Below are 68,451 nucleotides of genomic sequence, written 5' to 3'. Positions count from 1 at the left end.
AGGAACACTAATTTCCACTTGATTCCTCTAAGGTTGGAATGGGTTGAAGTTTACTTGCATTCAAGGAGGTAGAATCAACTAAGTCATACTCTATCTGTGGGGATTGAAATCCATGACATCTAACAATAAAGCAAAAGTTTTGAACACCCAAGAGATTGAAACAAAAAAAAGAAGCATTATGATTGTAATGAAAAGAAAAAAGCAAAAAGCAAGTAGAATGGAGGAGACCCAAAAGAGGAAAACTGTGAGAGAACATATTTCGGAAAGGGTTTTCTGTAAATGAATTTTTTTGAGTGCATCTTTACTTCCATACATGTTCACATGTTACAGAGTTCATTCAGGTGAACTGAACCTAGAATATTTTAAAATGTTATTTTGCTAATTACGATATTCAGATCTTTCCATCAGTCATGCAAAGCTATGCCACTTTAGGCCATTTGATGTATCTCAGCCCAGTGGTAAAACTGGCAATAAAATTTACTTAACTAATTGACTCAGTGCAACAATCCAATTTAGAAGTKAGAAATCAGCTAAGGAAAACTTAGCATCAGTCCAGGAAAGTGTTTATGGCCTTCTTGTGAAGGGCAACGACAGAGCATTTTGGTAAAAGAATTAACATGAGTTAAATGAGGGTTACAAGTTGCTCTGGGAATTACTTGTCAGCTAGAAGCAGAAGAAATTATGTCTATTTTACTAAAGTCCAGATGTAAATTTTGTTACAGGTTGTGTCAAACTGTTTCTCTATGTATTTTTTAGCTTGAGAAAGAAATACATTGTTACATTATTTAGAAAAGCATGTAATTAAGTAACCAGCTTTCCATCTGGTTTAAGAGGGCAAAAACCTCCAAATATCCCCTGCACGTCATGAGCTCCAGTCTCAAAGGGTGATACAGGAGCACAGTTAAGTGGGGGTGGAAAAAAGGAAAAAACAGAGAATGTTTAACATTCAGAATTTGTCCACAGCTGATAATTTATTGGAACTCATCTGTAACAAGGTCTGGCACTGATTTATAAGTTGATTTGAAAAATAAATAAAAGTGATAGAAACCTGSGTTTGGTTTTAATGATAGACTGTTGCAGCATGAAAAGTAAGGATATGAAACATTGCAAGGAAATTAGATATTATGCCCTGAAGACAACTGCAGCTACCAGCCCATTAATTGTTAGATATTTATTATTAAAAAATTCTTTTCATGAGTGACTGCAGAATATTTGCACTCTTGAAGCTGTTGAGTTCTGACATGAATGAAACATATGAAGCTCATTTTTTTTCTTCCCTCTCTGTGTGTTCCTGTGCCTGTGTTTGTGGAGCTGACAAAGTAGCTGATCCAAGAATGTGATGAATCTTTACTGCACAAACCAAACACACAAGTGCTGCCTCTGAATTGCTACTGAATAGAATAGAATAGAATAATGAATACTGGGAAGTTTGCTGCTATTCCCAAGTTCAGGAGCAAGGGGTTTGACTGACAGGGCTGGGAAACAAGTCCTTCTGGAAGTAGAGAGGGACCAACTCTGTTTCCAGTGAGGTGAAGAGCATCCCCCAAACACTCTGCTAATAAGTATGGATAGTGTATCATCTACTATGTGTGCCCAGAGCTGAACTGATCATACACCAAGTGCTACAGGAAGGGGGAGACAGGTAACCAGCAGTGTATAGTCAAAAAAATCAAAAAGCAAGCAAAAGACCTTTTTTACAAGTCCTCTAAACCTCTTGACAAACTTACATCACACCTTAAAAGTACAGAAGAAACTAAATCAAATGAACTCTGAAACAAAACAAGTGAATGGAAAGGCACGACTTTCCAACACATCCTCTTGATTCTCCACTTCCACCTCAGAAAACTGCCAGCACTGATGGCCTTGTGGCGAAGTGTAGGACTGCTGCCAACGAGGCACAGGGAGCTGTGTGAATGTTGATTGTCCCATTGACCTGCTGAGTGACTGTGGGCATTGAACTGCCTGTTGGAACACAGACATTAACCTGCCCTTTCTTTTAAAAGCTCTTTGAGGACATCTAAGGAAAATGGGAAAGGCTCAGTGAGAGAAAAATGTAATGTTTACCATTATGTGGTTGTTATATTGTGTTAATATCTAGACTCACAAAACATTGCACAAATATACAAAGAGAAATGGTCCCTMTCTCAATCACCAATGATTTACCTGTCTCTGAATTTGCTATGCATTTTTWATAGCAGTTATAAAAATTAAGTATGATAATAATGTGATTACAGAAGCTWAATTGGAGGAAGACAGGATTTAAAAGCCTTCATGTTTAGACTGTCTGAGGCAAGCCATGATGGGTCTGTAAAGGGTTTGGATCATAAGAGGTGACTGTCACCACAAAACAATACATGCATCCTTGTTCCTCTTTTCTCTTCAAGGTTGTATAAGCACTTTATCCCCATTTCTCAAGCCTCATTTCACTTGGAAAACTATAAGGTTTCATGCTCTACACCACAGGATTTCCAAAAGTGGGGATGTGTTCAACTCATGGTATCTGGTATCTGGTACTTCATCCTTGGGATGTAAACATTTCTTTATCCATAATGAAATACAACTTACAGTTTACATTACTGTTCTTTCCTTGTTGATATTTCTGAGTTCTTTTAATGAAGATAGAATCTGGGAGGCCTATACTTCAGAACATAGATTTAAAAACAGAGGAACATTTTATGCCGTGCAAAAAAAAAAAAAGACAGGCAGCTATTAAAGAAGATTCACAGTTATAGGCAAATATATTGATAGTGGGGTTAGCTCTTGAAATGTGAATTTATAACATGCCTTAACCTAATCCCTCATTAAGATAATTTATTCCCACCCTCAAGGTCTCACATCACAGCTAGCACTAGGCAAATAATTAGTAACAAACAATTCATTTGATCAATTTCTACTCCTCTTTTAAAATGAATTGTCAGCCAGYGCAGTACAATTTTCTCAAATATATTTATAATTCAACATTATTTTCCATTTTTTGAGATGTTTTTGTAGCCTGTTGTTTATCCAGGAAGAGTTGGGTGCTTGATGGTAGCTAGTCAAGGCATTTTGAATTTTACTTGCTGAACTCTCATGTTTTCAAGATTTGAATATTATTTCCTCTAAATAAAATTGAGTACATGAACCTTTTAAACCATAACTCACAGATGACGGTAGGAGTTCTTTGCTCTGAGGTCACATTKCCCAAGAGACTCACTGCTCCCTTTGTAGTAAGGTAAGAAAGAAACCTATTTGTATCCTGCTGCTGTGAAAGAGCATCCTGGCCTGGGGAAGGCTGTGAGCCTGTGTGTTAATTCAGGCAGCCTTAGGAAGTTACTGCATCAGAAGCATTTCCTGATGGAACTCCAGCAAGTATCCAAACACTTGCAGAAGCACTGACTAAGCTTCTTGCTCTTCTGCCCTTGTGCCTGCTGTGGAGGGACTMAAGTCAGTAAATGTGGTGTCCAGAGGGCTGAAAGGCTGTGAAATGAATTGGGGTCTCTGACACAGCCCCATCTGGGCCACCACAACAGCCCTGGAAGGTATTTTCAAACTACATTTTTTTCACRTTATATCAGCCAGAATGAGAGCAGTTATCAAGCTAATGGAATTCTCACATCTCTGTCAGCTGATGGGAATAAAGCCAGGCCATACAGTTTCCTAAAACAGCAGCATAAGGCCACGGACGGTAAGTGTAACCTATAAAAGAAAGGAAGAGCAATACAGAGGTTGTGGTACAAAGGCACTGGGCTGGGATCCAGCAGGTCCACAGCAGAGTCACYTTCTCTTCTTTTTTGGCTGAAATAGGGAGAAATACCTTGTCATTTTTCATGTGTGGCTGACTTGGTGTGCTTCCCATGACAAAGGTGACTTTTGCACCACAGAGCTATTCGCAAGGCAGAGCTGGGCATGTGTTAGCCCAACATAAACAGCCAAAGCTAYGTGGTTCAAATAATCTCCCTAAGACAAGTACTGTAAATGCAGAAAATTCAATTAAAGTTGCATTTACAAGACTCCAGAGAACAAAGCAGAAAATGTAACTGAAGCCCTCAGCCTCACCTCAGCCTGCAGAGACACGAAGATGTAACTCTGCAATGAYAGGCATTTTAGATGTCCAAATTAGGCACTTTTAAAACAATGCTATACACTTTTCCTTCAGTGTTTTATCCTTTGCATGCCTGGATGCAAAGCAGGGAAAAGATGTGGGGTATTTAGGATAGGAGGGTGGGTAAGTGGGTAAAGTGACAAACTGGRCTGTTCTGGTTGGGGATAGTTATAACCTCCACACAACATTTATATTCTATGCATTTACAAAATTCTGTGCATTATCAAAACGTGAACTTAATTTTAATTCAGATCAAGACTTTCCTTAGGATAAACTATTAAAAACCTGTTACATTAATGCCAATTAAGAAACTCTACTAAGTACCAGTGCTCAATATTCCTAAGAAGACAACATAAAAAAAAAAAAAAACCTGCACACTCATGCAGACCACAAAAAAAAAAAAAAAAAAAAAAAAAAATTAGAGCAAAATCAAAGAAAAACAAGTATGCATTCTGACAATTTTTCTCTCATTTACTTGCTGTTTTAGAGGACTTACAGAGTGGCAAGATCTTGAAAGGACAGGTAAAACACAACCCCAGTATTTTTCCACATTGAGAATGCAGTCTTGACCCCCTGCAAAACTGCCATCCCAGCCTTATTTTGGAGGAGTAACAGAAATGTGAAGAACATATTCCCAGAGGTTGATTCTCCAACTACAATGCTAGGGAATATACAGATTAAAATTGAAAAGAATAATTTGTGCTGTTTCTATTTTGTCCTGTAAAACTGGTACATACAAAGCAYCTTAACTATAAAACCTACACAGAAGACCTAATTCTTCTGTTAAATTTCTATCCTAGCTACAAAAATGCCCAAGTAAATTATGTTGTCCCATGTGGTGGAAAAGTGCCCATCTTTTCATCCTCTTATTTAAACCTACTCTATGAATTTGTATCATTACAACCTTCTTAAGAAAAAGGGCCTGAAAGAGACTCAGGAGCCARGATGACTGGTTTGTTAACTCCGTCACTGGATAAGGGTCTGCTATTCTAGCATTCAACTAAAAATCCAACATCTTGTCTTGGATCAAACATTATTTTCCAGTAAGTCTGAACTGTTCTTCCTTAGGTTTTGCTTTTTTATGCCTTTCCTACCAAAAAAAATTCTCTCTGCACCTTCCCTAAGGATGAAATTTGTCCTCAACCCAAGCCAAATTACACACACAATTACTCCAGTTTGGCTGTTGAGTTTGAAGGTGTTTTTATTGGTGAAACTCAGCCCCAGGGAGGAGCTGGTTGATCTCCTTTTGTGGTAATCTGTACATTTGTGCTTTTCAAGAATTTCTTCAAGTCTCAATTTTCATTTTTCATTGTATTCACTTTTCTTTAAAAATTATTGTCATTAATGCAAAAACCACTAATTTCACGCATATTAAACATATGGGCTCATACAAGTGCACTGCCCTTCATTTACARGGAAAGGTCTCAAACACTTTCCTTTTCTTCAGAAATGATGTTCTTTTTCTGGCAGAAGAACTAACTCCTCTGTTTCAACAGGAGATCCCAAGCATATGAGAATCTGCTCTCTTCTGAAATGTAAGTAGCAGTTAGAGTCTTCTGGCAGTGAAGCAACAATAGATCTGCAGCCCATGCAGCTCATAGGTGTCAACAGGCTTTATTGTATACTGTGTAATACACTATATTCCACGGATTTTGAACAAATTTGCAGTTATTGCACTTCTTGCAAACTAACAATACAGGTTTTCATAGATAACTGTGGAGAAAGAGGGAGTTGTGTCTGAACAGAACTTGATTTGTTTAAAAAATAATATACAATAGTGCCAGACACAGACTTCTGAGCAACAAACAAAAGTAAATCACTTGGTTTGTTTTTTGGATATCTCAAAGGCACAGAGATGAAATTAAGTTAGACTCATAGGAGTCAGTTACCTCACTGCCAAAACAAATCAGCACTTGACTCTACAGGAGTCGAGTCAGGATGTAGCTCACACTTTAACTGAAATGAAATTACACCTGATAGAAAAATATGTTGGTTTTATTTATCAGTGGGATAATATAACAGGTACAAATACAGACGTATTATTAAYTAGTTTAGCAGAGAGGGGGCATATTCATCCCCACAGCAGTGTGCAACTCACAGGCTACTGGTATTTCTGTTTTGATAGCTGAACATTCATAGATCCCATAGGCATCAGGGCTTTGCTGTGATTTTGCACCACTTTTTTTCTGCTAAAGAGGCTTCTGAGGTTGTGAGGCTACATATGCATTCAAGGAAGATTTGGCTGCATTCCTCTGCTCACTCCCAGATTTTCTCCAGCTTTTTGCAAAACGTAATGGAGTTCAGGTTACAGATACATGAAAGTTGCTTGCTCCAAGGTGTGGAAGAATGTGATCTTATATTGTCAGCTATTTCACAGGAACAATTGTGCTATGTGCTCAATACATATGATATAATTTATGGGATTTTTTCAGTAAGTATGCATAYACGAGCAGCTCCTACTGTGTGGAATTTTTCTGAGTCTCACATCGCAGGAGTTTGTGGACACAAACTCTTTGCTGTCTGTCATCCATTTAAAGGAGCAAAATGTTTACAAATTTTTGGGGACCTGGTCCTTATTTTAATACTTCAAGACCTTTGCATGAAGAAATAGTACATGCATTTTTTGCTCAAAAGGAGAACAAAATGAACACTCAATCAGGTCATAGTTGTCATGGTGAAAGGAATACAAAATGATAAAAAAATCTTGCACAGTACAAAACCAGTAACTAGGATGCCAGGTTTTTAAAAGTATTCCCCAGTTATGAGAAAATGAAAAGGGTGAGGGCAGAGGAGCAAATATGGAGATAAAGACATGAACAATCCGGTGAGGGTTGCTCCTCTGACTAAAACAAAATAGTGTTCTCCCAAAGGCTCACATCCCCATGTAGCTACCTCAGCTCTTATTCTGGTTTTGCCTYACAACATCAAAGGGCAGAAAAATTAAGCTTTTTGCAAGAAGTAAAAGAGGTAATGGATGTACTGCCAGGCCTCCCTGCTGTGGCACTGTGGAAAGGATGATGTGCAATGCACCATCTTATTTGTTGTTGTGATGAGTCTCAGACATGTACTATTATTTACTACATGAAGCTGAAAAAATAATGCAGGTTACCAATTCTGTTGAAGAGAGATTATAATAATAGAAATGAACACAGAAAAGAAGAGATGCTGACTGTTTTTAATGAGAGTTTCAAGAAATAAACTAAACAGAGTATAAAAGCCTAATATTGAAAATTACTTATGAATCCCCTGCACCATAAAATTAGAAAAAAAAATAAAATTAATTAAAAAGTATCAATCTGAACTCCCTAAACTGTACAAAGMACAAATATCTGCATTTTCAAAAAAACCCACATTTTAACACTATAAATCATTAGCATAAAGACAACAGTTAATGTGATCAAACAACCACACCTCCAGAAGAAAAGATCTAGCAGATTGAAGAAATTTCATACTACATCATATACAGCTCCCTTCAGCCACCTGTACACCTACCACACATGCTTCACTCGTTTTCAGTTTGGCACAGATTTGGCACAGAGATTTGAAGGACCAAGAAGTGAAGATGACTGACAGAAGCCATCCTATTCCCAACCACAAAGTTTCAGGATACCTAAAAACACGTCTTGGACCATCAAGCAAGATACACATTTAAGATTATTCTGTCTTCACAGCAGATCTCCACAAACAGGAAGAGAAGTGTTGCACAGAGAGCAGCAATTTAACGCCCTTTTGTGGTGGTTGAATTCAGTATTTTCAAAACAGTGAAGTAGTAAAGGCTCAACAGTATTTAAATTTCAAATGAATCTTCAATTCCTTTGAAAAATCCCAGCCCTGAGCCTTAGTTTGATTTCTGAAACCTTCTTTGTATCTTTTGCATCCAGTATTATGTAATGTAAAGGTACGATAGCCAAGAATTAATGCTATTGCTCTCCAACACATCTTGATTTTTATTTATTTCCTTATCCTACCACAGTGCACAGTGCAGAAATATAGTCTGGTAAAAGATACCACATTGCACTCTTCTGATCGACACACAGCTACACCCGCTCCCCATATAAATTTAGCTCTCAGTAGGAAGAAAGCTAACTCTCTTCACTAGTGACATTTCTACAGAGAACCCAAACTACGTATCATTAGTACACAGTCTATGCTTCAACTTCTTGGGAAAAAACCCCGAGCTCTTATCTATCAAAGAATAGAGCCTATAGAAGTGGGGTTTCAATGTAAAATTTACCAAGTCTAAGATGGTTGATTCAAGTAGCATTTACCATGTGCCTGAGGATCCAAAAGCTTTAGGCAATAAGTAGTCTCATATCTAGCAAGCATGCAAGCATGATAGCTTAATCTCAGGCTGCTTTAATCCCAGGAAAGGTGAAGTCTGCAAGACAAGCTTGTACAGTGAGGTATGAGTYATTTATTAAGGATAAGGAGTCCAGGAAAAACAGGTGTGACTCGTAGTAAGGATTAGCTACCTTTAACTAAAGTTCKTATTGATGAAGTTACACAGAATTTGTTTTCTTTTAGGTATTCCCTAACAGTAAGAAAACGGTCTTCATTTGAAGAGGACAAGCACTCAGTTTTGTCTATTGACTGCACTGTACAGGATAGTGTAAACAAGGTATGCAATACTACCTGCTGGTAACTTGAACTGCTCAATAAGGGCAATTTTAGTAGAGTATTAGTAGAGTATTTCTCACTAAAATGATTTTCCAGTACCAATATTTGGCTAATACATAAAATAAATAATCGCAGCTTTAGGCTACATCAACAAAAGATTAAAGGCATGTTAAAGCCTAAAGAGCTTAAATTCTGCTTGTCGCTGCCTGAAGCCTATATGAACTCTTCTTTATGCATTAAAGCCTTCCAGGAGCCCCAAATCCTCTTTGAGAACATACAATAGTTTGGTTTAGAAGGGACCTATAAAGGTCATCTAGTCTTAACGCTCTGCAATGAGCAGGAAAACCTTCAATTTTTAGATCAGKTCACTGTGTCCTGTCCAACATAACCCTGAATGTTTCCAGGGATGGGCCATCTACCACCTCTCTGAGCAACCTGTTCCAGTGTACTGTCGTAAACAATTTCTTCCTTACATCCAATCTAAATCTACCCTCTTAGTTTAAAACCATGACCCCATCACAACAGTCCCYGATAAACAGTTTGTCCATGTTTCCTGTAGACCTCGTTAGGCACTGGACTTTTGCACAGGTCTGCTGGATTAATGCCCGTTACTACAGAACCTATTTAAGTGGAATTTATACTCAGATTCTGAACAAGAGGGCATGTACCACAGCAGTCCACGTGCATGAAAAAAGATGACACGAAGGCAGTGAACAATGTAGCAACACTTCCAGCATATCTGAGAATAAAGTGCTGTGCTAGAGCGGCAGAGTATTGCAAGATCTAAATGCAGAAAAAACTGCATTTAGAATTCCTTTTGTATAGACAGTATCAATTTCATCTTGCATTTGCTCTCAGAGAGTGTGTTGCATTTGCTCTCAGAGAGTCACTTACTCTTGCACTGAGCAGCAGCTCCAAATGAAGGTGTCTCTCTCCACGGGATTGTGCTCTGGAGGTACTCTGTTCAGCCAGAGCCACACTTAGCAGATCTTTTCAGCATGATTGTGCCAGCTCCAGCAGTGACTGTAGCCAACTCAGACATACTCATTTTWAATATATTTATTAAAAGTTGTAAACAAAAGTGGAAGATAGACAAAGACAGCAAGATTTAAGACCACAGAGTGACTGAGGTTGGAAGGCACCTTTGGAGGTCATCAAAGGCACCCACAGCCAGCAGCTCATGACCATATCCAGTCAGAGTTTTTGAATACATCCAATGATGGAAACGTATCAGCCTCTCTGGGCAATGCTCTGTGCCAGTGCTCAATCACCTTGACAGCAGAAAAGTATTTCCTCTGTTCAGAAGGAACCCCCCCAGTGCTGACACCAGGCACTGCTGAAAAGAGCCTGGCTCCCCTGTCTTCATATCCTCCCTTCAGTGTTTACACATTGGTGAAATTCCTCCCACTCTTTTGTTCTCCAGGATGAACAGTGCCAGCTCTGAAACCCTTTCCTCACAAGAGAGATGCTCCAGTCCATCATCACTGTGTCACTTTTCTGGACGCTCTCCTCTAGCCCCRTTTCTCTCTTGTGCTGGAGCACCCAGTACTGGACACAGAACTACAGATGTAAGTAAAACTTTACACTTCAAATATAAGTAATAAAAAAATTAAAAGGGGRAAAAAAGAGGAAGCATAAAACTGAGAAATCAGAGAAAACATCTAAATAACCAAACAGAGGGAGAAGCAATACATGACAAACATACCTCAAAAAACCAGCACAACAGCACAATCCATGTGAAATGTTGTCAGCATTGTAGTCTGAGCTGACTATTTGTGCATGAATGTTCTTCATTGCATTAGCCTTTACTTCTCTACAAGCAAATGGCAAAGTGATACAGATCCGACAAGGCATCATTATGCTTAATTCCTCATGTGATGGCAATTCCTCACAGTTTTCCCATGGCAGCAKCTTTTGACTAGTAGCAAGGTGAACCAGTCACCTTAAAGTGAAGAATATTCTGCTTCTCCTAAAACTGCTACTGTCTCTGGCTCACTTCCACAGCAGTGTTCAGAGAAAACAGAACAAAAAAAAAAAAAAAAAAAAAAAAAAAAAAAAAAAAAAAAAAAAAAAAAAAAAAAAAAAAAAAAAAGCTTCAAATAAAATGAAGAAAAGCTATTTTATGGCTGTCTTAATTTCCCTTTAAGTTATACTTGTATAGAACAAGGAACAGAAATAGTTAAACATCTCTAATACTGGGGGTAAAAAGAAAACGGGGCTTACATCGGTACCATTTCATTTAAAGTACAGATGGGCTGGACTTGGGGCACAGAATAACTGAGGGTATTAACATCTGTTCTTGCTCATCACAGACTCGCCAAGGTAATTTTGGGCAAGATACCATTTCTACTGCATCTCTGAAATGGAGATAGGGCTTTCCTGCCTCATAGGCAAGACTCAAATTAATCTCTGTAAATTGTCTGAACACTCAGGAGTTTTATATTAAATATTAAAAGTAATATAAAGATTTTTAAACAGGTAAAACATAAAAGAAAAAAAAAAACTCCTTCCACTAACAAATTCAGAGCTATTAATCAAACCATATAAACATCGCTCCAGAAAAACTACTAATCCATTTAATTACTTCCTTAACTTGTGAAGTTTACTTATTATTTCCTGCCCCCCAGAGTATACATGCAATTTTATACCTCTTTTCAGAACAGTAAACAACTCAAAAAGTTTCCATGATTGAACAAGCACCGGTCAAACATGAGAGAAGGGCTTGCTTGTGCCTGGAAGCATGGGAGGCAGAAAGAAAAGAAACAACTAAGACACACCAGGTTAGTGAGGAAGGCACTTATTGAAGAAAAAAAAAAGAGCATTTGCAATAATTTATTTCCTCTTCCTTTAGTTCTTACAGGCAGGCAAGGGAGAAGAGAGATTTTCTTGGGAAATGGAATGAGGTCAAGGAGTTAACTCATATATGTACTCATCAAGAACTTTCCAAAAATAATGAAAAATATGATTTTTTCATGGAGAAAAGTGGATTTAAAAGAATCATCCAGATGGCTATAACTAATATGAAACAGAAAATATGGAATGTGACCAATCTGCAACAGTGTGATGTTTAAGCCCTTAAATTCAGGAATATAAACCTGAAACCATCCACAGTGCATAAACAGAGTACTTAAAAAAAAAAGGAAAAAGAAGACTTCATATCCAAAAGCAAGAAAGATGAGTAAGGAACTAATAAAGATAAGTAGGAATGACATATGCCCAAGCTTTAGCTTAAAATATTTGGTAAGTTCAAAGCACAGGAGTGGTAGAAGAAGATTAAGTAAAACAGTTTAATGCAGCACAAGGAAACACTGTAGATTTGGAGGGCAGGGCATTAGTTCTTCCACACTTGTATTCACACATAGGTACCTGCATAATTAGTAGTTCTGACTATACTGATGCACTTAAATACAGAAGAAATCTGMTGCACAGTCAATTACTTCATTACTGAAGTGTGCCAAACAAATGCAAAAATGTAATATGAAAACAACTGCATATGCATGCTGATTTAGGCAAAAAGAGCTCCCTCAGCTTTCCAAAGGAGGCAGAAACAGGTGTCACAGAGGTAGATTGCTGAAATCAATGGAGATCCTGGTCAGACTAAAATTTTACTGTGAATTTCAGTACCATTATAACTCATTTCTACATCAAAGATTTTTTATAGAGAGGAAAAACCTGTGTAGCACAAAAATAAGAAGCAACTAATTCACATTATATTTAGATAATAAATTTTCTGGTGAGAGAATATTTTTTTCTATAGTTTCACATGCCTACTGTAAAGAGTCCAGGTGACAATGAGTATAAAATGCAACAGTTACTATGACCAGCCTTCAACAACCCTTGGGAAGGGTTAACCAACTTCCCAATACAAGTGCTCTTACAGAAAAAAAAACCCCAGAATTTACAGTTACTTTGTGGACAAGCCCTTATTCATATTTCATAGACAACACAAAACCAACATACATATACAGCACAGAAGACTCAAACCCTCAATATTTTGTAGTAAGAACACTTGTAGTTTTGTAAGGTTCTCTGATTTGCATGCACTATGAAACTTATTTAAAAAACCACACAATCCCAAAAACAGCAACTGACTGAAATGAAGGTTTTCATAATGAAGGCATGAAAATACACAGACCATGATGGGTAGCAAATGATTAACTACTCTCACTTGTGCATTTTCTTTAACACATTAACATATTGTTGATTTGCAAATAGTAGACTCACACCTATGAAAATAAAGAGCTGACTCTTAAATTTATGCTATTAACAGTAAACCTACAATATTCATTTGTATATAAAAATAATTTTTRAAGTACACCTGTAAAACAAGACCTACACTTCTACAGTTAATAAGAATATAAAAAAATAAATCAAAACTTCCCCTAATGATAGCTTCATTAACTCAGTTGTTTATACAATAGAGAATAAATTAAAAGGTGAATTATTGTGATTGCTGTTCTCTCCACAGAGAGACAATAGAGACAAAACTGGATTATATAAACAGTTCACATACATACTACATTTGAATTCTAGTTAGAAACTTTGTGAGTGGCTTCTCATCTATTTAAATTAAACAGAGGCCAAATGAATTATATTTACTATGAATTTTTGCATGTGTGGTAGCTTTCTCATAATTTGGATTCCTGAAGCTCAASAAAGTTTAGCAACAGGCAGAGCTCACAAATGGCAGAACTGAGATTGTAAAGGTATCTTAGCCTYGATGGAACGACCAACTTAATTTAGYGAAAASAGTGCAAGGGAATGTAAGAGTTGATAGATATCATGGGGAAAGAAGTGGATCAACCCCCCTAACTTGGTCAAATGCACTCTTACACCAAATTTGAAATTTTAACCCTTTGTTACCATACCTTACCATAAAACTTGGGCTGCTACATGAAAATGGACAGCCATGGCAGGCCATTGGTCTCTTTCAAGGTGTATCTGTTTTTCAAATTCTCACCTCTCTATCTCATCCGTGACACAATCAACCATGCAGCAGCYGGGAATTTAAAAACCGAAACTGTCACATGCAATAAATTCTCCCAACTTGACAAGAGTGGGATTGTATGTGTTGGGAGGCTCTGCTGACACACCAGAAAAGCTTCAGTGCTGGGAACAGTGCAGCTATGTTAGCACAGCTCTTCTCTTGTTCATCCCATTGTGCTAAGATTCTGTGTTCTCTTCTATAACATACTTAATAGGGAAGATGAGAGCCACCAACTTAATAAACAAAAATTTAAGGCACATTTCGTGTCTGTGCTTTGATTACAAGGTCCTTTGAACAACAATTCTTCATAAAACTCTGAAAAAMATTTTGCACATTCTTGAATACTTTCACTGACTAGTATTTTTGACATAAAGACATGCTGTGAGATATTTTAATTCTTTGTACATTCTTTCTGATTATATATTTCTATTATGCAATTGGCTTTTGTCTAAGTTGAAAGAACACACATCAAGATGCATCTAAGGGACACAACAACAAAAAACCCATGACYACTTAAGAAGAATGACTTGTAAGGTGATTAGTATTTTTAAAGTGCTGCTGTTAAACATATAAAATTAAAGAGATGGCAAGCAATTCAAAAGCAAGTTGAATATGAAAGAAAGAGAGATAAATGGACTTAGTCTTCCTAAATTCATGATGAAAAAGACAGACTGSTAGTACATTGTCTCCTCCTGTCATTAAAAAAAGAAAATTGTAATCTGTATCCTAATCCTCTTAACTTCATCAGAAGACCACACAGACTGATACAATACACATTCCAATCACATTAGCTGATGGTGTTATTTACTCCAATGTTGAAATTGAAGAATTTTGATTTGATTATATGAATTTAAGGAGAACTTCCATGTCTCTTTATACCACTATGATCAAGAGGGCCACAGGCCACTAAAATTCTGTATTTCACCACAGAATAAATAAGTAACAGTTTCATAGACCATTGTTCAGGCCTAAAAATCCATTTCACCCTTGTAAAAGCATGAGTGCTGTCCACACACACTAAATCTCTGTTTTGCTACTTACAAACAACAGTCAAAAAGAGTAACACTAGGATTTCCATWAAAATTTCACTTATTACAATAAATATCAAGTTCTGTGAAGATGTAAACAATAACTTAAAAAACCTCAACATTTTTATTTAAAATGTAAAAGAGTGACAACATACTGTATTCTAAACCTTCCATCTTTAAAATCACAATTTGGTCAACCAGTTGGTGATTAGGTTCCATTAAACGTTAATACAGTATTACATTTAAATTATCCCACCTAGACAATTAACAAAGAACCACTAATCTCAAATCAGCCACATGGCCAATATTATTAAAATGCCCACACTAGTCTTCTACTGTGTCCCACTTYAAGTGCAGCTTCTCAGCAGTTTGCCAGGAGCTGCTGTCCTTCATTGCTGAAGAAACCATCTGATAATGGCCTACAACACCGTTTATGATGAATTTCAAGTGCTCTAAAGAAAGGGCTCACRAAAGTGTGCATTGACAGCAATCTGCAAGCAGACAATATGCCTTCAGCTCCTTTGGTTTTAATAATGTTCCCTTTGGAAAGTACATCAGTTGAAGACTGYTCCAATAAAATAGTAAGTCAAAGTCTAGACAAGGCATAAACCACCGCTTATACAGTTTGTGATAACGTCCTTGATTTTCTTTCTTCCATGCTTTTTTTCCAAAGACCAAGAAGTGAAGGCAGTTTGATTTTGTCCATATTCTTACTGTAAACATTAAGAAATATACCAAGGACCACCAATAAGCCTGACCACACGTACCTAAAGGGGAGGCAGAGGAGGGGAAAAAAGTTACCAGTAGCACCTTATCTGTAGCAATTACATACCAATATCTGAGGCATAAACAAACCTTACATTAAGAAGAGTGTTGAAGAAAAAGAACCCCACAAGTCAGTGGGCTCTGMGATAGAATTTCCTTGAATCTTTATTACTACTATCCTTCCACRCTTCTTTTTTCCTATCCTGGCTGAAGAACTTATTAAGGTGCATTTATAGTTAAATAAGGAGTATCTATTCTTTCTCATATGAATAAAATAAATCTGAGGGGTTTTAGTATGTTTTTCCTTCCTACGGTCAGGAGAGCTATGCTCTCTGTTACTTGTCCAAAATGTTTTCTAACTCKGCGCCTTATATCCATACTTCCCACTGTAGGCACATTTTTGTTTCAGCTCTCCATTCTTTTAAGCCTCAACATTTTTAGCTGGAGTAAATTYCATTTGGGATTTGGATGCAAGCTTTGTTCTTAAATCAATTTGTATATAGAAAWAAAATGGACTATTATGTTGTTTCAAACCTGAAGCCATTAAGATTAAAGTRGCAACTTTGCTGCATTTTTCAATGTAAGCCCTTCCTTAAAATTAAAAAAAAATGGAGTAAACCCAAGCTCAAAAATCTGGCATTTTAATAGATCAAGATAATAGAAGCTTTCAGTTATTTAAAAGGGCTAGCTAAGAATTTAAATCTRAGCTTATAAAAGCAGGAACATCATAATGGAGAAAATCCCTTCCTTTAGCCAAATCTTCCGCCAMAGAGAAAGTACCCAAAGAATTGATTATGTATCATAATAATACATATTATGTAAGGTTTCTCTTAAATTTTCTCTGTTGTCTTCCAGACTTTTAGAAAAATGTAAACCCTTTTCTCTAGCATGATTAGTATCAACAAGCCATTCAATATTTACAGTAGATTGCCAACATTTGTAAAGATATGAAACGACAAATATCAAACCCTGAGTAAGATTAATTAGTGTCATTATATTTCCACGATGAAGAACAGGATTTTTTATAAAACATTTTGTAAAATATTTAAAGAGAKAAATACTTACTGTAATGTGAATGGCTTTGCAAAGAACAAAAAAGAAAGCACAATGCTCATTGCTTTTCGTCCTGTTGTTACTGCAGAGGAAAACAAATATTAAGCCYTTTAAGAATTTGGCTACACAAAAGAACATAACAAAGGCTTAGCAGGTAACCTCATAAAATAATGAAGTGTCTCACTAAAACTATGATCACACCCTTGGTGCAAACACAGACTCCAGATGCACCAGTGCAGTGCAAAATACCACTCTCTGAGAACAAGTACACTGTGTCAGAYGTAACACCTCCAGTCACATGATCTGCAGCAAGGAAATTTCCAGAACAAGATTTGCTATTTAATAACCTCATGCTGATCAATCCACAGTCTCTGAGAGCAACAAACAACCCTTGCAAGTAACTGATGGCATAGACTCATCATTTAAGACTTGGATGTAGACCAAAGACCAAGAGTCAAACGTCTTGCCGTTTCCACCTGATGCTGTAACAATTCAGTGGTGTTCTGGGCTTGATTTTTAAGTGGAGAGGGATTATCCCCTCATCATTCTTTTGAAGTTACTAAAATTTTATCTAACAGTGGGGGGAATTACAATTTTGGTTAGAAGCCTAAGAGACCAAGGATGTCTGACTTCAATGATTGCATTAGGAAGTTTTCCTGAAAACCATCAAGAGACAYTCTTCTACAAGGGATGTGTTCACTAGAAAGAATAAAAGTAGTAAGAGTGCAGAACACAATCCTGTTTACAAAATGGAAATAAACTCTGGTTCATCAGAAATAAAGTACAGCTCCAACAATTATCTGAACAATTCCAATATACAATTCCAATTTCATTGCTATCTTCAATGAACAAGTATAAAGCATTACTATCAAATTGTGTATCAGGAAACCTACATAGTTTTATCACTGAAAAAAAAACCCTCAATAAATCAGTGAAAGTTGCAGAAAATGTTTAAAAACAAAGTAAGAATGCAGCCAGGTACACAAGTTTAGCGATGGAGGCTAAGGGCCTGTTATTCTGTATGATGGCACAGGGCTCTTATTTGAGAAAWACCCCAGTACACGGTGCAGTTGGTCTGAAACTAAAGAATGTTCTTTTATTAACAGGAAGTATTTTGCTTACTATGAAGTACTCTTTTCTATACCATTCTGGAAAGTCTTCCTTGTGTAACTACATCCAAATTAGTCTTACTGCAACACACTGGCAAAAGGAACCAATGACTACTCATGTATTTTCATGCTGCTATGGCTAGAAAAGCAAGTTTCATCCTTCCCAACTCTGCCCCACAAACAAACATTCACTTAAGAGTGTTCTGTAGTAGAAGAAACAGCCATCACTACTGCTTCATCTGCCTCAACCTCAACTTTTTAGTAATAGTTTTCTTTTTACATTTTAATATATTTATGTGCATCAAAAAATGATTTTCTATCACATGAAAAATTAAGGGARAATGAAAAAGAAAATTGAGTTTTAATTAGGAAACAGTTTACAGATGAATAATTTAAAAAATGGTTAAATTACTTCAGTTTTTCTAATTACAATTATTTCTGTTCTTTCAAATCAGTTATTAATTAAAATATTTATGTAACCATTTCCTTCTAAATTAAGTGCCTTTTCTTCTTTTTCCCAATTAAGTCTGGTAATTTCTCATTCTGCTAATAGAAATACAATTTTCATTAAACTCTTTCACCCCACTCCCCTCAAGAAGGGGGAGGGTGGATGGGGGAGGTGGGAGGGACAGTAATGAATGTGGTGTTCTTCCAAGGCACAATAAACATTTTCATATTGCCATAGGCAAGACAGAAAGGGCTCAAGTGTTAGAATTGTCAAGGTCAGGCATAAGAAAACCTGGGAAATGTTTACTGTTCCACAGCATTTTTAAACTTTTTTTTAGTATGGTGAGACTTTTTTAAAAAAAGAGGTATTTTAATACATGAAGCCACCCCCTCCTTTGGTCAACTTCCAGTCAGGAGAGCTACTGAACTTGGTTAAAAGCAAATAYGAAACAGATACGCTGCAGAGGAAATAACTCTGATAGGAAACTGATAGTTAACCAGAGCATGCGATCCTCAGGTCAGAAAACAATGATGAATTTYCCTCTTCACTACTGTGAATGAAGTAGAGCACTACCTGACAGAAACCAAGGTGCCTTTTAAGGGAAGAAGAAAGGAAAGTAGCTACATGACATCCTGMTACACCTTCCCTGTGTGACTAATGTTTGTAGTTTCATACGCTGAGGAACAATTGATTTTCTTCTATGATTTTCTATACCATGCTTACTTTTCCTCTCACATTTCAAAAGATACATGTCTTTTCCTTTCTGTATCTTCCTATGAAGACWGGCTGAGAGACTTGGATTTGTTCAGCCTGAAGAAGAGCAGGCTCTGGGGAGACCTATAGCACTTTACAGTACCGAAAGGGGGCCTGCATGAGAGCTGGAGAGGGACTTTTTACAAGGCCATGTAGTGTGAKGACAAGATATGGAATGGCTTTAAACTGAAACCATTAGATTAGATATTAGGAAGAAACTCTTTWCTGTCAAAGTGGTAAGACCSACTGCCCAGAGATGCTGTGTCTGCCTCATCCTGGAAGTGTTCAAGGCCAGGTCGGATGGAGTTTTTGAGCAAACTGGTCTAGTGGAAAGTGTCCTTACCCAGGGCACGGGAGTTGGAACTAGACGGCCTTTGAAGTTCCTTCCAATGTAAAYGATTCTGTGATTCTATTTCAATTCCTCAATTTAGAAAAGTGTTTCTGCACCAGAACACAGCACAGACTATATGCACAAGCTCACTTAAAATGCTCTTCACAGTTGAAACTATGGCACAAAAAGAAGCAGGAAGCTCTCAAACACATTCTATCAGTGAGGATCCATCCTACAGAAATCAGTCAGCACAAAGAACTGAAAAAAAGACAGAGTAAGAACAATTCTCAAAAGCTCTGTCCTAAATAATAGAATAGGATTACTTTGTTTTTACACAAAGGCAGTAAAAATACCGTTTGTTCATACCTGTTACAGCAAGAAGGGCACCAAAGATTTTAATCAAAGCTAGAACAAAGGATATGCCAAAATACCCAGTCAGGGAGAAAAGGAATGCATAACCGTAAGTCTGAACTGGATGCTGCAACAATAAAAAAAGCCGGTTAGGAAAATGTAAAACAAACCCTGAGGTATTGCAAAATGACATAAAACTAGACTTTAATCAACTGCTTGAACAATAATAAGCTGTTCAACAATGCATTCATGCAAAAATCCTTATTTAATTTTAGTTAAATAATGGCAAAATAATAATGAAATTATAAGCTCATAAGGCTGGTCCTGTGATTTTGTGCTTTTTTAAAACATTACCCTATCTTATACATCAAAGACTGGAAAAACTTGTTTACTGTATGAATTATACAAGTTAACCTGTTTACATGATRAAAAATAGAACTTTAGAGAGAGAAGTGGTGCAATTTTCTAAATCATACAGAGCAAGGTTTTCATATGAGGTTCTTCATAGAGAAAGGGAAATCTTTACACCTACCTTTGAGCAAAATGTTACTGCAGGGCTTAATCCGCTAGTGCATGTTAATCCAAATAAAATATACACAAAACCTATTGAATAGGAATACAAAACCTAGAATAGTGTAAGAAAAAATAATTACTAGGTGATACTTCACAAAAGGACAAAATTAAATGTTTTCAGATGCTTTGCCCTATTAATATTCTCAGCTTCTCAGAATTTGCAGCGTTTGATAACATTTTTACTAGGTTTTATATAATAGTTGATGTACAGWGAAAAATCAACAATAAGTGTTAGGCACATTCTTCCTACCCACAACAACATAAAAGAAGTTTAAAAAGCTAGACYAGTTAATAATATCCTGAGGTCAATGCCAACTGCAGTAAATCYTTCAAGTTCAGGATTTCACAGCCTAAATAAAACTCCACACAACTATGTCATTTTACAGTCTGAAGAACATGTTACACRTATTTCATTTTCTGCTACTTATCCAGCACAGTAAAGACCCATATTACATTAAATGTGCAAAGGGTATCACACAATCACCATGGACTGCCAGAAGTGTCACGTAAGTTTCATCTGTGTCACTTCAGTTCACATGCATGGCACATGTAGTTAGAGCACACAGGATTTTCAACTATGACTAGCTCTGGCCTAGTTCAGTGCATAACACACCCAGGAAACAGGAAAACTATTTTGTCTTAAAATTTTTGTTTGCACCCTTATTCAATTCATAGCTGCATTAAGCAACAAAACGATCTTCTATTTATCCTTTCCCATGCTGAGGCAACAAAAGAAGAAACTGAAACTGTCCATCCATCCATCCATCCTGCAGGAGGCATCCAGCTGTTTGGGCAACATTTAGTAACCTTTTCTCATGAAACAGGGAACGAGTCAACAGAACTATTCTACACAACACTGGTTAGAACATGCTGATCTACTATGCTTTCAAAACTCAGTGTCTGTTATAATATCTCAGTTATTGGAAAAAATCAGTTAACAATTGATAAGAATTCCATGAGACAACAGAACACTTATTGCTGTTCTACAATAAAGGATGACTRAACATTCAAAGAGCAGACCTGCTTTCAAACACTTAAAAACCAGTGACCTGATCCTCACAGCTTTTACTTGACACTGATTATACACACAGAAGTCAGTCCCTAGCTCTTCGCTTGCCTCTGCATCCAGCTTTTCTCCGAAAGTACCTAAAGACCCCATTTTTCACAACCAGGAATAAGCACYACATTGCTATTTCCTTGTTAGGCAGTGTAATGTAAGTCACTTCCACAGAATGACACATAAGGCAAAAATCGGGTATAACCTTCCAGAACAGCGGTTACTATTTCAGCCACAAGACATCTTTTTCCCTTCCACAACTGCTTAAATCCAGGGCAGTTTCCAAATTTGACAAAGAGAGATCCTGTGAACGACTGGTTCTTTTATTACTCATTTCCAGATCACTGTCCATTAAACATGACCTCTTAATTCAGATTCAAYTTTTGCCCACAATCTCAAGTACAGAAAATTATTCCCAAAATTCTGTTTGCACTTCTGCACTGAATTCTCGGACAAAATCCTGAAATGCAATGTCTAAACCACAAACAAACAAAACCTTTATATCCTAAACCATTACACTCATCCTCTACAAGTAGTATGAGTATACAGTATGAGGACCAGTATTTGTCAGACTAATGAAGAATAAAAAGCAAAGTCCTGGAGACAACAGGAGTTTTGTAGGTAAGGCAGCAACAATTGTCAGATGCAAAATGGACAAGAAAACAGCTACAGATTGTACTTTGGTTTGGATTTTGGAAATGACAGCTATAGAAGGCTGCACTGGGTCAGGTGAGGCCCAAGTAACCAAAATCTCTGCCTCCAGCAGCAGTTAACAATGAACACTAAGTACCAGAATAAAAACAAGAATTACAGTGACACTTCTGGTATATATTCTTCTACTTTACAGAAACTTGTAGCTCAAACTTCTAAATCCTAAATCACTTCTAGCCTTAAATAAAGATTCCTTCTAACTTTTTCTCCATTTACGAAGCTATTCTCATGAGAAATTAGATCTTCTAGCTAAATGTCAAATACATGCCAAATATTAGAAAATAAATTTTCAGTAACTCTTTCCCTGTGGCATATTCACATCATGCCTTTGATAATAAAGGATTTACTTGACTTCAGAGAAMAATAAGCCAAATTCAAACAAGTTTTGTCTAAAAAGAAAAATAACCTCAGATCATATAAACACGTAATCCACATTCCAAGTWAGTATATAAAAAGTACTGAGCAAGGCTTTTTCAAAATTATGTATTTCACTGAATCAAGAACAAAAATRTTCACCCACCGTAAAAGTCAGGATTTTACAGATTTCAAAAGATTTAAAAAAACCTWGCCTTCCAAGTGCTAGCATACTCTAGAATATAAAACAAGTAAGAAAAGCAACATGTTCCATGCAACACATGGTCAACTATACCAGAAAAAGAGTGTGTATTTTTCAGAGGTTAAGTGCATGATCATACAAAATACACTATATTGATTTCAGGCCTCCAGGGTAGACAAAGGAACAGTTGCTAGAAATCAGTGTTTCTCTAGCCACAATATCTATTTGAAGTTGCACACAGAAAGCAACACCCTTGGAAGGTTAAACAATGAAAAAAAAAAATTCAGCAGAAGTCCCCAAACAAACAAAATCCTAACAACAGCACACTAAGAGCTTTTTCTTTCATAAGTAAGAGAAAAGCACATTAAGTTCCATGTTTTGTCAATGTAAGCCTTGCCTATAACAGAACATGTTCTTTTAAAATTGCAGATCTGGTATTTACCATTTCTGAATTAGAACCATTGTGCAACTTCATAGCTTTTTCCTGTACATTTCCTATAACTGCATCTGCGCAGAGGGCAAGGGATATTAGGACCACACCTATTAAAACAAACAAAAACCTCTTCAGAATACTGATCAGCACAGTAGAGCCAAAAAATTCCAGAAATAKAAAAATAATAACCGCCCCTCCCCCCAACATATTCTAAATGCCAGCCAAAATATTTCATGACACCAGKACAAAGCAGTGCCTACCTCCACTCTCCCTCCACCAATTAACCCTGAGCACTGCTTGTCTCTAAGCTTGATGGGAACATCTGGACATTGCTATAAAGAAGCCAGCTGTGGTTTTTGTAGCAGCAAGAGTGAAAGAGTATCAGTTGCAGTTAGCTTCTGAAGATAAATAACCAGAGAACATACTCTTTTTGAGTAGTTAATCCCATATTATTTTCTTCATGACAAAGGCAAACAGAAATGTTAGATGTAATCGTAAAACAAATGCAAGAGGATTGACAGTAGAAACCTTTCATTACTGAAACAATTTAAAAAAAACTACTGTTCAGGTACAAACCCCATGGTTTTAAATTATCCCATATGCTCACAATGAAGTCACTATACAGTCAGTTATTTTTTGTTATTAGCTTTCCAATAACAAAAAATTAGTAACTCTTTATCCATGTCAGTCACAACTCATTTGACAGCTTCCAAACTTCCACAACTGTTGTATTTAATGACAAACACAGGTTGCAATACCAATTTTCCTAGGTATACAACATTACAGAATATATTAATGATCAAAAAAAAAAATCAAAATCTGCTCTAGTCTTGGTTCCTTAAAAGACCTTGTCAGGGAAAAATCTGGAAGACTAGAAACATGCAGTGTTTTATTTTCTTAATCCTACGCTCTGACAATCAAAGGTGGAAGATTTAACRTTTTTAAAGCCCATGAAGTTTAAGGTATTTTCTTGGCAAGCTTCTGAATGTATAGGAACTTCTAAACCAGTGTTTAGAAACCATTTCCTTTCCACGGCTAGACTTTCCAGGTCTCTTCATCATTCAGAGTTACCAGGCATTGAAAAAGRTATAGCTCAATGGAAAAGACGTGATAACATGAATAATAATGGTTACACTAAAAATACAAATATCTCATCTGCATGGATTCAGCTCCAGTCCAAAGATAAAATAGCATACCAGCTTGCCAATAGCCTTGCTGCAGAACACTTGTGCAAAAAAACTACAAAAGGCAATCAAGATTTTTAAGTTTTTAAATGGTCAAATCGAATTTTATCATATTTAATATATATTTATTGGGCTAAGTCTTTCTTGAGAATACATGAGACATTTTAACCAAAAGGGTGCAGTTTCCAGAAATTTTAGGATTTTAACAACTTATACGTCACATAAGTCTCTTCTGCCACAGAGTTCTGCTAGTGCAAAGCTACAATGAAACTTGCATATTTAGTATGATACTTCACCAACTCAGAACTCCTATGCAAAGCYTATTTTAGGAAAATAAACGTATCCTTAAACTCTAAAATATATGATATCTTTACCTGTCAAGTTGAAGTTTGGTGCAACTGTGCTGTCAGCTAAAGTAAACCATATTAATCCAAGACTCATACATAGTGCAGCAGACACATCTACAATATTGTAACGTTTTCCTACAAAACACAAAGGGCAAGAATGGACTGTGAGCACACTCAAAATTTCATACTTATCCTGTTTAACAGACTAGAAGGCAAATGAAACGTTGTTCCAATGTCATTATTTTACTGAAATAAAAGACTTAATGTTCTGGTCTTTCATAACTTTCAAACTGGGCTTAGTTTCTTCTACAACAGAAGTTCCTACAATGGGGGAGGAGTCTAATGGAAAATATCTGTTTCTTGTGTCAGTTTCTGTCCTACCAACACTAGGCACATCCTCCCTGACAAAGCATTCTCTTAGCAACTTCAGGACCGCTTRGATGTTTTAATACTTTTCCCTCACACAGGGTGTTTTTGCTGCCTTCATTGATCAGAAAGAAGYCAATTCCAAACACTAACAGACAAGTGATGCTTTTAGAACCTTCCACTGTCTTATCGTTTGGGAGAGACAATTTGTGGAGGGGAATGGAAAAAGAAAGTACAGAAATGAAAAAACAGGAGTTAGTATATCTCATTTGAAACAACACATTCCTTGCTCAGAAGCTGAACTTTGAACATGAGCTTCCAAGGAAACTTTTTTCAATTTTTTTTAACAATAATGTTTTAAAAAAATAGCTTCTTAGACTGCAACACTACTACAAGACAATAAAAAGTTTCACAAAGCTTTAAGGAAATACCAGTCACTTTGCATTAAAATGACAGAAAATTACTCCTAATAAGGTGTAAATACTGTGTGARCATGTGCACATGTAAAGTTGCAATCCCCCCTGAAAAATTCAGCTGTTTTTCAAACAGAAGGCCAGAATTACCTACAGAAATAGTAATACAGCATTCTAGATTTTGTTCCATAATACTTGTCCATGTGGAACTTTGCTAATTGATCTTTGTGTGTTGAACAAACTTTTATAATATACCTAAGTCTTCTAAACAGAGAAATAATGAAATTTATTTATTCACATAATTATAACCTTTACCTTTTTTCACCATATTCTATATCCTCTTCTTGGATTATGAACTACAACCTTAGCTCTAACCAAAGATATGCAAAAGCAGGTGCATTTCTGATTAAACTTTCCATTAGAATGAAGGAATTTAGGAATTAATTTTTTCAAAAAAGAGTAGGGATTTTCTTCACAAATCATGGTTGGATTTCTTTTTCCATAACAAGTTTTCCATTTCAATATTGGAATTGTTTCTACAAACTTACATTTCTTAAAACTTAAGAAAGCTTGTGTAAAAAAGAGGTTTTGCAAGTGCCCTATAGAATGTTTTTCCCCATATTTTCTGTTGATCTAATTATATTTGTACATCTTCTGAGAAGACGCTTCAGAAATTCTCATTTTTCCTCCTATAGGAAAAATTCTACCAGTGGAATTTAACCAAGTACAGGATTCCATATATTTGACAGCTTCCCAAAGAAACAATGAAAGAAATCATCTAATAGCAAGACTAACACTTACCTTGTATAAAAACTCCACCTATCATAACTGGAATCAGCTTACAGCATTTGAAGATGACTTGAGTAGGGTAATTGAGATATCCTAAAGAGGTATTTGACAAACCCATAGTTCCCACTGTCAAAAATGCTATTATCATGTAAGTTTTGCCAGGAATTCTACAAAATATAAACATACAAATCTTGGTATTACAGACTCATCTAGAGGAGATTTAGCTTGGAAAACTTACGTAAAGAAATACATTTGCAATACAACTTCAACATCTTTCTTCCTGAATTTCACTCCATAGAAATTTAAAAAYGCACATAAATGTCTGATTTCATATTTCTTTCAATTACTGTGAATAAACAGCACAAAYAGCAGGCAATAACAACTTTATGGGTCTTGAAGTACTCAAGCAGAAATTCTTTAATCTTCTGAGAAGGTATTTACACAAGAATCAAGACAAAGGTTTCAGGTTATTTGTCAAAGGAAACATGGAAGTTTGGTATACCAAGACATCCTGGATCTTAGTTGTGTCACAGGTCACTGTGACAACTTCTTTGGTGAAGTTTTCACATGAACCTTGACATTTTTTAAATTAAGAAACTTGAAAAAAGAGCCATTGTATTACGAAAATCAACAAAAGTAAGAGAGCAGTGATTCAGATACCATGAACAGAGTGGCTCAATGAACATTTTCAGATGTTTTGTTCAGAATTTGATGAAAATTATCACCTGACAACAGATGATCCAACAGTAATTTTTTTGCTCACTTTGGGATTATKGCTGTACATATGTTTGGCTAGTTTTCATGCATACTCAGAATAGCGTTGAGCAATGAAAGGAGCTCTCTGGCTGTAATCCTGTCTTATCTGTAACCCATTATGTGATGTACACATCCTCTGAGGCATGTGAGAAAAAATTTTAAATTTAAGAAACTTATTTTGGCATGTCTACGAGAAGATGCCTAGGTTATAGAAAATAAAATGTAAAATAYATTTAAGATCTACATTTCCAACACATCTTACTTGAAGGATCAAGAACATTACCAACCCTAACTACTAGTAAAAGAACACCCAAAAGGTAACACTGCAATATTATCAGATGCATCTCAAAAAATCATATAACTTGAAATAGAAACTGTCAGTGTTTAAAATAAAAGGTATAATTTATCAAAGTTATGTGTGGCTAAAACCAATTTTACAATCTAAAATCAGGATATGCAAGGTTGACTGCAGGTAAGGAAAACTAGTTATGTTCAATTAGGATATAAGGCAATTTTAAAATTCATATACACCATGACAGCCTCTATTCAAATTTCCAGAGTGCCTTAACATACAGTTTGCAGAGGCTATAGACGGGTAGGAAGCCACGGAATGGCTACACTGAGTCAGAAAATATCCCATTTTCACAGGATTCGAGACATCAAAAATTTCCTAGGTCAGCTGCAGTGAAAACACAGAACAGTTTTGTGACAGAGTGTTACAAGTGTTGTCTTAAATGAAAAACACAAAACTTTAGCACATCTTTTGAAGCAAATCCACTCAGCCAAATGGCAAGCAGAGAGCAGGCCTCTCCAGATGCACAGCATGTTAGAAGAACCTCTTGGTGAGGAAGTGCCAATATTTGAGGAAAACATTCACTAACAGATGGCTTCAAGTGCTGTGAAGTGCACTGGCTCTATTCTAGACGTGATAATCCCAAGCAACACAGACATGAGTCCATCTTTATCAGCCACCTTAAGGATACTATATGTTCTGTAAGTGGGACAAAGTGACAGCAGAGTCAACAGAACTACTYAGAGGTCTGAAATACAAGCGGGGTGCTTCTGAAACATTCTCTAACATCATCCAGTAAATTCAATTCGTATTATCTACAGAACTGCTAGCAATGCCTCACAGTACTCACTTCAAAAAACAGAAGTTAAATTTACCAAAATTATCAAATACTTCTAATTTCATGGACAGTGGGTAAAATGCTTGGAAAAACACATACCTTCTTCTTTTGTCCTGAATCAACTGCAATTCTATTAGTCCAAAAATGGAATAAAATCCAAATTGCACTAAAGTGAGGTACCAACCAAAAGGTTTAAAACCTTCCACTGAAAATATCAATTCCTATAAAAACAAAAACCCACCAAGGTCATGTACATACACCAAAATATTAAATGGACAAAAAAAGTCAACAGACCTTTTCCCCTCATGTACATGCAAATCTAGCCTTTGCAAATGCTGGTTATCAGCTAGAATTTCTCTGCTATATGTAACTTGCAAAGTTTTGAAAAAGAAAAGACAATTTAGGTTCTCCACAATGAAAGAAGAGAATTTACTGCTGCTGTAAATACACTGAAATTAATGGATCAGTTCCTCAAGGGAATACACTTGATCCATTAGTAATTATCTCAAATTACAGATGGCTACCTTTCTGGTTTTTTTTCTGATTTTCAGTTCATGTATTTCAGTAGACTGTTTTATTCAGATTTTATAAATAGTATTTCAGGATAAATTTAATACAACTTTCTCTAACATACTTARTGACGATTTTCAACCCTTAGGAATGCACACTTAACATTTCGAACGCCTACATTAAACTGCACTTATGAGTTCATAAATTTGCAGACTGTAAGAACATTTTAAACCAGAACAATTTGTTATGGAAAAACACATGCACTGCATAAAGAATTATGCAGGTGTGTCAATTATAGAAACAAAAGGTTAGCTAATATTTTCCTTTTTGAGACTCTGCTTTGAATTACTAATACCATTGTTTAAATCTTTTGAAGTAACTTTATGTTAATAAACTTCTCAGTTACTTTCGAAAACTGCATTGGAAGCATAATTTTTAATTACCAAGTTTTTAAATCACTGCTTTATTGAGAATACTCAATGAACTTAAAAATAACTAAAAAAGGGAGCTGCTCAAGWTAAAAAAGATTAGCAGAATGGTAAATGTTTAACTAAAATGGCATAAACATTATGCTTCTGTTTAACAAAGTACCACAGTACATTTTTCACCTCTGTCCTGAGAGCAGAGAGAAAAATAAGAAAACTGTAACTGTACAGCACTCATGCAACTTAGGGAGATCTGAARGTTTCAACATCAATGAAGACTTCTGTATATCTTGCCCACAGAAGTAAAAGATCAAGTTATGAAAGTCCAAGTGAGCTAAACTCTGCAGGCACATGGACTGTAATGGAAACGTACATTATACATTACTTGCTGTTTTTGAATACTGAAAGGCTGACTTTGCAATAAATATCTTGTTAAAACTTTAAAACATATTAAAACACACACTATATTATTAGGTTATTGAAAAAGAAAAGGGGCAGGAGGAATTGGGTTATGACACAAGTTCATAGCATTTACCTGCAAATATCCATAGATTAGATAAAACATAAAAACTCCAGAAACACAGATGAAAAATTGAGTAGGTTTGCTAAATTTGCTGAGATTAATACCAAGAACTACAACATCATCTACTGATTTGATATGGGGAGACATAGTTTGAGATTTGGAAGGTACACTGATGGAAATATATTTTCTTGATGAAGTGAATTTCAGATCCATGGTTCCTGGTTCGCTGCATTCGGTGCTATTATTGTCTTCYGTCTGCTATTCTCTTTCAGTGTGTTTTCTGTCTGAAAGCTGAAAGAAATGCTAAAATCAGATAGGACACAGCATACAGCCTTTCAACAGCAACAGTAAAGGAATGTGACATTTATAAGGAAAACATAAAAGTTTCAGAGTTTTATTGAATTTCTTTTATTCACAAATTTATTTATTGTTTTGACGTCCAAAGTTAACATCAATTAACTTTGTTAACGCCAAAGTTAACCCCAGAAGCCATCACAACTTTATGAAAGAAGTTTTGCTTCATTGCTACACTCTACAAAGCAAACAAACCAACGAATCAACCCCAAAACATTGGCAGTAGAAAACCAGCTTGAGTCTTCCAACAGTTTTAACTGGTCCTTTCATGTCTGTACTTACAGGAGTGACTGCTTGAGAGATAAGTGATCTCCATGATCAACTCACAATGAAAAAAAATGGTATTGAAGCATTGTGGGACTGCCTACTTTGCTTCATCTTCACAGCAAAACATACCTATTGACTAGTCCCCAGCACAGAAAGCCTTGCTAAAAACTGCAGATTTGAGTCTACGAYCAGTTACAAGTATTGAAGTGCAACAAGTCATCCTCTCATCTTCATATTTATTCACTATTTCTTGCACAGTTTTGTAGAAAAGAACACGGAGACGGAAACAAGCAGATTGAGAAGCCAGTCTCAGAAATCAGACCATTTATCTGATGAGGTCTATGRTATGGCAATCCTTTTAATATTTATTACATGCAGCAATTTGCACATGCAATAGAAAACAAAACTGGATGACTGAAGCCTCATCTTAGCAGACTGAGTTGCAAATAATTCTGTTCTCCAYATCAGCAGACAATAAATATGATGTTTGAAGGTTTTTGATTTTTTTTTAAGATAAAATACACTGGTCAGCCAATAGTCCTAAGACTTTTAAGTGTAGGTCAACATCAAGTTCAGTAATTAAACTGTGTTTGTCCCAACTGTTTAGTGGTTTGTTTGTCCAGCTCAAGATAAATTCTCCTCATCACATATGTAGAAAAAATATTTCCCCATTGTTTTTAAAAGGAAAATGTCCTAGTATATTAATGCTAGATCATGCAATAAATGTAGTCTGCAAGAACACTGGTAATTTCTTACCAGAAATTTCTTATACAATACCAGAAATTCCAAGTTTAGCTGAAAAATGAAGGATTATTATGAAATTTGCAAGGTACTTATGTTACACTTTTTTCACACAATCTACTATCAGGTTAGAACAAGATTCTTACTAGAGTTCTGAAAGAACAGTATGGAAAGTATAACAGGAGTTCAGGAACTGTAATATTTATCTGTGCTTAAATTCATAGTGCTTCAGTTGAAGATCAAAAGTGAGAGGTAGAAAGTTTACCCCTGAGGATTTTTAGCTAATCCCAACATGAAGTGGCCATTACAAAAAGAAAACCAATGTTTTAGATTATTTTTAGTAAAACCTAGAAGAGCACTAATGTCAGACAACAAGGCATGAGTGAGCCTTCACATAGAACATCATAGAGTTCTGATCACCCTCAAARAAAGATTGAAAGAACAATGGCAAAAAAGGGTTATCAGAATGGAGGAACTAAGATTGTCTATCTCAGGAACTGAAATAAGATTAAACTTTAACTTGTATGGCGTAGCAAAAATCCAGTGAAAAGAAAACCAACTTGCTTTCAAACAGAAGTATGAAGGGTGTTCCACTAAGGAGAAAAAGTTATTCTCATTTTAAGGACAGAAGAATGAGAGCAAGTGGACATGAAGTGATCATGAATAAATTTACCCTTCCCACGTCTGGACTATCTGCATTCTAGAGCAACCTAAAAATSAAAAAAGAACAGCTGAACTGTTTTTTAAGGTGAAGCTTATGAAAGCAATGGTGTACAGCTGTTGAGATTGGGCATGATGACTGACCAGTCCTCTTTAATCCTATCTTTACAGCATCCTACTACTAAGCTGCCTGCAAAGATGTTCGGTGATCCAACTTGATCACTAAACACAGGACATCAATTACTATTCTCCCCAAAAGAATTGCAAGCAAAGTTAGGACTTCCAAGTTCAAGCCCAAAGAGCGAATTACCATGAAGGAAAATCAATGTAGTTTGGAACCTATCCATCGGTGGTAGCTCAGATGAACTTGTATTTTTGTTGATGCCTGTTCAGATCTCTCCTGTCCAGCACATACTTCCTCTTGATAGGCACCCAGCATTTGTTAACGCCACAGTTTCTCAGTGGAACAAGTGCTGCAGGAGCAATCTGAATCTCATTTTTCACTTAAGTGGAAACAAAGCATGACATAAGCTCAGAAGATGCGGCCATGTACTGTCATGTACTTCAAGAGTCCAAAAATTGAGAGTTTTCACGATTGTTGAGAGAGCTTGCATAGCATCAACGCCTTTTCTATTTCTCCCCCTGCCCACCCCTGCAGTGAACAGACTGGGGTGTGTGTAGCAGGCTGGGAGAGGGCACAACCTGACAGATCACCGGAACTAACCAGAGATATTCCATAAAGCATCATAGACAGCAATAAAAAGTAAGAGGAGATAGTTCAGGGAGGTTAGCCAGCTTCCGCTCAGGAAGTAGCTGGACAAYGATCTACCTGTGGGAGAAGTGACCATTTTACATCACCTGTTTTGTATCTCTTTTTCCGTTTTTTTCTCCACTTCTTAAGAACTTTTTATCTTGACCCATAAAATTTCTTTTTTACTCATTTTTTCCTCTTCCTTCATCCCTCTTGGGGTAGCAGGGAAAGTGAGCAAGTGGCTGTGTAATGTTGAGCTGCCTACCAGCATTAAACAACACAAGTAACAAAATCTTCAATTTTCAACTATTTCTATTCAAAATATATCCACAGGAATATTATCAGATTTTACAATCTGTCCACTTAATTTCTTGCAGATTACTGAGTCTGTCATGAAAGTAGTAAGAAGCAACACTGACTGCTCCAGTCATACTCATGACCATCTATGAAACTTTGATGTAAGGCGTTTTTCTTTACATCTTTCAAGGAACGTGCATGTATCCATTTGAGACATCWCCACCAAGCAATTTCATTAGCAACAATGACAGAAATCTCGTGAAATTCACTGCAACTTCTCAAACTGCCATTTTTCTAAGTATGAAAACTGTTATTCCTCCTTCTCTAATCAAAGTCCCTCAAGCAATTAATTCACCTCTTGAACATACAGTAAAAATCTGTTTTATAGAGAGTTAAGAGCTGTCCTGCTTTGTGTATAATACCAATTYCCCTCTTTTCCTTTTACTCCTGCATGTAAAAGTTTAAACAACACATTCTTYAGAGCAAAGACTTCCTGTTTATTCCCCTTTAAAAGAAGGAATCAGTAGATCAGTACTTGCAGATCAGTACTTTAACCTAGCACACAAAATAGTGWTTATTACAAGAAAAAGAAACAAATGGCCGAGTATAAAAGCAAAATTTCTTTGGTCTCCCAAAAGTTAACAACTTGTACCATGCATGGAAAAAAACATCATGAAGGAGTTTGAGCTTCGGTTGGCCAAACCTTTTAACGTTGAAGAACATGTTAAAACCATTATTTTGTCAGAAACCAGCCTTTTAGTATGCTGAGAAAAACTGCTCGCCCGAGACACAYAAGGCAAGCTCCACGCTGGCCTTGGCCACGATCCATTTCCACTAAAGACAATGCTTGGTGGCAGGACAGCACCTGACACCACAACAGAGATGCGCCAGGTAACTGGGACACCWAAGTCCATCTGTGGGAAACCTGACCAAATACTTTGCTCGAGGGTACCTGTATCCTGCCCCGGCGGCAAAAGAGGGAAGTGGGATAGGGTCCAGCATGAAGCCTCAGGTCTCCTTCCGGCCCACTCGCCTGCGCCAGGTGTGTCCCTTCCCGAGCGCCTGCCAGCTGTCCTGGGCAGGGCTGGCACTGATTCTCCAGCCGCCACAGGCCGCCATTCCCGCCCTTCCCCCGGGAAAGGGAACGCCTCGCTGCCCACGGGCCTCGCAAGACGCCGCTTCCCCGGGCCGGCCAAAACCCTCTCGACACTCAGTGTCAGCCTCCTCCCGCTCCAGATCCTGCCCCCGGCGCCCCTCACCGTCGCGCCCATGGCCCCCTGATACCCGGCGAGGCTTCCCAGGAAGCGACCCCGCATCCTTCCCGCTCGCCCCCAGTCCCTGAGGGAGGGAGGAAAAGAGGGAGGAGTAACCCCGCCCCGTACCTGTCCGGCGGGCGAGGAGAGGCACGGCGGATCCAGCCAGCCGCCTCCCGCCAGGGCGTCCCGCCCGCCGGGATCCGGGATCGGGGATCGCTCCTCCTGCGGCCCCGCGCCGGCGGAAGTGGCGACCGGGACGCGCCAGGTGTCACTGCGAGCACCGAGCGCATCGACACAGGCCGCTCGCGCGCTCGGCGTTCGGCTACCCGGCCTGGAGCGCGCGCGCGTGGTGGGCGGGGCCTCCGTGACAGGGACCGCCCACCGCGCATGAGGGCGGAGCGGGGCGGGACTCGGGACTCGGGAGTCGGCACTCGCCCCTCGCCCTTTGCTCCTCGCCACTTGCCCCTCGGTACTCGCCACTCGGCATTCGCCATTCCCCGCTCCTCACTCCGCGCTCCTGAGTTACGGCTCCTCGCTCCCTGCCGCCAGMGGTGGCTGCCGAGAGGCTTCCCCGCGTGTCTCTGCGGGAGAGCGGGGAGATYACAGAATCACAGAACCGTTATGGTTGGAAAGGGCCTCTGGAGACCGTCCATCCAACTTCCTTGACAAAGGAAGGTCAGCTAGAGCAGGTGACAAAAGGGACAYATCGAGAAGAGTTTTGAAAGTCTCCAGGGAGGGGGACTCCAYGACCTCCCTGGGCAGCCTGTTCCAGTGCTCTGTCACCCTCAATGTAAAGTTTTCCTTCGTATTGAGGTGGAACTTCCTGTGTTTCAGTTTATGGCCATGCTCCTCGTCCAGAAACCATGCACTACGGAAAAGAGTCTGGCACCATCCCCTTGGCACCCACCCTCAAGATATTTATATGCATAAATGAGATCCTGTCTCACAGAGCCTTCCCTCTTGATGCCCAAAAAAAGCTTATAAATAAAACCCCATGGACCGGTGTCTATAGAGCAGGTATTTGCTTATTACAGTGCTGGTGTAGCGGTGGAGGTGAGGTGGATTTCTCCTCCTAACCCACCTGCCTTTACTTCAAATTAGCACATATTTATACAATAAGCATGGTGCAACATGAACATTGTYACTGCCCCCCATACRCCCACCATACAYCCACCACTATACATGGGCACGGAAGTACACGATATCACAGTTTTACGAGTGCGCATGTGTCATCCTCAATTCGGTGGTCACGGGGTCTCCCTCTAATGAGATRCCATCCTCTTCATCATGGTGGACTTTTACCTTTGTCTTCAGGGCATGTGCAGTGGTGACGTTCATGGGTTTTTTCTAGTCCTCCAAGTTGTGATTTTCAATTATTTTGCTGACTGTCCYGTRCYTCTGCCAAGTTCTCATTAGTGCTCTCTACTGTTCCTTGTTTATAGCATCTACCTGTCTACTTTCTTCAGAACTTTTTTTGATTTATGCCTCTTGGTGATTTCACRTATCTATGTACTAATCCAGCTGGTACACAATATGTTGCTAATACACTATAAAAAAACTTATAGTAATATATAAAAAAGCTATCATTGATAATATATTGAAAGTGATTACATTGTGTTTTAATAACATGTAAAAAGTTATTACATTCTTATATTGGTAACGTATAAAAAAAGGCTATCGAAAGTTTTCAATTAATAGGGCTCATAAGCACCTTGTCACTTTGATATAGACCATATGTATYATTTGACTATATGTATCACTCTCCAGACTAAACCAAGCCCAGCTCCAGCAGTCTCCTCATAAGAGAAGTGCCCCAGACCCATCATCTTCGTGGCCCTCCATTGGACCATCTCCAGTAGATCCTTGACCAGTACTGAGGAGCCCAGAACTGGACACAGCACTCCAGATGTGACCTCACCGGGGCGGAGCAGAGGGGCAGKATCACCTCCSTCCACCTGCTGGATGCAAACTCTTGTCGATGCACCCCAGGGCACCACTGGCTCTSCTGGCCAGTAACTCTGCTCTGCCCTGCCCCACCGGAACGCAGCCGGGATGTGGGAAAGGAGCCCAGGATGGCAGGAGTCCTGGAAGGGGCTGAGGACCTTCTCGCCTGCCTGCACTCCCTGAAGCTGCCAGYAGAGGCGACAGGGACACTTGGGGGTGTCTCCTCCCCTCCCAGGTGTTAGGTGCTTTGGTCAGGCGCTGCTTTCAGTCCACAGTGAGTGGGACTGCCTCAACACTCTGGAAAAGCCTCCTGGAGAAGAYAGTCGTGTTTCACACCATGGTGACATCAAGACTGTTTGGAATCCTGAAAAAGTTTGGTTCCGAGGTTTGGTTGATGCTCTGCTGTTCTGATGTGAGCAATGAATCATCCACGCAAAGCTGCTGCTTTCATTAAAAGAAAAGGCAAGAATGCATTTAGAGGAAGGTGTTCTTGTGATTGTTCCACGTGAGGCTGCAGGAAGGAAATAATAAAAGTATTTAATGRTGACAAGTGAAAAGGTAAATGAGTGCAATAACAGCAGAATGCTATAGAGCATAATGGCCAAAGGAATCGGGTAAAGAACTTAGAAGAAAGGTAGCTAAAGGCATTTTTGGGAAAATGTGCAAATTAGATGTAGCTTGAAAATACATAAAATCCAGTTATTATTCATATCAGTCTATAAAATGGCAGTGCTGTGTTTTCTGTAATTATGTGCAAAGGTATTCAACATTATACATAATCACTACAGGACAACAGATATATATTTAGGAAATTCAAACTTTTATGTTTAAAGTGTTTTAAAAGTTCACTTATCCAAAGGTAAAGAAAAGGTTAGTGTAGTAAATCAGTGTGTATTATAGATAGTAGCAATAAGTGCTCCAGCATTTAAATTATATTTTTAAGGGTGTTTATTAAGTGACAAACACCAAAAAGAAAATGTACACGACAGGATTACTTAAAAATAAGCAAATAAACAAAAATTTGAACCCTCTGAAACCTTTTAGCAAATAGCTGTTTCTGAAAAATGGGATTAGGGATTATTGAGAAAAATACTTGCAGCCATCTTCCTGTGAAATTCCAGTGCTTCTTGATTTGGGATTCCTTTACCTGGATTGGGGGATTTCACTTTTAGCAAACAATTGTGCTTTCTTTTGCCACAAATATGAATGGTGTTTTTTACTGTCTCTGTGATAGAAGTAACTCCCCCAGTAATTCAAGTAAATACATTCAAGCTTGTATGTGATCCGATTGGATTTTCTAGCATCCTGTAAATAAATTCTCTAGATGTCAGCTGCAATCAATGTTTGTGTAACATATAAGTGGAGTGATTACACAGAAAGTTCCTCSTGAAGATGAGGAAGTAGTTATTTTCTGTGTGCATGACTGAGCACTGGAACAGATTCCCAGAGAAGTTGTGGCTTCTCCCTCACTGGAGTTATTCAAAAGCCATCTGGACACAATCCTGAATAATGTGCTCTAGGGGATCCTGCTTGAGCAGAGTGGACCAGATGACCTCCAGTGGTCCCTTCTAACCTTATCAATTCTGTGCTTCTCTGAATGTGCCTTATTGACTCAGTGGAAGCAGGCAGACTGCAGGAAAAATCAAACTGCACCACTAAATTGGATTGACTAAATAACCTGTAACTGGGTGGATGCAACCTGGATATGTGAGGCTCTTGAGCAGGAAGAGTGYTGAGAGAGACACACTGGCAAGCATGATTTGATATTCCCTAATATCTGAGACTTGTTGCTATCCTAGTGCATTCTTTTTTTAATTCACAATGTCAAAAATAGGCTGCTTGTTTTTTACTTGGGAGGTCTCCTGCCTGTTGGTAAACAGCATGCATTTTGCTGTTCACAGTGTATTTTTTTTCTATTTCTGTTGTCCATATTCCATCATTCCAACGGGAAAATGGCATGCATACTGGAGAATGTTTTTAAATAAAGCCGAAGAGTAAACGACAAGTAGGATGTTTATTATTGATCTCACAGATGCTTTTGCAGTCTACAATATGAACACGTATGGATTACTGGTAAAGTTGGAAAGCAAATTGCATTTTCTTTTATCGTTTGTAAAAATGAAGTTAGGGCTTATGAAAGGTACTGGATTCAGGCTCTGGGGACTTAACTTCTCTGTTTATCYAGGAAATAGATGTTGTACATCACGAGCAGAGGCAGTGGAAGTATTAAAGATCTCAAAGTTCTCACACTCCCTGTCTGTACTTCTCCTTCTTGAACAACTCAAGGTACCAATAGGAAAGCTTAGTGCACAAACTTAATCCTGTTTTTTCTTCTGGATGAGACATATAATGCTGTTGGCTGTAGTTTTATTAACAAGAGCTTTTGTTCACTACAGTCTAATTTAAAAATGCCAGCTCCATGAGAGGTTTTGTTACCTTTGTTGCCTTTCTTGTCTAGCCTAGATTGTTTTCACACTCTTTCAATATGAGCATTTCTAATTTTTCATCAGTGAAATGGTACCCCTGTACCCATATCCCAGGGGGTTGGGGTTTAACCARAACAAAGGTGTTAGGCACTTCTTATATCTGGAAGGGAGCATAAATGTGGCATATTTATAATAGGTACACATTTTGCATTTTGCTGATGGACTATGGACAGTAATATTTTTGTGACATAGTGTGTGTTGCTATTAAGAATTTAAAGGAGTAAAAAAATATTTCCTGTGTTTGCCAAAATTGTCCACTACAGGTATGTTTTCCCATGAAGTGTGTGTAGTATACCATGAGTGACACAAATATCCATAGAATTTTTTCAACTGGGCAATGAATAAAATGAAATTAATGAACTAGAACAATGAGAGGGGTTTTTTATACTTCAGTGAGAAAGGCAAATTAATAACCACTTTCAAATGCTTGAACYCACCTCTTAGGGATGTGTGTTATTTGTATAAATATTTTTAGAATCTTCTATATCGTTTAAATGTGTGAGTCTTGATACAGCTAAAGCCAATGTTATTTACTGGTTTACCATCTTTACCAAAACTGGTGGGGAGTTGCATGCAAAGTGACCAGTTTTTCTGTGAATTTTGTTTTAGGGTTTGCATTTGATACAATTAAGTACTACAAAGAAGCAAATATTTTGATTAGATGAAAGTGCATTTTGGCTGTCATAACTGGTTATCTACTGAGTTAGTGGGAGTTAAGTAAACCTAGAAACTTGATTGACAAAAATGAAGAGCATCTATTTAGCTCTGTAGCATGGGGAAGAAGGGGGAAAGCAATAATTCTTTTCTGTGGTTGCCAGATATTTATAATAATATGCCTGATAATTTAATAGAGTAAAATTTTTCTGCCAGCTTTGTACAGGTTTTTCTTCCTGTTACTCTGAGATGCAGTATAATGAGAACAAAATAAGACACACATAGAAGAAAGATTCAAAGGCCTTTTTGCTTTGATTTTTTTTTTAAATTAGGAATAAGTGCCCATCAAAACCAAGGAGGGCTAGTTAAGTATCAATGTAATTAAAAAAAATCTTTTAATATATATGTTATTAAAATGCTTGTATTGTTTCAGCTTCTGTAATAAATGTTTTCTGAATACTTTCCTATAATTTTCTCTACTTAAATTCCAGTTGCAATAATTTTTCTTAGCCTAATTTTCAAAACCATTTCTAATGTATTCCTTGTACTACTGCATTTTTCTGCCTCAGAACCTAAATTGGGGTTTTAACAGTAACAAAAAGCTCTATGATTATAGAATACGGAGTTTGAAATGTGTGATACATCACTTCATATTCAAGGGAAAGCTATTGTATCTAGAATTATAAAGTTAAATTAAGGTTCTGCCTTCTGACATTACAAAGTACTGTAATACTGATTTTTAAATTTTTAAATTGCMCTTAAAACTTGGAACATAGGGCCAGACAGATAATCTATCAAGTGTTGATAACATTCTAGATACAACTTCATTATTTCTGTCTCGTCACCGGTGCATATAAATGCTAGTACTTAGAAATGCAAATAGTGAGTAATTTTTTCTGAGAGAGTGGATGTGTGGATGTATATTCTACAACTTGTTTGGATTAACAGTGTAGGGAATTTTGCAGTCATAACTGCAGAATAAAATGATATCAGAAAAATAGTGCTTAAGCRAGGATATATTCAAATTGTTTTGTGCTTTGTGATTGGAGGTGATTAAAGTAACTTTACCAGTCRGTGTAGGTCACAAGCGGCCTTCCTTGGAATAACTTGTTTTTATTCACAGTTGTGAACAGGCTTATGACTTGATATTGGCAGCATTACACTGATGACACTCCAGAGCATGGGAGTTAAAGCGGTCTCACTTGTGCCTTCAGGTCTTGTGTTACACTGGGGACGATGGCAGAATAAGTACTAGTGAGTCAGGTTGATTGATAGAATGTTTTCTATAATAAAATTTCTCACCATCTTATTGCATGATTTTTGAAATAATTTAGGGCCTTCTAGACTGTAAATAATAGAGTGTGTTGTGGCCGTGCAAAGTTTGAATTCAGRCCCTGCTCTTGCAAAGTGAAGGTRTGATGGATGTTTTTTCTTGACGTGTAAGATTTGGAAGGCTTGCTGAGTAAGGTTGAACATGTTTATGTGTTCTGGAGATATGTGATGTGTTTTTTGATAAATGTTGAGGGATATCTGGGCATGAGAAGTAACCTGAGAACAAGTATTAGGTCACATCCACAGTATGTTTAGTCATCTCTGTGATGGCATCTGGGGATATGTTAAGTAGTCCCTCTCTTAGCGTTGCCCCTGACTTGTGCTGGTAATCTGTGTAGAGGTTGTATATAGATTGTTTAATGGCCTCAAATAGACATTTCCTCCAMCATTTTGTATATCTTGCTTTGAAGCCATATAAGTTTTTGCCCTCTGTAACATTCARTTAGGGAACTTTAACTGTTTATCAGTCTGGATGTATCTTGGACCAAACAGTATTGTGAAGTTCATGGAATTGATATGTGAAGATACCATAGAATGGTTTGGGTYGGASGAGACCTTAAACATCATCTAGTTCCATTCGCTCTGCCAAATTAGGAGCACCTTTCCACTTGACCACATTGCTCAAAGCCCCATCCAGTTTGGCCTTGAATGGCTTCCACGGATAGGGCATCCACAACTGCTCAGGGCAATGTTTACCRGTGCCTCTTCATAATCAYAGTAAAGAATTTCTTCCTAATATTKAATMTARACTTACCTCCTTCAGTTTAAAGCCATTGCCCCTTGTCCTGTCACTACATGCCTTTGTGAGAAGTCCCTCTCCAGCTCTCCTGCAAGGCCCCTTTAGGTCGTTGAAGGCTTCCCTAAGGTGTCTCTGGAGCCTTCTCCAGGCTGAACAACTCCAGCTCTCTCAGCCGGTCTCCATATGAGGGGTGCTCCAGCCCTCTGATAGTCTTCAAGATCCTCCTCTGGACTTGCTCCAACAGGTCCATGTCCTGCTTTTGTTGTGGGCCCCAGAGCTAGACACAGCACTCCAGGTSAGGTTGTATGAGAGTGGAGTAGAGGGGAAGAATCACCTCCCTTGACCTGCTGGTCGCATTTCTTTTGATGTAGGCCAGGTTRTGATTGGCTTTCTGGCCAGCTTGCTGAGGGTGTGCTCAATCCCACTGTCCATGTCACCAACAAAAATGTTAGACACTGGCAATCCCAGCACTGACTCTTGAGGAATGCCTCTCATCACTGGTCCCCACATGGATGTTGAGCCATTGATTGCAATTGTTTGAGTGCAACCATCCATCCAATTCCTTATCCATTGAGCAGTCCGCCCATCAAATCCATCTCTCTCCTGTTTACAGACAATGGCATACTGAAGGACAGCGTCAATGCTTTGTGCAAACCCAGACAGACGACTTCAATTGCTTTGCCCTCATCCACCACCACTGTAACCCCATCATAGAAGGCCACCAGATTTGTCAGGCATGATTTTCCTGTATTGAAACCATCTTGGCTGTCACAAATCACTTCTTTATTTTCCATGTGGCTTAGTATAGTTTCCAGGAGGATCTGYTCCATGATCTTGCTAGGCCCAGAGGTGAGACTAACCTGCCTGTATATCCTCAGGTCTTCCTTTTTTTTTCAGTTTTGGAAATGGGGGTCATATTCCCCCTTTTCCTGTAAGTGGGRACATCATCATACTGCCATGACTCCTTAAATATGATGCACAGGGGCTTAGCCACTTCTTCCACCATTATATATACACATTATATGACATTTTGAGGTACATAAACTTGGAAGTTGTTGTTTGACATGCAGGACATGCTCCTGGAAGACAAAGCAAACAGTTTTTTTGGTGTGAAGTGGGCACTGGAAAGGAAAGATTGCTATTTCTCAGAAGAAAAAAGGGAGAATGTGAGATCTGTTTTATACTTCTGATTGGTAGCTTTAGGGAGAGAATAAGTTTGGACAGGCTTAGCTGAAGAATGACACTTCTAGATAAGCATCAAAATATATTATACTACATTGATGTTAATTTGAAACAGAATTCTCAAGTTTCTGAAGTTTGTTCTTCATTACATCTTAATTCCTCTTAAAAGAGGGTTGAAGTAATTTTTACACTACATTGGTGTCTTCTTCTTATTTAATTTAAAATATAAGTTAACAATTGGTGTCAAACAACTCTGAGTTGTTGATGTGCTAGAAAATAAAATCAGCTGGGAGTTGGTAACAATTGAAGTTAAAAGCAATACACTGTATTTATTAATAAAGACCTGGTCTAATAAATAATGGATCTTATATGTATTCTCAAATTTTCTGAAGGCAAGATTGTAAAAAACTCTGTAACATGGTGTAATCTGAAGAAAGTAATGTKTTATGCATGGGAAGGTATTGAAATGAATTTTCGCATCACTTGTTTTGTACTCATGGGTGTTTTTTTGTTTTTAGGAGCATCTTTCAAAATTAAAGCAGCACTCCTCTGAAGTAGTTTTGTCACTGCTTTATTGACATCAGAACTGGTATGCTGCAAGATACGATGATATGCTTACATTTATGTAGACTTCAGTGTCTAAGGCAAGAAAGGAACACTGATTTCCTTCTTATGTTAACTCCTCCTGGTGTTTTACAAGGGTTGAGAACTTGTCCTCTGTGTGCTGAACCATTTTTATGGTAAGTTCTGTTAAGGTTTTCTAATGTCTACCCTGCAGTTATCTGAGAATGGATCCGTATGACACACTACAGCAAAGAATAACCAGTGAAACTGTTTGCAACTGAGCCTATTTCTCCCTGCCCCAAATCAACATAAAATTATATCTTCCATGTGTGAAAAGACTACAGAGAAATTACCAGAGGAGCCACAGAGTTGATGACAAAGATATTCTCTAGCTGTCATTGAATATTCTCTTTTGAACTGGCATGTTCCAGGTACTGCTTCCTCTGGTCCTTTTGGTGAGAAATAYGTTTCAATTTCTGCAAAATTCAAGTGATCAAAGTTGTTAAAAGCCAGACACTTAAGTGCCAGCTTCACCCTCTGGCATCTTCTTTTCTAAAAAGTTCCATTCTGGATTGCTTTGTAGTATTTAGTGTCATATGGAATGTTTTCTGTTATAGATGTCCTAGAAAAAACCTCTAAATACTTTATTTAAATAGTATTTTACTTTTAGAACACTTCAAAAAAATTCATTGGATAACAAGTATTGTCTTTGTCCATTAGTAGTAATGTCTCCTAATTATGCTTACAGCCAGTCAGAGCTTGAGTTGTGGTCAAATTTGCATAAACTTACAGCAAACAAGCCTCTCCGACCAGGAGAGTTAAAAATATGAAATAACTTAGGAAAAAAATAGAATTATATATTACTTCATATTCCATTTGGTGTAGTGCACCCTCTGCATGGTCACTTTTTATTTTATCATCTCCTGTTGTGCATGGAGAGAGTGCAAGGATAACCGAAACACCRTTGTCTTATCGAAGCTTGAGGTTTATCTGCATTACTGGTGTTATGTTGATTTCTTTTTGCTAGGATTAAGTATATTGGTAAATTTTCACATTTTAAAACATTAGCTTTTCAAAATAGGGTAAGATGCAATGTATCCAGAGTCYATCTAAAATGTTTGAACAGAGTAATATTTTATAGCATAGTAAGTACAGCTGGCAAAGATAAGTTGATATCTAGGGAGTTAGATACAATATCCGAAGAGTTGTCCTCTATCTTATGTGACTTAATTACCACATCTAACTGCACAGGAATCACGCCCAAATTTGTGCTCAACTCAWTACGCAAACATTCAGGAGAGGACAGTGTGAAAGGTGTTTTAAGTTCTAGATAATAGCAAGAAATTGGAAAAAAGCCTAGTAGAGTCCAAAATAATTTGGAAACAATTTTTATTAAATTTAAATGATCTATTTTATAATTTTATTTGCATAATTTTTGTAGCAACTGAGTTACTCCTGTAGGCATTAAGTAATTAATGAAAGTACTACATTTTTATTGARTTATCATAGGTACTTCATTTTTATTTCAATTTACTAACAATTCGTGCACTAAATGGAAGGGAAAAGTTTACTGATTTTGCATGAAATTGCTATTTCCACAGTCTGTGAGTACCCATTACCATGAAGTAAAGAAGAATACRTCTTCTACAAAAAAGAATAATTTTTGTTTTGGAAAAGCACAATTATTTTTTCACCTTGTTTCTTTTTCTGGAAGTAGTAATTGCAATAAAATGGCATACCATCTCAAATATGCTCAAATGTCAGATTGTTTACTGCCATAGTAGAGATGTAAAAATAAACTAGTTTTGCTTTACTGAGTAAACAACCAAAAATATGTTGATTATGAATATGTAAGTGTCATTTATATGTGGGGTGGCTGACTTTTTCCCATCTGTCAAATCTACACAGATTAAGAGTCTGATGTAAATGTCAATATGAATCCAAGTATGACAGCTCTATTTATTTCTAAACATGATGTACACTGTGGTGCCTGTTTCTGTACCCAAGTGTGCCTGGAAACTGTGTCATAAGCATTCATTTAAAGAAACAGCCTACAGTCTGCTGAAGACATCATATGAAGAAAAATATCCTTTTCAAGAAGGGAGTTTGTTACTTGGCTATTTTAATGTGAATTGTTTCTTCTTTGCTGCATGTCCATTATGTCTTTGGTAGCCAATCTGATTACCCCATATCATAAAAATTTAGTACCTTTCTACTGCAGTAGTTACTGGGTTATTGTTCATTTTGAAGGTATAATCAAGTCCATAAATTGCTAACTCTGCTGCTGAACTTAGGCCAATAATCTAAAGTATTTTTTTCCCCTATGGTCCTTCTTGTAAGCTTTTTTCCTTTGCTAAGCAATTTAAACTGATATTTACAAATAAGTGAAGCAGCATTATAACATGCATACTATTCRCAGTTTATTACAGTTGTATTCTGATTGCTTGGATAATTTAAAAGTAGTGTGTTTCTCTGTGTTTTTTTCTTGTCCTGAATCTATGCAGCATTCTTATTCGGGGTAATCTGGCCAATTCTGCCAAGGCCTTCAGTGTGTTCTTTATAGACCCAAATCACACTGCAACATGGCTAGGCTACAGTGTACTTGGGCTCGATTTAATTATATTGTTTAGTGGTACCTGGAGCCGTAGTATTATTAATGGTGTGTGAGAAAGATGAAAATTGGGGCACAAAAGTTAGTGGCAGAAAATCCTTCCAAGAGCAAGAATCAGCAGGGTACACTGTAAAGGAGTAAAGGTAGCATTAAACAATTTTTGTKTAGATAGAACCTAGTGGAATTTAGTTCCTGTGTACCTACTGCATTTAATTTTGAAGATTAATCAATTATTTTAAAGAAAGAGTAAAAGCAATTTTTTTTGTTTATTTAGTAATAAATGTTTTATGGTAATGGCTGTGGCAAATACTTTGACTGGTAAAAATGGTTAGAATTATTYTGTTTGTGTGAGYGATAATCTCAATTGGCCATTCTGAAAGCATGTTGTATTGCAGCTGTGTTAGAAGAGCAGCTGGTTGCRTAGAAATATTCATTACATGGTCCTTTGCTTGTAAGATATTACACTTAAGCTATCTTAAAGGCCATTCCTTAAGGGAAGTAGCTAGAATTGTGCTAGTTTGCAACGTGATAGTTTGGAACCTCCCTGTTAGGAACTCTTTGATAGTTCACTCACCAGAACAACTTTTCAGGGCTCTCTAACCAGGTTCATTGCTTTTGGCTGAGGTACCTGGATATCTTTCAGTGACTCTTCCAAAACCAACAGATCTATATTTTTTTAGATTGAAACTAAGTTCCTTWGTGTAATTTTCTGTGGGATTCTTCAGTCTCTTAATGTTCAGTGTTTTATGTGCTGGAGTGTCTATGTAGGTGTTCAAATTGCTTGACTACAAAAGTGAACATCTGCTCAGCTCAGTTTAAAGTGCGTATAGTGGTAGGCATGACCTTAAGCAGTGAAGACTGATGTTTCATGACTTACACCATCGATTTAAAACATTTTCTRTTACAAAAAAWTGAAAACCATTCTGTTTGCTCATTTCCTAAAGTGAAAAGTCATCTGCGTAGAAATGTGGCCTTTTGGTCTTACCATTATCTGTAATATTTTAATCCAGTATAGTGTCTGATAATTTCTGAAGCTGATATAGGCTCTCACAAGTACCATTCTGGTTTTATTCTAGCTCCTGTTTGTAGCTGAGAAATCTGAAGAAGTGACTGAAGCATTTAAAACACAGTGGGCAGTAGTGCTTGTACTGTTAGAGCTCATTAATTCCTTTCACAGCTCGGTGATCATTGTACCAGAAGCTTCAGCTTTAAGGAGAGTTTGACTTTACTTTGCCATTTAAAATGTAGGCTGATTCTTATAACATTATTGCTTTAATTTGTTGTTGAAGACAGGCATATTTGATCTCAAATTTTTTCTGGCTCAGTGCATTTGTCACTTTTAAAAAAGTTTACTCATACATGTATGTTTCTGTTCTGTGATTTATTTTCATTTTAGAAATATTTGTGCATGTAGGATAGTCATGGAAAAAGTTTAATTCAGGCTGATTTTAGCTGCATGACATTCAAGAGTTAGTACTATTGTATAAGTAAATTTTCATCCTAATAGTGCCTATTTAATTACTGGAACATGAAACCCATGGATTAAGTAATGAATTTTAAGAAACAAAAATGCAACTGAACTACTAAACAAGCTTTTCATATAGATTTCAATTTCTGTAATGTTGAGCAGTAGAGTGGTTTTTTTCCCACCAAACAGAGAGTCTGAAACAGTGATCTTAGATCTTGCTACTTTTGTGGCCATGTGCTCAAACGCTCTTAGCCTCAGCAAATGTTGCCTGAATTTAATATTCTTTGGCAAAACTATTTTTCATTTTAAGCAATCGAATTATCAGTATGAGGTTACTAAAAATGATGGGGTGTTTTCACCTGCTACTGAACTGAAAGTCTGGCACAGGTTTCCCTGCTACACACAATRCTTGGCAGTCTGTGCCTGGACTTCTGCTAGATTTAATTTTGCTGTGCTTGAGCCTTGCTTGGTGCTCACTGCTGCTCTGCAGACCTGGAGAAAGACTTTTTTATTCATCTGTTTTGTTGCAAATACTGTTGTTTTGTTTTGGTTTGGTTTTTTTTTTGTTTGTTTGTTTTTGTTTGTTTTTGTTTCTTTTGTTTTTTTTTAAGTGAAAGGGCTTTTTAATCTGCTCAGTGCRGCACAGTTTGATTCCATATTTTCTTGGGTGATGGATTTGGGTGCATTATTTGTCCTTCTTCAGAACAGCTGTGAACGTATTCTCTAGTATTTTTTCCTYGCTTAGTTGCTTTGGATATTTGGTTGCTTGAATAGAAGGAAGATTTGGGAYGCTCTTTTCCATGCCCTGGAGAGCTGCACCTAGAGGCAGCTTTTGTATAGTTTCTGGTGGAAAGTGGATATAATACTGACAGATAACAAGGTATCAAGGTATCTTGCTGTATGTTTGTCACGAACATGTGAGAGTGTGGACACTCTTGACTGAGCAGAGAGGAGTAACTTAATGGTTATATTCATAAAGTAATCTATACATATCTAATAGAATTTGAGGAAGATAATATATTCACCATGAGCAGAAAATATTTGTCTGTTTTTTTAGAATTTTATATCCCTTTCTGATGTTAATAAATCCTCCACGTAAATATAAGAGCACTGTTTCACAAAAGCTTGTCTAAGAAGTGATATTTGCAGAAGTGTCAGTCTTTGTTTTCTTCTTGTCAGTTTGATAAAGGAAATGACACACTGCACTGTAACTTACCGTAGGCCCTCTGAAGTTTAAATACAACAGTAGTTCATAATAAACTACCTTGGTTAAAGTAAAACTGTTCAGACGCTGAGAGTCAGAAATTCTGGGGGCTGGACTGGGGAGACTTGTAGGTGAAGAACAACCAGCAGCACCACCCCTGGATGGTGACTGGGCATGAACTATTAAGGGAGGTGACTTACACCACAAGTCCTGTGCCTTTCCTCTCATGGCAGTGGCTGACAGGGAACATACTCTTTTTGGCAAATTCTGTTGGCAGCAACAAGGAGACTGCATTCTTGCATTTCTCAGCCTGATTTTGACTGATAGATTGACTACTGTACGCAGGAATGGAGGATAACTAAAATTTTCTCACAAAGCAAGGATTCTTGGAAAACCATAGAACATTTTAAAATCTTCGTTAAATTTATGTATTGATTTTGTAATTCTGCTTATTTCTAATAATCAGAATAATAAGGATTTGGGAGACTTTTCTTTAAGGATGCTTTTCTAGTGCTCACTTTATATAGTGATGCTGCAACTAGATGGTCTTAGGTCTCACGGCAAGCTCTCACTGCACAGTTACATGTTTTGCTTTGAGGCAATGGTGAACAATTCTTTCATGACAAAGTCAGTCTTAAGAATAAAAAATACTTTTAAACATGCAAAACARCAGATGTGAGCCCACTCTTGATGTCTTTTGTCTAGGGCTGTGTGTCACTATAAATATGTGTCCATCAATTCCATAATGAGCGGTTCAAGGAAAAATGTCTTGTGTRAGAAGAAGAAAAAAATTTCCACCCTCTTGAATAGCAGTATTCCATATGACTTTCACAGCYTCTTGCTTGACTAGCATATTATTAAAGACATTTAGGTCAAAGCAACCTTGTTAAACTTGGTATAGATTATTTCCTCCTTGGTGAAGTCCTCCCATATGGTTGAATCAATTCCAACAGTACAAATTTCTGTAGCTTGCTGTTTGCTAGAAATGCCAGCATAGCTTCATGGGGAATTGACACCAAGGAAACCAGATTAAACTGTATGGTATAATATAGACATATGTATAAATGTAACATAGTAAATAAGTSTTTCATGCCTTTTTGAGTATTAATTGCCCCAGTAGACTGTCCATGTTCTATCACAAGGATAGAAGCAGAAARCATTTTAGAAATTAATGCTGTGTGGTTAGCCAGCATCAGGACCCCAAGAACTTTGAAAGTATGAATAAATGTATTCCAATTACTGACTAATGCAGGTAATGGGTTTATGGTACTTAGAGGGCTGGGTCTGTTCGCTGACAGCCTGCAGACATTAGGGGCCCCTCATGACCAGCCTGCAATGTAGGCATTATGGAGTGATTTTTACTTTACTGCCTTTTCCATCAGATCATCCCCTTTCTTTCACACACAAGGTTAATTCACTTCTTGATCACATTATTTCCTCGCTGCTCTTTGACAATATAAAAATTCTGAGTGGACAGCTCAATCCCTCTTCCATCTCAGATTTGATTGTTATGGTATTGCCTGGCGTCCCTCAGAGGCCTCCAGCAGCCTTTGCTGCACTTTATGACACTTAAATGGCTGGGCTACAATTTCTCCATCTATTCACAAAATGCTGTTAATAACTCATTTTCAAAGAGGCCTTTCTTTATGTCTTGGCATTAAAGGATTTTTTATTAGGTGCCAGGATAGGTGACACACAGCCCCAGTAACCAAAGAGTTAATTAATCTGTTGAAATTTATTGCCTTTTATACTGCACTCAGTGTGACAGTCCCTAAGAGAAACAGATACTATATTTACAACCGAGCTGAAATATTCAGTAATATAGTCTGCATACTGACCCACTCCATCAGTGTATGCCTTTTGCTGGAGTACCCATTAATCAACTAAGATGGATTTGTGTAATCTATCTTCTTTCTTATTCTGAGATTCCAATAAATATTGAAATAATAATTTATTGATTACTCTGCAATATAAATGTGTAGTAAAGCCACCCAAGATATTTGCATGCTAATGCATTTCAAAGCTCTTGGCGTTCTGTAGGTATGAGGAAGAGAAAGATTGTAAAAGGGTTAGGATGGAATTCCTCTGGAATGTAGAGCAACAAATTCTGTGCTAGCAGGATGTAGTGGYCCTCTCAGGTAATTTTTGTGGTTGTATACTGAGGGTAAACCTAGGCTGTATTACTAGCCTTTCATTTGGGTGGCAATAAATGCAAGAATGTTTTGTTTTGCAAACAAAAATGTTTCARTTCTTTTCAAGTGAGGTGTTTATCAGAAGATGCTGGCTTTGTTCTTTCTAAAAATAACACGGTTGCCCACTGTATTGAAGTCCTGCTATAAAGGATGTGTGTGCCTGTAATATGCATGACTCAGTGGGGCAGGTTATTTGATGCAACTCTCCTGAGAGCTGAAATAAAGAAGGTTCTGTCAAGGGAGGGATTATGACGGCTTCTGGCATAAATTAGATAATTTATGTGGAGTGCTGTAACTCATTGCAGCCTTTCTTTAGCAGTGGGATGCAATATACCCAGAACATCCCAGTAGTGGGATGCAATATATTTGCTGTAGCACTGCGATCCAACATTTTCGCACACCTAACCATGCCCTGTGCTAGGGCCTGGCATGGACTATAAGGCAGTTCTGTTTACTCTGTGCTGCCTTCCTGTGGTAATTCCTCCCTTCTTGTGATTTACTCATTTGTCTTGTTTATCACATTAGTAGTGGTTAGTCCAAGCACTGCTCAACTACTGAAATATCATGTCCAAGTAGAACAGTTTGCATTCATTTRCAGAACAAATCTCTTTGTTTATGAYTTTGTATGGTACATAGCACTAAAAAGGATTAAAACGATGATAAATTGTAGTATTTCTTTCAAAAAAGACTGACTGCATCAAAAAGTTTAAAATAGACAATCTACTTGGATTATTACTGACACTCATTGAATGACTCTTGTGAGGTAGTCACAATGTAYCTCTTTATGCTTTCTCTTCTCTTCCTCATTTCTTTCTGATTATAAGAGCTAGAAGCAGCCTTACAGTAGACAGTGAGACTGGTATTTATGACAGAGAAAGCTTCAGGAGGAAAACTGAGCAAGGTTTTTGGATCACTCTTRGATGTGTATTCTTTTATCAACTTCAATTAGAATTCTTGCCTTTACTTCATAAAAGGGTCTCCCTTTGCCAACAATGGAACAATGATTAGGTAATGTTCCTTGGCTTCTGTTTAGGAAAAGCAGATCATTGTCCTTTCTTTGAGAATGCCTACAGGTAAAAAAGTCTGCCCTGGCAATTAATTTTCCCTAAGGAATTAGAAGAACCAGTCAGTATGTCTGATGACTTGCTCTTCACTTTCCAGCGTGGCCTAAATTTGTTTAAAAGTTTTGGTRGCCTGTTGAGGAGACTCTTTCTCAAACACTGAGAAAGATCAGTTTTCAAAAACCAACACAGAAATACATCCATCTGGTAGAATAGCTTTCTTATTAAGAGATTATTTATGATCATCAGCATGACTGTCATGTGATGTATGAGRTGTTTAATTCTGCTTAGCTTTTATGCTATAAATTCAAGAGTTTTCTCTCTCATATGTATATGGATAGACACTTTCAATGTAATTGTTGATCTGTAGGATTAATATATTTATTTTGCCCTGAAGATTCAAACACAAAATTTAATTGTTGCTTATTTTTTTCTGAATTCCAAATAAATTACCAMGACAGGAATGTCTGCATTTTATTTGCTTACAAAGAACTTTTAACTTGCTTCTGGGTGTTCTGCTTTCCCAGTACTTCGCTGCCAATCAGAATTATCTATCTGTGYAGTACTGAACATAGCATATTCTCACTAATGAAAACCATGATCCTGAGTGGAGTTTTGGGGGATAATCTTTTTCCTTGAATAGTGCAGGAGCCCTTAGTCCAATTCAATCAYGAGTGTTTTATGCAGCACATTTCAAGTCTCCATAACAATTTTTCATAGTTTTGGGTAACTGCTTCTGATCAGAATAACTGAAGTATAGATATATTTGTACTGCACAGGATTYGTTTTCTAGTGTCTTGCTGATAAGGTTAACCATATGGGGAAGTATAATCATCTAGGCAGTACCATAGATCATCACACACACACAAATAGACAAAAATGGAGGATGAYAAATTTTCTGTTAGTTATATTTGTACATGTATCAAAAAAGACTGAAAACCTACAGAAAGCCAACCTTTTGAAAAGAAAGAAAACCAATGCTGTTATTTCCTGTATTTCAGTCTTCAGCACAACATTCTAAGGAAGTCTAAACCTGTTGGTTGCCYTTTCTTTCTTTAATGAAATTTCACCTGTTATGAATTTTATATCAATTTTCAGGAATTAATATTCTCTTTCACAATTCATGACATTAGGAACCTTAATAGCAAAAACAAGGGGTTAAAATAAACCACTTAATATGTTTTTTTTTTTTTAAGCCATGTTACTTAAAGTGATCTGCAGTCAGCTATGGTAGGAAGGTCCCAGGACTAAGCTGCTTTGCACCRCAGTCTGGCTGGTAACTCACAATTGGATTTACAGTAATAATAATGTTATAAATATAAAAATTAATTTTTGTTTTCCCCTCTAATTATTTGATCCCTATTCTCAGGAATGGCAAGTTCAAGGACACACATTCTAGTGACAACAAAAATACTAGCATAGTCTTAGGGTATCTAGTGAGATTGTGCATTTTGAATATTAAGTTATCCGTTGTTTCTTTAGTCAAGAGAATACCCCAGGATGGTCTGGTGATTACACGGGCTTGATATAAAAATGATTGCAGCACATGGCATTGCAAGATGCACATCACTCAGTAACTGTGCTTCTTAAGCCACAAGTTAAGTAGTATTGAGATTGACTGTACTGATTGGATATGAAAGGCTTAAGGTATCATGAGATATGTTGCTGCTTCTGCTCAGTGTAATGGGAATTTTGGTTCATTGAAACCCTTTTTGGAATGCAAGATCAAATCTGGTATCACATATCTGTAAWTATGTTAAACATTGTGGGACTGGGGTTTGCAAGCTTTTTCAGGGGTGTACGAATTTGGGTTTTATGGTGGGTTTGTGTGTGAATTATAACACAGTGACTGCTGTTTCAGTGCAAAYGATGAACAAAATGAATGGAAACAAACTAAAACAAAGTTTATAGTGGGAGAAGTGACATGAGTTGGCTGTTAGAAATGTGTTAGGATTTGACTAGAAGAGAGGAATCAGAAAGGGAACTGTTGCAAGGGTAAATGTGAGAATCATGCAGAATTTATTGCCTTCCAATGGAAGTACTAATTGATATACTACTGTTTCATGGTGATCTCTAGGAGGAGACCAATTATTTCTATTTCACAGGTGCTTGTATTTCTGGAAATACTTCTTTAGTTTTATGCAGAACTTTTTTCATTGTTGTCCCTACTCAGATTAAAAATATCACCCTTTATAAGTTTAGAAGTGTTTATATCTTCTATTATTTTCTGCTGTTGCTACCTATTATTCAACTTGGGTATGAAGAATCATTTTCTAACCATTTTTTTTTCTAATCATTTTCTAACAATTTTTGCAGAAAATTTATTATTTCTATTTCCAGATGCGTCCCTATATGTGACATTTTTATTTTTATTTACTTTTAGAGAAATTGCAGTGTAGTAAGAACTGTTGTGGGTGAGTGAACCCATCATTTAGGCACTGAAACAGCATATATGTTTTAAAGTGAAAATGCTCAGGAAAAAGCCATGGCTTAAAGGTGATTTCTGCTTCATTCTGCTTCTGATGCTTTCATAATAAACCTGAAAGAAATGAGACTTGTATATATATATATATATATATATATATATATATATTTATGTCTTTACTGTTGTGCCTGTGGTTAACAAAAACATGACATTTCCTTAAATTGAGAGTTGCTTGGGACCATGTACTGCTGTGGTGTAAGGAAGTGTTACACCATCCAAAGTCAATGGCAGTTGTGCCCTTATATGCCAAGCGTGTCTGTGGCCTCTGTCTGTTTAGCCATACTGTATTAATAYCATTTGGATATTCCCAGAAGTTATTTTGTCTTACAAACTGCATATTATGGTTGGCAACTTGTGACAGGTGAGTTCTGCTTCCCATATGTCTTATGCACGACTGCAGGAAAATATATCCTTGTTCTCCACATCAAAATGCCAAAATGTCAGCAGTCACCTCTCAGCATAAAGACCCTCAGACAGGCAAAATAAAAGAGCTTGGCATCATCCCATGTAAATGCAGGCCTGTCTGAAAAGCTTTCTGTAGAGATAGATCTATCAGTCACTGAGGGGTCTTGTGTGAGGGAACACGACACAATGCTGTTGCAACTTGAGCACTGCACTTTCCTCCCATGGAGTGGTGCCTCTGGCATCAACACCAACTGACCACGAAACACTCAGGGTGACACTGTCATTGGCTCTTGGCTTCTGTTAAGCCATCTTCTAAAGGAGCAGAATTTATCCTGCTCAACTTTTAATGAATCACAGAATYATTGARTATTCTGATTTGGAAGGGACCCACAAAGATTGTCGAGTCCAGCTCCTAAATTGCTCCACAGATCTTCACCTTGCTTAGGTTTGYCTCTATAATTTTTTWAAGCTTTGTTGTATGCATTGGAGCYGTTTCTTCTGGTCTTTTTTCAAAACAAAACCTTTTAAGTTGGTGTTATGCTGAGTTACATTAGACCTCCTTTGGAAAAAACTCTAAGCTGTGTGGTAGTTGATCTTTTTATCTTACCCAACTCTGAGTTTCTTTTTTTTGTTCTGTTTCTCCTAATTAAAAGTACCTTATATTGCATTAAGTTCAGAAAGCCATACTGAAAGGTAATTTGATAATATGTGTAATATTTAATTTAAATATGATTTGAATGAAATCAAAGTAGTAGAATCAAGTTAAAATCTATGTTCATACCATCAAGAATTGAAAATTGAATTATACCAAACATCCATAAACTTGACAGAAAGAAGAACTTTCTGTAATTAGCCTGTCATTTAAAAGTCAGAGCAAAAACTCATAATATTTGTAGGTGATTTTTTTTTTGAGTTCGGTTTTTTGTGGGTTTTTTTTCCTTTTTTATGATTTAATTTTTTTAATGAAAGTTATGAGAAACTGACATATGGAACATGCATTTGGAGCCTTCTGCTGTTAAGATCTGCTTCTAACAGTGCTAAAATTGTCACATACTGAAAACTGGCAGTTACTTTGTAAAAAAATAGAGATATTTCTTGAGGGTGGCATGTGAAAATTTCAGATTGCACACATGTGAAATTTTATCTTTTGGATTTGTTGYTCTTATTTCAGTTATATTCATAGAATTCCATGTTTATTTAGGCAAAATTCAATATTAAATTTAATTAATTCTGGTTGACTAATTTTCCTCCCCTGAGAAAATCCTAGAAACAAGGTACAGAGGAGTACAAAATACCTGACACTTTATACAATGTTCCTTAGAGATTAAGAGATTTAGAAATTTGGAATTTAGTTTACCCACAACTTACTCTTGTTATTTATCACTTCCTTGCCATTGTTATCAAGTAAATGCTTTATTTAATGCTTGTCATCACTGAAGCTGGCAGAAATTTTCTTTAGTTCATCTTTTTTCAGCTGGACTTTGTGTGCAGGGAAAGATTGTATGTCATCTACTAATATTGGCATTGCTAATGGGAGTATTGTTGGGGGAGTTAATATTCAGTAAGCAGATCATCTGAGAAAAAAGTAATTCATAAAAGCTTATTTTAATATTCAAAACATTCTGTTTCTCTGTGCTCTATAAAAACTTTCTGTGTCTTTCTCTTGCACAAAAATAACAAGCAATGAAGTCAAGCTTGCACAAAAAGCAAACTAGCATTTTATCTATGGAGTTTTTCTCAAAAATTGTATTTTGAAGAGCTTGCCATTGTAAGAAAATTTTGGTGCTGTATCAAAGCATATGTTTTAATATCAGGTCATTCTACCGTTAAAATTGATTGTAATTCAATGCAAAAGAAACATGAAAGTAAGGATCATTTAAATCCCATTTTGGCCCATAACATAAATTTCACCAGCAAAATATTTTTTCTTTCTAATGTTTCTGAATATTTCACAACTTTTTCAATGAAAATTAACTTAATTTTAGTAAAATTAGTGATTGACTTGAACTCGCAGGGCAATATTTTTAGAGGTGACARGTGGTTTTTATTTTTTCCTCCTGACTTTATGTTCCTCCAAGGAAAAAAAATAGTGTTGTATAATTTATTCTTCATATTAAGAGACACAGTACTTTAATTTTCCTGAACAATTTCTAACAAAACTAGTTTTTATATAATTTGCTGATACCAACATGAATAAATTAGCATTCACAGAACCCCTGTGAATGCTGTATCAGAACTGGTTAAAAAAACCTGAAATTTGACACTTTTGTGATAGAAAATTAATCTCTTTTAAGATAAGTCTACTTCATGAATTTACTACTTTTCTTGAAAACATATTTTGAAAAACAAGATGCTTGGATAGTGGCAACATCCTGCTGTGGTAGGAAACATTTTGAATTATTTTATTTTACCTTTTTATAACTTTTTCCTTTTATTTGTTGTGTAGACAGACACAGCCTGCACTGGACGGGAGAGATTCAAGGCAAGGAAGTTTGTTCTTACATGAATGAATTTGGGCATGTCCCTCTCTATGATATTGTAGGAGGTGGTGAAAGGACATTGTAGTCAGGTGAGGGCTGGTCTCTTCAACCTGGCAACTTGCAATTGAACAAGGCAATGGACTCAAACTGCTGCAGGGAAGGTTTAGGCTGGGCATTAGGAAGAATTTCTTCAAAGAACGGGTGATTAGATGTTGGAACAGGCTGCAAAGGGAGGTGGTGGAGTCCCTTGAGGTGTTTAAGGAAAGACTGGACATGACACTCAGTGCTGTGGTCTAGTTGATATGGTGGTGTTGGGCCATTGGTTGGACTTGATGATCTCAGAGGTCTTTTTCAACCTAATTGATTCTATGCTTGTGTGATTGGTGAAATAATGGTATTCAGGCCTCATCTGCCATGTTTTTATTTGCCAATAAATTGGAACAAGACCTTTTCTTTTGACCTTGAATGTGTAAACATCCTCTTAGGCGTTAACTTCCTCCAAGGTTCAGCATTGATAAGRAAGTGTAGCAACTTAGACTCCAGAGAAAATCTGGACTTTTGTAAGAAAATACCTAAACTAGAACTGCACAAGACAGGGAAGGTAAAATTGCAGATGGAAGTAAGGTAGATGGATAGGGTTTAGATAAAAGTTGTCAGGGATTCAAGAGGAAAACTGATAACATGGAAAAGTAGAAAAAAAATGTAGCTGACAGATGAGAGATCAAAAACACAAAACGTAACAGGGACCAACTTTTCTCCACCAGGCTGATGCCTGCCTAGCTGGAAAATACTTATAACTACTGGGGTGTATTATTGAAAAGGGTGACAATATGAAGGCTTAGTGTGGTAACTCATTTATGCTAGCTGTCTTTTGTGTGTCTCAGCCAATAAATGTATTTTACACTCCTGAATAGCATGTAAAATCTACCCAAGCAAAGTGATACAGAGAAAGGAGAAATACAAAGGCAAATTAGTAGCTTCTGTCCTTAAAGTAAACTCATTCTTACCCATTCCTTGCCTGCCTTCTCCCAGAACAGGTTGACCCAAYATGGATACATGTTGTGCATTAACAGCAAACCCTACACTCTGTTGCCCTACAGATTAAGTCTGGGAATGGTCTTGGAGATTGCTTATTGGCATGGTATATTGGACAACATGCAGCAACTACATTTTAATAGATGATGATAGGTTAGTATTCAATCCTATGTGCTGTATTTGCTGCTGTAGATGCAGCTCTTCATTCTAAATGTGACTTGTTTTATTTATTTTTTTTAATAATCACAGGTTTTTATAGAACTATTTCAACAGCAACTTATTTTTTCTTCATGTTATTTGCACACAGGATTGCACTTCGTTCAAAATCTCTTTTCTCTGTCCATGTTCTTGTTTCCCAGTTCTCTGTGCAATGCTGCAGAGCTAAAAATGTACACTCTGTTTGCTTTAAATTCTGTTAGTTTTGTTGCTGTTTTTACACTAAGCTTTGAATATACTTGCTACGATTTTGCTTGAACAAAAAGAGGTAGGATACAAACCAGAGGTAATAGTCTCAGTGTCTGAATAATAAACAAAGCAAGGCAAGTTAAGGGAAAAAGAGGGGTATTAAAGGGATTCAGAATTATCACACAATTTGGTGGAGGGAGAAAGAATCCTTTTATGCAGAAATTTAGTGCTGTGAGTTCGTGCCAAAATCTAAAAGAGCAGAAGTCTTAAAGTGCAAGAGAATAAATACTTTTTCCTGTCCTCCCATTTGGGATCATTAATCAGGTAACTCTTTGGCTTGAGTAGCATGTGCTGTACAGTGAAAACTCTCTGTTGGTTTTTATTTTATCAGATAGGGCTGATAAGATTTACAGCAAAGGAGCAGCTGCAGGTCTCTTAGGAGAGGCAGTATAATATCCCAGAAAAGTATCAGCTTGGAAAGCATGTTGTTTGAGCTCCAAAATTTMATGTTGGCTTTTGTCAGGAATGTGTTGCAGTAATTGGGACTGTGAAAAAAAAAAAAAAAAGGATTTCATGAAATTTCTCCAGGGTGCAATTCAAAATGAGGGATGAATGTGGGAGAAATGGTGCTCAGAAACAAGTGGATTGTGATCAAAGTAGGCAAATGGCTGAACTTAGTCTGCTTTTAACAAATCAGCACAGAGCAGGAAATACACCGTTCTATGCCAATCCTTACTTCTGTGTGCATTTCAATAGAAGAACTTCTCTGTTCGCATCATGCCAAAGTTCTGCATTATTTGTTAGAGCTTTAGAATGAGAATAAAACTTTGGGCCCTATGGAAGTCCTTTCCATTTTTGTTTGTTTTCATGGGAGTTAACTAAGAAGTTTTCATTACTGCTTTTCATGCATTTCTTTGTTGTTTCTTTGTCTGCTCTTTAGCTGGACTTTTGTAGGTGTACCTTGGCCTCATGGATGAGGTAAAAAATAACGTCTGAACATATGAGACTGGACAATTATGCATTCAACTCCGAAATTATGTAATCAATGACAATAATTTTTACTGATGGCCCAAGGTGTCGCTCTTTCATTTCAGTGTGGTATTGCCTGACTTCTTGGTACAAATTCATTTTGTAAAAATTTACCTTGTGGTAAAAACATAATATATGCTTTTGAATGAACACTGCACTGTTAATGTAGTTTGGTTCTTGGGTGTAATATGTAGAGAGAAAATTCTGGTTTGGGGCCTTTCTTTAAAAAAAAGATATCCCTTATCCCTTTTAAACTTGCATTGCCATTGATACTAACAGGTATTTGGACTGAACCATTGTTGGAAATAAAAGGTTAGTCAGGGCCAAATGACAAATTACTTTTTTTTTTTTTATATGTTATTAAATTAACTTTCAGTTTAGCTTTAACTATTTTGGTGGAGCTTTTTTTACAGTTTATTTCTTTTTAAGAATGCAGATTCATTATGTGAACAGTGAGTTGGATGCCTGTTTCTGAGGCCTGTGCTAATATTGACTTATCTGTAAGGTWATCTATATATGAAGTTCCTGACAGCAGATATAATATAATCTTTACTAAAGAGTTTTGTGAAAATTTGTCTCATCTTTGTTCTAATTTCTGAAAATATGCTATAAAATATTTAGATGAATTTGTTGTAAACTTAAAATTGGAGTGATATTTAAATTTCAAATTCTACAAATTAGGTGATTTCAATTAAAAAGTAAAATCAAAGTTTACTTTCCTCCAGCTTTGGCCAGAAGAGGGAACCATCTCACTGTATCAGCCACTTCTGTGGCAGCATTTAAAAACTTCTTTGCTTTTGTTTTTATTCCTGCCTTGCAACTTAAGACAAAYCTAAAACTGCTGAACCTTCTTGAGACTCCCTCAGAATCATACATCTGGTTTTTTTTACCTTAGGATTTGTTAATACTTTAGAATCACAGTGAGCATATGTTGGTCTGCATTTACAGTTGGGGGAAAAACAAAAGGAAAAAATGTTGCTTAATACAGACTTGTTAGCTTAGCTTAATTGCTTTGCATGTTAAGAGAGTGCATCTACATTGTTTATGTTGACTAAGATAATATCTTTTTCAGTAGTAATGTCTTTGAGAAGTACATCAAATTGAAAAAAAAATAGGTGAAGATGAGAATTCAAGTAATCTGGGGTGTGTATTACTGTAGTTTTTGTTATACAACTAGTCCACGTATCCAGAGGATTTCTAGATTGCAGAGAATGTAAAGTACTCAGGAAGAACTGGTGGAGTTTGGGGCTTTAAGTATGGGAATGTTGCTGTCAGAAACAAGGAATTCCTCCTTACTGCATAGAAACCTCCCTGTAGGTAATTGCATACACTGGGTTTCATTAATTGGAATGGGGCAAGAATTGTGTTTTCCCTCAGCACACAGAGATTATTTAAAAAATATATTGGAATCTCATTTACCTTGCTTGGGTTTTGGCACTGGGGACCTCTGTCCAGTTCCTGAAGATGTTATGAAATTGGCAGGCAGAACAATGYCAGGGATAATTCTCAGGCATTCTTCAGCTGCCTGACACTGTTACAGTTCCTTTTGTGCAAGTAGATGAGAGGAGGAAAGATGAATTCACAGGTCAGTTTTTCCCATGTTGTATGAGGATGTGACTTGCAGGTAGGCAGAGGAATAAAATATTGTTTCCTTACTCTTTTTCCCAATAGCCCAGGACTCTGGTCAAAGTGGTTCTGGCTCCTGGGAAGGGAAACATGCCACGGTATAGTATTTTGCAAGCTTTCTAGCCTTAATCCCCAACACAAGTAATGCTAGTGCCTAAATGGCAATACTGTTAAAAAAAAGTAAAAAAAATCAGTCAGCTTTGAACTGGTCTTTACTTGTTGAGTTTTATTGTGTTGCTGAGATTGTTCACTTGTCAGGATGCCACTTTGGTCTGAGATGAGYTGCAGAAGCCCTTGTACATTTGTGCCCTCAGGACAGCAAGGCTTTGCATATTGGATGACACTGGAATGCATTAGTGTGTTATGTCAAGGTGTCTTTTGGTTTTAGTTTTGTTTTTGGACTTTTGTTTACTAGTTTTCCTCAACTAATTCAAAATGCCTCCTAATGATAAGAGGTGATCAACACTCAAATACAAAAATTGACTGATCTTCTGTTTCTTAGGGTCAATGGCTCTGAACTGAAAGCAAACAGAGTGGATTGTTGGCTGAAAAAATTTTATCAATGCACTCATTGCATCAAAAGTTTTCAAATTCTGTGAATAAGTAGCCTTTGGACTGCAGTTTTGTCATTCAAATTCAGATGTTCATAGTATGCCAAAACCTAAGAAACTTATTTTAAGAGAAATTTATTTTTCTGTTTGTAATGACTAGATCTCCCATGTACTTTTACTAATGTTGGCTGGAGCTGTAATGCCTTACATTCAGGGGAATAAAAATATTCAGGAGTTCTTAAACATGAGTGTAAAGTATTGCTTTAAGCACMTAGTTGTAAAAATGTAAAACATACTGATAGACATAACATTAAAAAGTGGCATAGAAACACTCGTAGGAGGATCATCCACTTTAAGAAAATGGAGTCAAGAAAAGGTTATGACCAACTGAAAATGCTGTACTGAGCATAAGGGGGAGAAAATTTAATTGTCCAAGATGTACATTTCCTGGGGCACACGATTAATTGTAGTGGAAATGTTCAATTGCTTGTAATTTTGCAGAAAATTCCCTCCTGGGCTTTGAAACTTTACATGCTTAGTCATAGCCTAATGGAGCATTTTCTTAGAAAGTTCAGCTAATTGTTTTTGATTATACATATGGAAATAAAGACAGTTTTGGGGGACTTAGCTAAAAATGGTTCAAGCTGACTTTAGATTTACATAAGACTAGTAGAGATAAAAATTAAGTTTATTTTGTTTGGGTGGGTTTTGGTTTTTTATTGATTTTGGTTTTAAGAGATTGATTTATTTTGATGCAGTTTTGGGGAAAAAGAAGCATAATACATAGATTTCTGTAAATAAACACATAATATATACTGTAACAGTTTGCAGCTCCATTGACTTCTCACAGCATTAATATGGCTTATGTTCAACTCTGCACTGGAATAAGTACTCATTGTCTCATAGAACAACTTAAAATATTTTGAATATCCTTATTTATGCAATACAAGCACGTAGCATTCACAAAATATTCCTTACTTAAAGGAAATCTTAGGAAGTTTTGCTTGAAAAAAGTTACTGGCTAGACCAGCACGCTTTGTGTGCCGTTGGTAGATTGTTGGACTGTTCAAATGATGATATTTTTTTAATGAAAATACCTGATGGTGACCTTGCATTGAAGTACGGTCTCCGTCTCTCTTCACTGACCTATGTTCCATTTTCAGTTTGTATCACACTGGAATTRAAGTTGCAGTTATTTCATGGTCAGTCTTATTTTGTAGTTATTTTCCTTAGCTGGAAATCTGAATATTTTACAAGCATTCCTTTCTAAAATTTTTTTCTTACGGAAGTACTCAATCTTCTAAAAAGTATTATGTGAGTGATTTTGAGAAAAGTGATCAAGTTGAGATGTATGTGTTACCATGTTCTATTTGGATTTTGCAGAATATCTCAGCATCTAAATTGAAATGTTTCTCACCTTTAAATGCTGTGTTTAAGGAATATTTTGGCTCTTCTATTACATTTATAACACTTTAAATTGTTTTGTGTTGCTAATTGAAGTAGAGTTTTAAATAAGTTGAGTACTTTGGTAAACTAATATTTTAGAAGGTATGAATACTATTAAACTAGAGAGCATGTTAGTATGTAGAAGTCCCTCTATTTGTGGTGTATGATATCAGAGTTTATTCTTTGGAATTATATAATTCTTCCTYACAGAGTATGCCCATATAGAATAATTTTTATTATCTACTTTGGAAGTTTTCACAGTAATTTTGCTACAACTTAGTTAAAATTACCTTGAATGAAGCTAGGGTTTTTTTTTTGTTTGTTTGGTTTTTTTTGTTTTTTTGTTTTTTTTGGTCCTTCTGTGGTTACCTAAGGCAAGTTTCATCACATGTCCTGCTTAAAATCTTGGTGGCAAATCTCTAGTTAATGGAAGAGAGAATTTTGCTCTAAATGCCTGTAATTTTACTTGTTAAATACACATATGATAATATATAGCTAGTTTTGTACTTCTCCTTCCTGGCTGTAGAACTCTAGTTGCAATACTTTTATTGGGCATTTTTGCAAGTTTARGTAATGGAGGATTTAGAGTCAGTGCAGTCAGTATTTATTGACAGAGTTAAAAGTGGCTGGATTTGCACAGAGTTTAAGGGTGGAGAGGGTAGCTGGGCTCCCATTGGCGGTTATTTTACCTCTCTTTTTCAAGCTATTTTTTTTCCCAAGTGGGGAGCTGTAGAATAAATTTTGAGCCAATGAGATATYGTGATTCATGAAGCCTCTGTAACCATCACCTCCCTTCACCATCTTGTTTGTGCCTCTGCAGCACATATAGCCATAAATACTCAGTACCATACTGTCTTGAAATAATATTTTCTTAGGGTCTGAAAATGCAGGAAATATTTTTCACTGTGGCTAGCACTTTTGGAAGTAAAATATTATACAGTTTGGATTAATTTTTTCTAAACTTTGCAAAAGCGGTTTTACTGGTTAAAAAGAAGACTCAACACCTAGATGGATATAAAGCTGTCTACACTCTACTTCATCTGGTTTTAAATGGCCATTAAAAGTGTCATTAGCCCAAAACAAACTTCTCTCATAGAATGCCTGTTATATGCTAACTACTGCTGAGAATGGAGGAAATACAGATGAAGAAAAAGAGCTAGTAAACCAGACTATTTATGGTTGTGTGAGTTTTGCTTTTCTGTTTAAAATAAGAAACAGTGACTAATGGAAACTAACATGCATAAGTAGTTATGCAATATGTGGATGTATGATTTACATGCTCAAGCACAGTATTTGCTTTGCTTTCTGTGTTGTTAAATAATATTAGAATGGATAACAATTCCTTTTTTATTATTACAAGCCAGTAATTCAGCAAAACATGTTCAAAAGGGCCCACTATTTTGTGTGCTCTGCCTCATGTGTGTCTGCTTCGAAAGGTCTTCAGTGTGATTTTTCACAGGAGGTGAATGACCTCAGCTACTGTTGAGCTCAGAGCAGTGGGTACTGATTACCTTTCAAAGTTATGCTTTGGGAGTCCCAAAATGAGAATCCAGATACTGAATWACTCAAATTTAGCAAATGATTTTAAATGCATAGACTGTGATATCTGTCTTTCAGTTCCTTCATTTACAAGGAGGCAGAACAGCAATTCCCCTGTCTCATTAGGGTGTTAAAAGGTTTAGTTGAAAGTCTCTAGGATACTTTGAAAATGTAGAACATCATCAAAGAACAATTTAATATAAGCCAGAATTGATTGTAACTTGCTTGCTGGCAACAGAGAAACAGTCTTCTTCCTGTTCCAAGTATGAGGTAGCAGTTTTGAAAGTTCTGAGGAGAATGGGAATGTGTAATGTATCTCAATCCACATGCTGAGTATAGCCACTCAGTAAGGGGAAATCTCTGCAATGAGTTCCTGATTGCTTCCTCTCTTCCTTGGAGACATCGTTACCTCCAATTATTCTGTATAACAAACTCATCATATAGCTTCTCTATTCTTTATTAATTTACATTAAGATTAAGTGAAAGAAAGTATTGATCACTGTCTGAACTGCCTTAAGACCTCTGGGTGGAATTCATCTTGTCTTTAGAATACAAAGATAGATAATCTTTAGATAGGTTAAAACCAGAACTACCATTGCTGGGGCCATGAGCAGGCAAGCCCTACGAATATTTAAAGTTAGAAAAGATGCATCCTATCACKGCTTTCTGGAAACCACCTGAGGCTGACCACCAGAGAGCTGCCAGCTTCACACATCTCAGGTACAACATGAAGGCTGCCTTGTTCAGAGTGACCAGTCCATCTGCAGAAGGACAAATACACTTGTCCAGGGAACTTCAAAGCCAAGCCAGGATGGTTTACTGGGTTTAGCTAATTAACTGGTGAGTGGGAAGTTACTTCAACTGAAGTTTTTTTTTACCAGAGCACCTTTGTTCTGTCTGGTTTTTGTGCTAGGTGCCTATGGCTTGTACTGTGTTTAGATGCTTTTGCTTTTCCTTCCTATTTATAAACCAGTAGTTGCATATCAAAACCTAGAGTCACTTGAAAACTTTCAGCAAATTTCAGTGTGAACTCTGAGCTCTCTCATGGCTTGAGACTGTCAAAGATGAGCAGGATTCAGTCTACTGCAGTCTTGGTAAGAGATACACTAAGAAAAATGCATTGTTTTTTTGCCTATTAAGTAAAATTGCCCATTAAGTATATTTGAAGTCCATTTAATCTTCTTTTTGTTGTTGACTTAAGAATAAAACACTCACTTGAACAACTAAAAAGTCAGCAGAAGAAAGTAAAAACAAAAAAGATAAAACCATAGGAAGAATTGTTTRTCAGATTTTAATGTGAGTTTCTTTCCAAGGATAGGCTCCTATTCAGAATTTCTGTGAAAATACCTTTATATTGTGAAAGTTGCCTCAAAGGGTCTTTTATTTTAAAGACTTTTGTTTAGCACTGAATTAAAAAAACAAACAAAATGTGAGCTTTTCTGAGAAAAGTATGTGTGAAWATGTAGGGTCCATGGGTACTGATCCAGCTTGTATTTTACAAAGGATGCCTGTCATTGAACTAATGGTACAATATGTGATACTATGGTTTTGTTTTTCACACTGTCTTTTACAAGCAGTCYAGCTAGTATCAGTCAATACTGTGAGTTGCTATGCAATATTGTATCCTGCTCATCTGCTTAAGGGCTAGATGCAGCTACCTTTGTATGCCTTGCCAGAAATGTGCAGCTGATAGAAGCAACTGCTCACAACAAGGTCATAGTGGTATTTTCTACCTCAGCAGAAATCTGTTCCTATCAGAGGCACCATGTCCCACACAAATTCCCTTTTATTTCAATGCAAAAATCTTTGAATATGTTGTTATTTAGTGTCACAGAGAAAGAGAGAATCTGGCACCCTTGAAGGGTGAAATAAAAGTAATTTTGATAAATCAGATGACAGTTGATGACAGTGTGCTGTGAAATGCAAAGATAACAATTGTTCAAATTAAATCAAAAGAGAGGAGTAAAAAGTTTGAAATCATAAAGATATTTTTTTCTCTCCTCTGATACCTTATGTTGAATAGCCAGATCATTTTATTATTGAAAATACTGTGGCAGTAATCTTTTATTGCTTGCAGTATAGGCCTACAGCATTAAGTTAGTATAAAATTACATATAGTTTAATATATCTGTACAACACCTTTAAACAAGCTTCTCTGGGCAGGAAGGTTATCTGTCTTATAAATCTATTATTTCATTGTACATCTTGATAGCCTAGCATTGCTTCTAGCCATGTTTAAGCATTAAATAGTGCATTATTATTTCACATAAATCAACCAGATATGTGTGAATTCATAAATTTTGCATTTGCACAGACAGTATTTTAAACGTTTTATGGCTTCGTGGGAACTTGGTATAAAAGCCTGTACACAAATCAGTGCCCAAGACATATAAGTAAAATTTAATATTGCAATTACGGCTTTTCAAAGTAATTGCTTGCATATTTTAGAAATATCTTAATAGGGTCTAAAAATAAAAATTGAAACCTGGAAACAAGGTGTTCAGTCTGATTTTTCTGGATAGCTCCTTTGCTGCAGTGGAATAGATGATTGTTTTTTTCTGGTGTTTACTCTCTTTTCGTTTCATTTTTTCTACTTTATTTGTATTTTGTTTAATGCTCTAAATTTTGCTGCTTCTTGTCTTTCATCTCAATTCTTCTAGGCCCCTCAACTGCAAAGAATCATGCACAAGCCTATTGTTCTAAAGAAACTTCACTGATGGAAACTCTAATTACATATGTGAGGTTTKTCAAGGTTTGGATTATTTTGATTAAAAGCCTTCTCAAGAGATTTTATTTTCAGACAACATGTAAATATTCTGCTGCTAAAAGGTCTAATGTCAAGAAAGGAAAAAGACAGGAAAACATAGTGTATCAGGTGTTATGTCATTGTATCACACGATAAGGTAGCTTTATGTTTTACAGAGAATAAGGAAGTATTTATGGGGCAATATGTCCACAAAAAAAGTTGAATTATTGTTGCTTCTGAAATCTACTATGTTTCCTATGTCAAGTTTTTAAAATCTGGCCTTTATTTATCCGTGATTAAACTTTGTGAATTCTCCATTGCAGTACACTTGTTAGGTAATTCAATATACCTTTCCTTTACAGATAGGAATCAGAGTCAGGGAAGTTAGAAGMTCTGTGTTCCCATGCCCATTCTGCCACAGGAATTAGCTTYGCTTCTTCTGGACAACTTGAAGAGCAGCAGGAACTACTTTCTAGGGAATGAAGCCCAGCGGTGTTGGATCTCCAAATGATTGAAAATGGGAGGAACATGGGAAATTGCTTACAGTTCTTTAGTACTTCCTGGAGAAATATGGATCTGTGTCTTCTGCCAGTCAGCCTCTTCCACCTCAGCCTTGTATGTGTGTAAAGAGACCTCAATTCTAGATAGCACACCAGTTAGCTGAATCAGGCTCTGAGTGTTTTACTTGCAGATTGCTCAGATAATTTGATGCAGGGACAGCAGTGGAATCTGCTTTTAGAAGGACTGAACTCTGGTCTGTTCCTTTGTCTTCCTTAGCACCATGCATGTCCAGTAAATGGCAATTTTGCCATAAAATTTAATGGTGTTAGGATAAGATCCCATTATTATCTTTTGTGTCTATGCAGAAATTATCTGTAATTATTTAGCTAAAGAACAGGGGTTTTTTGTTTGTTTGTTTTTCTTTTTCACTTTTCCTTATGGCTTGGAATTCTTCGTGTTCTTTGAAAATTGTTGTAATTGAGGTAAGATGTTTAAATCAKACTTTCATGCATTTAGTTTAAACATTCTCAGCTTCAATCATTTTAGCTGCAGTTAAAAATATGGGCAGATTTTCTTTTACCAATTGKGAATGCTTTTTATCTTACCTTCCCCCAAATAAGTATCTGAAGGGATTTCAAGCCAATGTTAAAATATTTAAACATTGGGTGAAGAGTTAGGAAGGACATTTTTACACCAAAAGACAGACAATTAGAGAGCATAGTTTTTTGTTTTCGTTAGGGCAGACATAACTGAATAGCTGGTATAATATTGGTTCATCTTGGAGCTACACATACAGTAGAGAATTAGCTTTTTACAGGATGCAGATCACGGGGCAAGTTGTGCTCTTGGATAACTCTGGGCAACTCCTCTATGTTTTATTGATTAAATGAGCAATGAGAGTGACAAAGAGAAGACCATGCTCCAAGATGTTGTCTRGTCTGCATAATCTGGAAAGCAGTAGTTTTCACTTGTGATACTGACAAAAAAAGTCAGRCATGACTCCTATAAATGCTTTCTCTTGACCATGCTGCTTTCTTTTCMCTTTTTCCCAGGAATTGTGTGGTTGCTCATGAGGAGAGAAGAAAAAATCATCTGCRTACATGTATTTGAATAGGATTGACTTCATTTATAAGAAAAAGAATGT

At 36.8% G+C, this 68,451-nt stretch overlaps 1 protein-coding gene across 3 annotated transcripts; it reads right to left on the bottom strand.

The window, feature by feature from the left end:
• Positions 1-10,720: 10,720 nt before the first annotated feature.
• On the bottom strand, positions 10,721-33,894 carry SLC35B3 (solute carrier family 35 member B3). 3 transcript variants are annotated; one of them, XM_057369108.1, is made up of 10 exons: positions 33,749-33,891; positions 29,309-29,587; positions 27,938-28,059; positions 25,965-26,119; positions 24,412-24,519; positions 22,863-22,960; positions 20,056-20,148; positions 19,539-19,650; positions 16,544-16,613; positions 10,721-15,480 (listed from the first exon to the last, which is right to left on the bottom strand). In XM_057369108.1, exons 2-10 carry the CDS (start codon positions 29,507-29,509, stop codon positions 15,330-15,332), a joined length of 1,110 nt encoding a protein of 369 aa, XP_057225091.1. In that variant the 5' UTR covers positions 29,510-29,587; positions 33,749-33,891; the 3' UTR covers positions 10,721-15,329. The 3 variants fall into 3 exon arrangements, with proteins under 3 accessions (XP_057225091.1, XP_057225092.1, XP_057225093.1); XM_057369109.1 differs by lacking the exon at positions 33,749-33,891 and adding an exon at positions 33,626-33,700; XM_057369110.1 differs by lacking the exons at positions 10,721-15,480; positions 16,544-16,613 and adding an exon at positions 18,790-19,430 and having other exon boundaries at positions 33,749-33,894.
• Positions 33,895-68,451: the final 34,557 nt, after the last annotated feature.

Source organism: Malurus melanocephalus, unplaced genomic scaffold (assembly GCF_030028575.1).
Source record: "Malurus melanocephalus ecotype Western Australia unplaced genomic scaffold, MMel_1.1 scaffold_103, whole genome shotgun sequence".
NCBI lineage: Eukaryota > Metazoa > Chordata > Aves > Passeriformes > Maluridae > Malurus > Malurus melanocephalus.
The sequence above is the reverse complement of the archived record's forward strand: the minus strand, read 5'-3'. Positions and strand labels throughout refer to the sequence as shown.

Bases quoted from the DNA above. Each gene is read 5' to 3' on its own strand.
- SLC35B3 (XM_057369108.1), bottom strand. From the start codon at position 29,509: ATGGATCTGAAATTCACTTCATCAAGAAAATATATTTCCATCAGTGTA. The intron at 24,520-25,964 runs GTAAGTGTTAGT...TGTGTTTTGTAG, and splicing joins AGGTGGAGTTTTTATACAAG to GAAAACGTTACAATATTGTA. The intron at 19,651-20,055 runs GTAGGTGTAAAG...TTATTGTTGCAG, and splicing joins CAGTAACATTTTGCTCAAAG to CATCCAGTTCAGACTTACGG.